This window comes from Arachis hypogaea, chromosome 11, assembly GCF_003086295.3.
Source record: "Arachis hypogaea cultivar Tifrunner chromosome 11, arahy.Tifrunner.gnm2.J5K5, whole genome shotgun sequence".
In the NCBI taxonomy this organism is placed as follows: Eukaryota; Viridiplantae; Streptophyta; class Magnoliopsida; order Fabales; family Fabaceae; genus Arachis; species Arachis hypogaea.
Genome location: NC_092046.1, coordinates 31994503 through 32066591, shown reverse-complemented (window position 1 = coordinate 32066591; position 72089 = coordinate 31994503). Strand labels below are relative to the sequence as shown.

General features: G+C 38.2%; 2 protein-coding genes and 3 non-coding genes across 5 annotated transcripts; 2 read left to right on the top strand and 3 right to left on the bottom strand.

Annotated features, from left to right (window-relative positions):
• The first annotated feature begins 2221 nt into the window (after nucleotides 1-2221).
• Nucleotides 2222-3132, top strand: LOC112723845 (large ribosomal subunit protein bL9c-like). The gene is made up of 4 exons (XM_025775237.1): nucleotides 2222-2263; nucleotides 2598-2695; nucleotides 2776-2823; nucleotides 3012-3132. Exons 1-4 carry the CDS (start codon nucleotides 2222-2224, stop codon nucleotides 3130-3132), a joined length of 309 nt encoding a protein of 102 aa, XP_025631022.1.
• A 17173-nt stretch (nucleotides 3133-20305) lies between these two features.
• LOC112724226 (small nucleolar RNA R71) lies at nucleotides 20306-20409 on the bottom strand. Its single transcript, XR_003163400.1, has one exon. It is a non-coding gene; the product is annotated as a small nucleolar RNA R71 (small nucleolar RNA).
• Nucleotides 20410-30821: 10412 nt separating this feature from the next.
• LOC112724738 (small nucleolar RNA R71) lies at nucleotides 30822-30929 on the top strand. The gene has a single exon (XR_003163887.1). It is a non-coding gene; the product is annotated as a small nucleolar RNA R71 (small nucleolar RNA).
• Nucleotides 30930-40179: 9250 nt separating this feature from the next.
• LOC112725244 (small nucleolar RNA R71) lies at nucleotides 40180-40287 on the bottom strand. The gene has a single exon (XR_003164365.1). It is a non-coding gene; the product is annotated as a small nucleolar RNA R71 (small nucleolar RNA).
• Nucleotides 40288-47570: 7283 nt separating this feature from the next.
• On the bottom strand, nucleotides 47571-48116 carry LOC140176079 (probable disease resistance protein At1g15890). Its single transcript, XM_072205941.1, has one exon. It carries the CDS (start codon nucleotides 48114-48116, stop codon nucleotides 47571-47573), a length of 546 nt encoding a protein of 181 aa, XP_072062042.1.
• Nucleotides 48117-72089: the final 23973 nt, after the last annotated feature.

The window sequence follows — 72089 nt, the reverse complement described above, 5'->3', positions numbered from 1 at the left end:
TCTATGCTTATTCATACAAGAAATTGATGATTTGTGCTTGAATAATGAATGTTTTTGTACTTAAATGATATATTTTCTTGATTTTTTGATTTTATAAATTTTGTAGGAAATAATAAGAAAAAGAAGCAAAAAGCACAAAATAAGCTAAAAAGGAGAAAAAAAGAGCTTCGGGGCACACTTTGAAGTTGGAGCACACTTTGGAGGCTTAGGCCACACTTTTAAAAGCGTGGCCCATGACCAAATTAAAGGAAAATTTGCAATCAGCATACAATGCTCCGCTCTTGCCAAGAGTAGAGCATTATCGTGATGCAAAAATAAGCTTGGAAGCAAAATTTTCGCTAAGTTAAAATCTGGGCACTCACAACATGACCATGCCTCCTTCAAAGGGCTATAACTTGAGCTACAAATGTCCGATTGATGTGCTTCCAGTTGCATTGGAAAGGTTACATTCAGAGCTTTCAAATGATGTATGGCAATCCATATTTGGCATAAAATTGAGGCACGAGTAAAATGCATCTTTAAGAACCAAAAACAAGTAAAAATAGATTAAAATGCATTCACTGGGAATCGAAGTGGGAGCCTCACTCAAACAACAAGGAGCGCGCATCATGACACGGCCAGGAGACTTGAAGCGCACAAGACACACACAAGCCACAATGCTCCGCTCCCCACAAGAGCGGAGCACTATTCTGATGCCTCTCCAAGCCTTGGCACGCAACAAGGATCCCCACACAAGGCTCCAATGCTCCGCTCCCCACAAGAGCAGAGCATCATCCCGGGAGCAATTTTTTGGCCAAAATTCAACCAAAATTCCATTTAAATTCAATTCCTCTTCAAATTGAATCAAGGCCAACCAAACCCATTTCTCCTCAAATCCAAAGCAAGCAAAGCCCACATTATCACTCAAAGGCACAAGAACAAGCTAGAATTAGGATTTTCATTTAATTTGTTTTTCATTTCAATTTCATTTTCATCTTCACTTTGTAAAGCCTATATAAAGACATCAATTCCATCTCATTAGGGGGGAGCTCCATTAGAGAGGATTAGAAGTCTGGCTCCACTGGAGAGCATTAGGATTTGAGAGCTCTCTCTCTTAGTTTTCATTTCTGTTTGAATCTTGGATTGAGATTGGAAGGAATTCTGTTTTCATTCTCTATCTGCAACTTCTCTTGTTCTTCTTCTGCAAACTTTCAAAGTTCTCTTCATTGCTTTCATCTTTCTAGACTTGTTTTCTAGTCTCTTTGATTCCCTGAGATCTTCAATTTTATTTTGCAATTGAGTTGATGCTCTTGGCTGCTCTTCTGTTTTTACTATTTCATTGAAATTGTTAATTTCTCTTTGAGATTTGAGAATTGATCAAAGTCTTCTTGCTGGTTTACTTTTCTACATTTCTATTCCTCTGCAAATTTACATTCTGCCAATTTACATTGAGTTTGCTGTGAGCTTGGTTTACTTTCCTGCATTTTCCTTTTCTGTCAATTGTTCTTAATTCTACTTCATTGCTCTCTTTAATTTCCAGCACCCAATCCCCTTTACATTTGATGCAATTTACATTTCTTGTCATTTAAGATTTTTCCAATTTATATTTCTTGCAATTTAAGTTTCAGCTATTTTACTTTCTTGTTATTTAAGTTACTTGCAATTTTACTTTCTGCATCTTTAAGATTTCTGCAATTTACTTTTTGTTGGCTACATTTCACACAATTCACTCCATGTTAGCTTGACTAAACTAATCACCCACTAAAATTGCTTGATCCATCAATCCCTGTGGGATCGACCTCACTCTAAGTGAGTTTTACTACTTGATACGATCCGGTACACTTGCCGGTGAGTTTTAGGTGTTTTGGAAATTCGCTTTTCCACAAAAACACCATCATTAGTCTTGTTTGTGTTTTTTCATAAAACTCAGGCTCTTAACTACCCTTCATGGATACAAAATAAAATTTTGTAGTCCTTTCTCATATTTTCATTCTCAGCTTGAAATCTCTTTTACATCTTTTCAATGACAAAATAATCAAATTTCTTGTACAAATATTTGATTTCATATTTTCTAGTCAATTTTTTTGATAGGCCATCTTGTCTAAATTATTTTCTTATACAGGGCTAGCTAAGCTTAGCTACTTCTGTATGCAAAAATATGCATTGCCATATAAAATGTTAACAATAATGTATGTGTTGTTTGCACAATTTAAACTGAATTTCGCTTGCATCGTCTAGGAAAATGAAGTTAAAGGAAGAAAGAATTGAGGCTGAGAAAAGACGGGTAATCTTTTTTCCCCTCCAATCCTTACTTGGATAGAATGTGCCTCTGTTAATGTGAAATGAAGGTTTCAATTTGTGAGTAGGAGTAGGTGGTAACAAACCTCTGCTAGTAAGCTTTACATATAAACCAGGTGTTACGAAAACTCTGCTGTCTTTTTAACTTCTAACTCCATGTTAGTTTTTATTCCGAAAATCCATTTCATTTTCATATCTTATTGTCTTCAATGCAGGAAAGTTTACAACTACTTTGATACTTCTTCATTATCAGTATAGTTTTTCCCCTCTTATATGATTATTGTATGCATTCCTCAGTATCTGAGTTTCTAGTTCTGTAGGTAAAAGAAGAGGCACAACAACTTGCTCGAATTTTTGAAACAATTGGGGCTTTCAAGGTGAAGTGGAAAGGTGGTAAAGGAAAACTAATTTTTGGAAGGTGAGACTTGTTCTGTGCAATTTTGAGCTGTTGATTTATGCTGTATATGGATTATGCTTCTAAATTTGCTTGTTATTCAGTGTTACAGCTCAAGATCTTGTTGACATTATCAAGGCGCAACTTCAAAGGTACTATCTGTCTGATGTACACAAGTCTTTCTCTTTGAGAATTGGGAGTATTAACTAGTCCTATGTAACATTTTATTCTGCTTTAAATGTGAATGACTATTCTTTTCTTCTTCCTTTGAAGCTTTCCAATATTAAGGAACAAGTGTGTTTATGAATAATTGTCATGTGATCTTTTATGATTTTCATAGGGAGGTAGACAAGAGAATTGTCAAACTTCAAAAGATACGAGAAACCGGAGAATATATCGCAGAATTAAAGCTGCATCTGGAAGTTACTGCGAGAGTAAGGTTGAATATCTTTGCTAACTAAAGCACAAGTATGAAGTTCTATATGCTAATAATGCACATTTAGAACTACCAATTTGCATTGGTTCAAGGTAAATAACCACTGTATGAATCTTTAAACATCAAGCTTTATGTGATTTTGTCCCAAAGTTCTAATAGAGAAAGGATTCTTAATATACTAGTTCAATGGTTTATGTTCATATTTCCTCTTAAAATGTGTATTCAAGTTTTAGGACCTTTGTTTGGAATGTACTATTTTCATGAAGGTTATGTAATTATTATAGAGTAGTCTCCTTTTAAGGTTATGAAAGCTAGAATTTGTAAAAATCATATTCTAGTTTAAAACCGTCAGTCTTTTTAAGCTCATGTATGAAATTGCGGCGGTTCAAAACTGTCGCATTTTTTAAAAAAACCCCACCAAAATCTGCGGCGGTTTTAAAACCGCCGCAGATTTTTTTAAAATCCACTGACCAAAATTGCAGCGGTTATGCTAGCGGTTCTTGTAAACTGCCGCAAAATCAAATCTCCACGCCCTAAACCGCAACGTTTGTGGAATGATAAACCCCAATTTTGTGGTTTATCTTGTGCTTATTTTAGAGGATTTCATCACCTTTTCCCATATTTATTCAATGAAATAGCATGGTTTTGTAATTCTCCCTTAATTTGTGCTTAAGTGTAAAACATGCTTTTTAGGCCCTTAAATTGATGATTTTAATTCACTTTAATTCCATTCGATGCCTTGATGTGTTTGTTGAGTGATTTCAGGTTCATAAGGCAAGTATTGGATGGAAGAAATGAAGAGAAAATTATGCAAAGTGGAGAATTCATGAAGAAATGAACAAAATGGAGAATTGAGGGCCACGCGCACGCGTCATGCACGCGTACGCGTGCATTAAAGATTCACAAGCCACATGCACGCGTCAAGCACGCGTAAGCACGAATAGAGTTTTCGCCAGCGACGCGCACGCGTCAAGCACGCGTACGCGTCGATGTTCGCATATGACCCACTTAAAGTGAAATCGATGGGGGCGATTACTGAGCTGCCCAAGCCCAATTCCAACTCGTTTCTGAGGGTATTTGATGCAGAATGGAAGATTGAGTAAAGGGGGGAGCACTTAGTTAGTCATGATGAGTCTTTAGTTAGTTTTCTAGAGAGAGAAGCTCCCTCTTCTCTCTAGAATTAGGTTAGGATTAGGTTAATTTCTCTTAGATCTAGGTCCAATTTCATGTTTTCATCTTGTTTCTTTTATGAATTCTTGCTTCTACACTTTCATTCTCTTGGTTTGTGATGTTAATTTTACTTTTATGCCTCTTTTATGTTCATGCACTCATGTTGGATTTGGATCTCTTTTAATGAAATTTGATGTTGATGTTCTTTTATTGTTGATTTGAGTTGTGATCTTGCTTTCCTTGCAATTGGTAGTTGGTAGATTTATATTTCTTGCTCATGATGGTTATGAATCTTGTTAATTCTTGCATTTTGTGATGTTTACTTTTATTGCACACTAGATGTTTGATAGAATGTTTCCTCTAGTTTTTGAGTAGTTCTCCTTACTCTTGGCTTAGATTAAGGGGATTGAGTGATCTTGAGTCATTGGGTCTCATTGAATCGGTGATTTGAGAACTCTTAGTGGTCAATTTGATAACCATTGACTCTAGCCTACTACTAAGTTAATTAGTAGTAGGTTAGGACTTATGTATTGATTTTGATCAAGCCATTTGACGTACTTCGAGCCTAGGAGTAGATATTACGTACTTAAGGCTTTTGTAAGTAGACTTAATGGGCTTGGTTCCTCATAATTGTCAATACATGTTTTGTAGACAAGGATGGTGATCTCAATTACCTATGTCTAGCCAAGAGTTCTTTACCTTGCCTTTATTAATTCTTGATTTACTCTTCTTGCCCATTTAATTTCTTGCCCTTTTATAAACCAAACCCCTTTCCCTTCATAGCCAATAATTGACCACTTCATTGCAACTCCTTGTGAGACGACCCAAGATTTCAATACTTCGGTTAATTCTTATCTGGGGTTTGTTACTTGTGACAACCAAATTTTTGATGTGAGAATTGTTTGTTGGTTTGGAGCTATGCTTACAACAAAGAAATTCTTTTCTACAAGAGAAAATCTATGATGTGAGAATTGTTTGTTGGTTTAGAGCTCCAAGTTCTTTTTATGACGCGTGCGCATGGCCCTCAATTCTCCATTTTGCTCATTTCTTCATGAATTCTCCACTTTGCATGATCTTCTCTTCATTTCTTCCATCCAATACTTGCCTTATGAACCTGAAATCACTCAACAAACACATCAAGGTATCGAATGGAATTAAAGTGAATTAAAATAATCAATTTAAGGGCCTAAAAAGCATATTTTTATACTTAAGCACAAATTAAGGGAGAATTACAAAACCATGCTATTTCATTGAATAAATGTGGGAAAATGTAATGAAATCCCCTAAAATAAGCACAAGATAAACCACAAAATTGGGGTTTATCAAACCTCCCACACTTAAACTAAGCATGTCCTCATGCTAAAATCAAGAAAGAGGCAAAAGGGTATCAACATTTATTCAATGTAAACTACCTAATTGTAACCTATCTAAATGCAACTATCTATATGAATGCAATTACTTGGTCAAAACAACTCAACTTCTAAGAAAACATGTGTAGGCATAAGGGCTAGAGCAATAGGCATCAATTCAAACCAAACCGAACCAAACCAAACCCATAATTGAATTGAATTATCAACAACAACAACAACAACAACAAAGCCTTGTCCCACTAAGTGGGGTCAGCTACATGAATCAAATGACGCCATTGTGCTCTGTCATATATCATGTCTACAGAGAGACCGTTTACATGTAGATCTCGTTTGACCACCTCATGGATGGTCTTCTTAGGTCTTCCTCTGCCTTTCGCCCTTTGTCCATCTTCCATCTCATCCACCCTCCTGACTGGATGTTCTATCGGTCTTCTTCTCACATGTCCAAACCACCTGAGACGCGATTCAACCATCTTTTCCACAATGGGTGCTACTCCAACTCTCTCCCTTATATCTTCATTTCTTATTTTATCCAATCGCATATGACCACTCATCCATCTCAACATCTTCATCTCTGCCACACTCAGCTTATGTTCGTGCTCCCTTTTAGCCGTCCAACACTCCGTACCATACAGCATAGCCGGTCTTATAGCGGTGCGATAGAATTTACCTTTAAGTTTTAAAGGCACTTTTTTGTCGCATATAAAACCAGATGCACTCCGCCATTTTGACCAACCTGCTTGGATCCTATGTTTTACATCCTGTTCAATCTCTCCATTATCTTGTATGATGCACCCAAGATACTTAAAACTTTTAACTTTTCTTAGGATGTTTTCTCCAATCTTCACCTCTATATTGGGGTTTTCCCTTCTCGGACTGAACTTACATTCCATATATTCCGTCTTGCTACGGCTTATGCGCAGACCATACACTTCTAAAGCTTCTCTCCATAACTCCAACTTCTTATTTAGGTCTTCCCTTGACTCTCCCATAAGGACGATATCATCGGCAAAAAGCATGCACCATGGCACAGGCTCTTGGATGTGTTCTGTGAGTACTTCTAAGACTAATGTGAAAAGGTATGGACTTAAGGATGATCCTTGGTGTAATCCTATACCAATAGGGAATTCCTCTGTCACACCACCTTGAGTCTTCACACTAGTTGTGGCCCCATCATACATGTCTTTAATTGCCCGAATATATGCGATCCTTACTCTCCTCTTTTCTAAAACCTTCCATAAGACCTCCCTTGGTACCCTATCATACGTTTTTTCCAAATCAATAAACACCATATGTAGATCCCTTTTATTACTACGGTACCTCTCCATTATCCTTCTTAATATGTAGACCTCCCTTTTTTTTGATGATTCAATTCAATTGAATTATCAAAAAAAAAGATTTATAAACTTGCATGAAGAAGAATGATAATAGTGAAACCATGTAATTGAGCGATCGAACCATCACCAGACGAGTATCCGCTCTAATCACTCAAGTGTTTAGGGGTTGATTCACTCAATTATCCCCTAATCATGCTTTCCAAGATTTATTCTTCATCTAACAATCAACAATCATCCAATGCATGCATACAATCATCATGAGGACTTTCCATAAGGTTGTAATGGGGTTAGGGTCAAGGTAGGGTCATATATGGTTAAGTGGACTAAAATTTGAATCCTTGATTAACCTAGACTTCCCACCTAACCTATATAACAACCTATACAATAAAGTGCTAACCTAACTACCCCTTCTTCACTTTTCACATACTCATGCATTTTCTCTTCATTTTACAACACTTATGTATTGATTTTATTGAACTTTACTTTGGGGCATTTTGTCCCCTTATTTATTGTTTTTCTTCTTTTCCTTTCTTTTCATATTTTTTTTTTCAAACTATACACAAGAACATAAATGCCTAAGGTTAATACATTTAATCTATACATGAGCATATACCCAATTCCCAAATATAGAAATATAAAATATCCTTTTATCCCAACCAATGTTTTCAATTCTCCCCAAACTTGAATAATAAACACTCTCACTAGCCTAAGCTAACCAAAGATCCAAACAAGGGACTTTTATTATTTTTCGCTTTAGGCTTGTAATGTGCTAAAATAAAGAACAATTGGGTTAAGTATAGGCTCAAAATTGGCTAACAATGGAGAGTAAAATGTAGGCTATTTGGGTAAGTGAGCTAATAAAATGATGGACTCAATCATATAAGTGCATATATACAAGGAATGATGGACATATAGAATTAAACAAATCAAGGATCACAATCATAGAAAGAGAACAATTACACACAAGAAGGAAAATAAGTGGTTATAAGATGTAACCACACCATTAGGCTCAAATCTCACAAGCTTGTGTTCTTAGCTCAAAACATGATCCACAAAGTATATAATTCAAGCAAGTTCTAAAAATTTTTTCAATCAATTGGGGTGGTGCCCTATAGATAAATTTCTTGGAGAATTTCATCATTTTGACTAAGCTTATTGATGCAATGTTGTGATTGAGAATTTAAAAAATATTCCTTAGTTTACCCCTTTTTCAATCAAAACAAATTTCATATACAAAAAGGGTCAACTAGGTTTCAACAATCTAAAATATTTTTCTAATCACAACTAAAAAGCTAAGACAAGCAAAAACAACTATGTAAAGAAAATCTACTAAAAATATGAAATGTATCCAATCTAAGGTGCAAAATGCAACAACTAGAATATAAGTATCCACAATACTACTATAATAAAAAATCCTAAAAAAATGCAAACTAAAGCAAAATATCATAAACTAGGAGATAAGTGTCCGGAGATGTTCACCTAAAATCGCTATCCACCGACGGTGACGACGGTGACCTCTCCAGACTTAAAATGGAGCATCGTCCTCGATGCTATTGCTCGGGCTCAAAATGGGGGTCAACAGTTGCATCTGGCTACTGGGGCTAAGGTTGTGGCTCCTCAGGGGGCTGCTGAGCCTCTGGGACGGCCTGTGTCTGTAAAGGTGCCTCCGTCTGAGCTGGCTCCTCCTCGTGCTCCTCCTCCTCAGATGCGGAAGAGTCGGGAAGAGGGGGCAACTCAACGCCCAGTGCCACAAATATCTGATCCACTCTATCCAAGCGTCGCATGATGCGGCACTCGCTACGCTCCATGAAGCGGATCAGATGCTGTACTAAGAGATACGTCGGCTGGGGTGCTGGTGGTGATGGTGCAATGGATGCTGCTGGTGCTGATGGTCCTGCTGCAGCTGATGAAGAAGAAGGTCTGGCTATTGCTGCTCTGACTCTAAAGCGGCGCCGGGATGGGGGTTTCTCTGACCCATGACCCCCACAGAATCACTTCCTCCTTTCCATGGTCGGGGGGTGGTGTCTCATCATCTGCGTCCCATGGGGCACCGGACAGCTGAATCATCTCGGTGACCAAAGTGGGAAATGGAAGTATGCCACGGACATGTGCTCGCCACATGTATCTTCTGATCAGTCGGGGAATTATACCTCCTTCCCCTCCATAACACATCCGATCAAGACGAGCATGTCCACTCGAATTTCAGTAAAGTGGGTGGTCGGCATGACGTAATGGGCAAAGATCTGCTGCCGCGTCCTGGCCTCCCTCGAAAGATAAGTAAACAGCATCCCCTTGGGCTTCTTGTTGTTAGCATCCATTACCCAAGGGGCATCCGGGGTGGCAATAACATCCCACAGAGCATCATAATCAAAGGTTATACAATGTATCGCCACCTCTGCCTGCTCAATGGCATCTGTGCCACCGGTCCTAGGCAGACATTGGAGTCTATCCTCAATAGCTGCCTCCGTAACCAATATCTGACCGCCTCGCAGGTAGACTGAATCAAAGGTGTGTCTGAAGAAGTTACTGTAAAATTCCTTGACCCATGATGAGTTTACCCTGCCTAGCTCCCTATCAATAAAACCTAGGCCCATCCCCTGGATACATGTCTGAATGGCTCGCCTCAAGTCAGTTGGGATGGCCAGTTTCTTTTCGATATTCAGATTCTTCTTCTGGTATGTTGGGAAGCGGAGCTCGCAGTATAGGTTAGGGAACCTATACGCATGTGTAGGCGGCAGCTGCTGGTTAACCTTGTCCTCCTCATTAAGAGGGTTTTTGGCATAGTCGTGGTAAGGAGAAAGAGTGAAGGCTTGAGGTTTCTTCCTCTTTCTCGAAGTGACCTTGGCTTTTCCTCTGTCGGCCATCCTGAAAAAGAGATATACAGGATATAAACACTTAAGTCAAGTAGAGAAATAGAAAGCAAGGAATGACATATTCAGAAAATAAGAGGATTGATGTGTAATCATGAAGTGAGTTAAGAGACAAGAATTCTTGGAATGCAAGAAACAAAATTCAGAAATCAAACAAGGCCACAAACTAAGAATTCAAGTCATATTTGCACAATGCTTGTTCATTAAGCCCAAGAAGCATCATACCCAAAAGAATGATTAAAGGAGTTAGTTTGAAAGCAAAAAGAAAAGTTAGTTGGTTAATCGAGTTAGAAGTTAGGAACCGGTTCAAAGATTAGTGGTATGACGGTTATTGGCTCAATCAAAAAAAATGCACAAAGTATGGAAAATAAGCATACTCACATTCATGAGGAAGATGCAGTCATTGATGATGAAATATGAATTTGGATAAAGCAAACAATAGGAAAACAAATCATCAACAATGTCATGGTCACTAAGTTTGCAATAGTTGGTGTTGAAAGAGTAAAATATGCACTAGTGTAACCCAAACTAGGTTAAAAACCATTTGAATTAAAAAGGTTACATAGGTGGAATGCACCAATTATTGCAAATGAATAAACCATGTTCACGAAAAATGCAAGTTAAGATAAAATAGTGAAATCGGTACGAGTTAAAAGGCATTTGATTTAACTTGAAAAGTGGAAACACATGAAGGTTTAAATAGATGAGTTAGGCAAGGGATTGCGTGACATAGAGATCTGACAAGCAATTCCTTGAACTAACCATGTCAACGCTTACCACGGGAAACAAAACAGAAATGGAAATGCCAACCACAATAACCTAAGGATTAAACTTGGTGTAAGTCAAGTAAATCTCAAATTCAAAGGTGTCAAGTTCAATTCTAGGTGGCAAGTTAGGAACAAAACGATTTTCTAGAAATTTGGGCAGCATTTCGGCAGTGATTCGGGTGTTCCCGGATAGCAAAAAGTAGAAAAAATTACATAGGAATCCAAGAATTGCATCAAACATGATAAAAGTATGGATTACATATGCACAGGCAGCATCAAACACAATTTACACAATTGAAGCTCAGCAAGGCATCAGTGAAAAAAAAAAACATCATGGCAGTAGCATAGTTGCACAGAGCATCATACTAACATCACTCAGCAAACAAGCAGTATTGAGTAAGTAAACACGAACGGAGCACTTATCATGCCTAGAATCTTCTAACCACAACCTATCTACTTAACAGCATACATTTCTATCTAACCTAACAAAAAAAATTAAATAGTAATCTAACAAAAATTAATAAATAGAATTAATAAAAGAAAATAAAGGAACAGAGCAGAAGGCAGGGGAACCTGGAAGCGTAGCTGAAGCAGAATTGGAAATGGTAAGAGGAGGAAAGGACAAACAGGGGAAGGCAGAACCACCAAGGACGGCAGCCTGGCTCGCGGCGGCGCAGGTGGCGGCGCGGGCAGAGTAGGGGGTAGAGGAATGGGGTTCTGAGCAGAGGAGTGGTGAAGCGATAAGGGAGAGAATGGCTGAGGAAGAAGAAGAAGGTTGGTGGTGGCGGTTGGTTCACCGGTGGCGACAGAGGTGGCCGAACGGTGGTGAGCAGAGAGAAGCAACGAGAGGGGTAAGAGAGGCAGAGGCGAGAAGAGAAGAGGGAAGAGAAGAGAGAAGGGGGAAGGAGTGGTTGCAGTGGGTTGGCGGTGGGATGAGGTCGCCGGACGGTGGTTACGGGTGGTTGCAGGAAGTGACTATGGAGGAAGAGTGGAAGGGGAACGTTGGAAGAAGGAAGAAATGAGGGACGCGAATGGCAAGGGTTTCTCGCGTCCCTTGGGTTATGTTTTTTTTGAATCTACGCGTACGGGTCTTGTGTGCGTCCACGTGGGTGGATGAAAAAGGAATGGACGCGCAAGCGTCGTGTACGCTTAAGCGTAGATGGAGAGAGTGCGCGCTGACGCCTACACATGATGTACGCGTCCGCGTGGGTCGCAGCTTGCGCGAGAAGCTCAACGTTCGTGCCCAACTCGCGCAACTCTCTGGTTCCATGTATGAGGGGCTGTATTCACTTATCGACGTGTGCGCGTACAGCGTGCGCACGCGCCCATACCCTTTTTTTTTTTCTTTTTTTTTTCAGAAATACTACAAAAAGCTTAGAAATTCCTAACCTCCCCTATGACTCAAAAACCAGCCAAAATGCAAAATTACCCATACTTTTGGATTTTTGAAGATTTTTCAAACAATTTGAGAAAACTTGCAATCCAAGCAAAAACTCAAATTCAAAGAGTCATCCTTATTCAAGGCATAAAATGCATAAACACCCTAGCAAGCAAAACGAAGTATGCAAAGGAGTAAAGAAGCTATCTACAATGGAACTCAATTCATTCATTCATTATATCTACAAGAGAATGGAAAGAGTTTACCATGGTAGGGTGTCTCCCACCAAGCACTTTTAGTTTAAGTCCTTAAGTTGGACATTTGGAAAGCTCCTTGTCATGGTGGCTTATGCTTGTATTCATCCTTGAACCTCCAATGATGCTTGCTCCTTAAATGGTTGTCAGAATTTTCAACCATTTCCACCAAGCTTGGGGGTAGTTCTTCCCAAGATATGAGCTCCTATAATTGGTCTTCATGTGGTCATCCGGGATCCCATATCTTATTTTCATACCCATCTTCAAATTGATCATGGTAATCCTCTTCGGGTGTGGTACGCGGAATCGTGATTACACTTTAATTATGTAAAATTCATTGCTCTTTCTTTCCCTGGAAATGACGCCAAAAACATGATGCCAAGACCATGGTTCACAACTCCGTGTAACTAACCAGCAAGTGCACTGGGTCATCCAAGTAATACCTTACGTGAGTAAGGGTCGAATCCCACGGAGATTGTTGGTATGAAGCAAGCTATGGTCACCTTGCAAATCTCAGTTAGGCAGATATAAATTGATAATGGTGTTTTTGAATAATAATTAATAGAATAGGGATAGAAATACTTATGTAATTCATTGGTGAGAATTTCAGATAAGCGAATGGAGATGCTTTCGTTCCTCTGAACCTCTGCTTTCCTGCTATCTTCATCCAATCAGTCTTACTCCTTTCCATGGCTGGCTTTATGTGATACATCACCACTGTCAATGGCTACTTTCGGTCATCTCTCGGGAAAATGATCCAATGCCCTGTCACGGCACGGCTAATCGTCTGGAGGCATCACCCTTGTCAATGGCTTCATCTTATCCTCTTAGTGAAAATGGTCAACGCACCCTGTCACGGCACACCTATTCATCTGTCGGTTCTCGATCATGCTGGAATAGGATTTACTATCCTTTTGCGTCTGTCACTAACGCCCCGCAATCGCGAGTTTGGAGCTCGTCACAGTCATTCATTCAATGAATCCTACTCGGAATACCACAGACAAGGTTTAGACCTTCCGGATTCTCTTGAATGCCGCCATCATTCTAGCTTACACCACGAAGATTCTGGTTAGGAGATCTAAGAGATACTCATTCAGTCTAAGGTAGAACGGAAGTGGTTGTCAGGCACGCGTTCATAGGGAATGATGATGATTGTCACGTTCATCACATTCAGATTGAAGTAGAATGAATATCTTAGAAGCGAAACAAGATGAATTGAATAGAAAACAGTAGTACTTTGCATTAATCTTTGAGGAACAGCAGAGCTCCACACCTTAATCTATGGAGTGTAGAAACTCTACCGTTAAAAATACATAAGTGAAAGGTCCAGGCATGGCCGAGATGGCCAGCCCCTAAAACAAGATCACAGGATCAAAATACAATCCAGGATGTCAAATACAATAGTGAAATGTCCTATTTATAATAAACTAGCTACTAGGGTTTACAGAAGTAAGTAATTGATGTATAAATCCACTTACGGGGCCCACTTGGTGTGTGCTTGGGCTGAGCTTGAGTGTCGCACGTGTAGAGGTCCTTTCTGGAGTTGAACGCCAGCTTTTGTGCCAGTTTGGGCGTTCAACTCTGGTTTTGGCTCCTTTTCTGGCGCTGGACGCCAGATTTGGGCAGAAAGCTGACGTTGAACGCCAGTTTACGTCATCTATTCTTGGCCAAAGTATGGACTATTATATATTTATGGAAAGCCCTGAATGTCTACTTTCCAACGCAATTGGAAGCGTGCCATTTCGAGTTCTGTAGCTCCAGAAAATCCATTTTGAGTGCAGGGAGGTCAGAATCCAACAGCATCAGCAGTCCTTCTTCAACCTCTGAATCTGATTTCTGCTCAAGTCCCTCAATTTCAGCCAGAAAATACCTGAAATCACAGAAAAACACACAAACTCATAGTAAAGTCCAGAAATGTGAATTTAACATAAAAACTAATGAAAACATCCCTAAAAGTAACTAGATCCTACTAAAAACATACTAAAAATAATGTCAAAAAGCGTATAAATTATCCGCTCATCACAACACCAAACTTAAATTGTTGCTTGTCCCCAAGCAACTGAAAATCAAATAGGATAAAAATAAGAGAATATACTATAACTTCCAAACTATCAATGAAACATAGCTCCAATCAAATGAGCGGGACTTATAGCTTTTTGTCTCTTGAATAGTTTTGGCATCTCACTCTATCCATTGAGGTTCAGAATGATTGGCTTCTATAGGAACTCAGAGTTTAGATAGTGTTATTGATTCTCCTAGTTCAGTATGATGATTCTTGAACACAGCTTCTTTATGAGTCTTGGCCGTGGCCCTAAGCACTTTGTTTTCCAGTATTACCACCGGATACATAAATGCCACAAACACATAATTGGGTGAACCTTTTCAGATTGTGACTCAGCTTTGCTAAAGTCCCCAATTAGAGGTGTCCAGGGTTCTTAAGCACACTCTTCTTTTGCTTTGGACCTTGACTTTAACCGCTCAGTCTCAAGTTTTCACTTGACACCTACACGCCACAAGCACATGGTTAGGGACAGCTTGGTTTAGCCGCTTAGACCAGGATTTTATTCCGTTAGGCCCTCCTATCCACTGATGCTCAAAGCCTTGGGATCCTCTTTATTTGCCCTTGCCTTTTGGTTTTAAGGGTTATTGGCTTTTTCTGCTTGCTTTTTCTCTTAATTTTTTTTTCTGCAAGCTTTGTTCTTTGCTGCTTTTTCTTGCTTCAAGAATCATTTTTATGATTTTTCAGATTATCAAATAACATGTCTCCTAGTCATCATTCTTTCAAGAGCCAACATATTTTAACATTCTTAAACAACAACTTCAAAAGACATATGCACTGTTCAAGCATTCATTCAGAAAACAAGAAGCATTGTCACCACATCAATATAATTAAACTAAGTTCAAGGATAAATTCGAAACTCATGTACTTCTTGTTCTTTTGAATTAAAACAGTTTTTATTTTAAGAGAGGTGATGGATTCATAGGACATTCATAACTTTAAGACAAAGTTACTAACTACTAATGATCATGTAATGAAGACACAAACACAATTAGGCACATAACATAGAAAACGAAAAACAGAAGAAATAAGAACAAGGAATGAATCCACCTTAGTGATGGTGGCGTTTCCTTCTTGAGGAACCAATGATGTCCTTGAGCTCTTCTATGTCTCTTCCTTGTCTTTGTTGCTCCTCCCTCATTGCCTTTTGATCTTCTCTTATTTCATGAAGCATGATGGAGTGTTCTTGATGTTCCACCCTTAGTTGTCCCATATTGGAACTCAATTCTCCTAGGGAGGTGTTGATTTTCTCCCAATAGTTTTGTGGAGGAAAGTGCATTTGAGGCATCTCCGGGATCTCATGGTGATAAGCTTCATACGCCTCTTGAGCTCCATGAATGGGCTTTCTTGCTTGCTCCATCTTTTTCTTAGTGATAGGCTTGTCCTCTTTGATGAGGATATCTCCCTCTATGTCAATCCCAGCCGAATTGCATAGGTGGCAAATGAGGTGAGGAAAGGCTAACCTTGCCATAGTGGAGGACTTGTCAGCCACCTTGTAGAGTTCTTGAGGTATAATCTCATGAACTTCCACCTCTTCTCCAATCATGATGCTATGGATCATGATGGCCCGGTCTATAGTAACTTCAGACCGGTTGCTAGTGGGAATGATTGAGCATTGAATGAACTCCAACCATCCTCTAGCCACAGGCTTGAGGTCCAATCTTCTTAGTTGAACCGGCTTGCCTTTGGAGTCAATCTTCCATTGAGCTCCTTCTACACATATGTCCATAAGGACTTGGTCCAACCTTTGATCAAAGTTGACTCTCCTTGTGTAGGGGCATGCGTTCTCTTCCATATTTGGCAAGTTGAACGCCAACCTCACATTTTCCGGACTAAAATCCAAGTATTTCCCCCGAACCATTGTAACATAGTTCTTTGGATCCGGTTTCTTACTTTGATCATGGTTCTTGGTGATCCATGCATTAGCATAGAACTCTTGAACCATTAGGATGCCGACTTGTTGGATGGAATTTGTTAGAACTTCCCAACCTCTTCTTTGAATTTCATGTCGGATCTCCGGATACTCATTTCTTTTGGGTTTAAAAGGGACCTCGGGGATCACCTTCTTCTTGGCCACAACATCATAGAAGTGGTCTTGATGGGCTTTGGAGATGAACCTTTCCATCTCCCATGACTCGAATGTGGAAGCTTTTGTCTTTCCTTTCCCTTTCTAGAGGGTTCTCTGGTCTTAGGTGCCATTAATGGTAATAGAAAAACAAAAAGCTTATGCTTTTACCACACCAAACTTAGAATATTGCTCGTCCTCGAGCAAGAAAAGAAGAATAGAAGAAGAAGAAGAAGAAATGGAGAAGAGGGAGAGTGGGAAGTGTTTCGGCCAAGAGGAGTGTGTTGTGTGAATTTGATAAAGATGGGAGGGCTTTATATAGGGAAGGGAGGGGGGGGTTAAGGTTCGGCCATATGGGTGGGTTTGGGTGGGAAATTGGTTTTGAATTTTGAAGGTAGGTGGAGTTTATGAGGTAGGTTTATGGGGAAGAGTGGATGGATGTGAGTGGTGAAGAGGTGATGGGGAAGAGAGTTTGAGGTGATTGGTGAAGGATTTTTGGGGAAGAGTGTTTATGGGGTTGTGTGAAAGAGAGTGGTGAGAAGAAGTGAGTGGAGGTAGGTGGGGATCCTGTGGGGTCCACAGATCCTGAGTGGATCCTGTGGGGTCCACAGATCCTGAGTGGATCCTGTGGGGTCCACAGATCCTGAGGTGTTTGATGCCAAGGCATCTTAGGCTAGTTTCACTAGCATTTTTCTGTTAGTTTTAGTTGTTTTATGCATTTTCTTGAGCTTAAAGTAACCAAGAATGGTTAAATGAATAACAAAGTAATGAACCATCCAAACAATATGATTTTGATGCAAATTCCATGAGTTTTTAGTTATATTACTTGAATGCTATGAATGGAAGATTTCTCATGAAATTTTGCAAGACTTTGATGCAATTGTTTGGATGATTTCAGGGAAGAAGAGGCTAAGCAAGGAAGCAACAAAATCAATAAAGGAAGCTTGAATATCACATGTGGAGTTTAAGTTCCAGTTTAAGCCTAAACTGGAGCTTAAACGCCAGAATCATGAAGGGCTAAGAAATGCTGGAATTGAAGTTTAACCTCCAGTTTAACCTTAAACTGGAGGTTAAACGCCAGAATGAAAGTCTCACCAAAGAAGCATTTCCACGTTTAACCTCCAGTTTAACCTTAAACTGGAGGTTAAACGCCAGAAGTGAGAAGGGCACCAAGGGGGGCAGTTCCACGTTTAACCTCCAGTTTAACCTTAAACTGGAGGTTAAACGCCAGAAAGGGGAAAAGCACCAGGGAGCCATTTCCACGTTTAAGCTCCAGTTTGACCTTAAACTGGAGCTTAAACGTGTTCGACCAAGTTTCTCCTCCAGGGTTGCTTTCTCCATTTCCACGTTTAAGCTCCAGTTTAACCTTAAACTGGAGCTTAAACGTGTTCGACACCTCCAGGGCTACCTTTCTCAGCTTCCACGTTTAAGCTCCAGTTTAACCTTAAACTGGAGCTTAAACGTGTTCGACACCTCCAGGGCTACCTTTCTCAGCTTCCACGTTTAAGCTCCAGTTTAACCTTAAACTGGAGCTTAAACGTGTTCGACCTCCAGGGCTACCTTTTCTACCTCCACGTTTAAGCTTCAGTTTAACCTTAAACTGAAGCTTAAACGTGTTCGACTAAGTTACCCTCCAGGGCTGCCTTCTTCCATTTCCACGTTTAAGCTTCAGTTTAACCTTAAACTGAAGCTTAAACGTGCTACCACAAAAGGCATCACTGGAAGTGTCTGGCGTTTAAGCTGCAGTTTAAGCTTAAACTGCAACTTAAACGCCACTCTTGGAAAAGGTTTCTGGGCAAAAAATATTGCGGTTTAAGTTAGTATTTGAGCACAAACATTAACTTAAACTTACTCTGGTATGAAACCCAATTGAATATCATGGTTTATGGGATTGGGCCTGAAGGATTGATGAGTCTGAAATTTCAATTTATTGAGTCATGTGTCATTATTTGATTATCACTAAGTTGGCTCAATGAATGTTACAGAATTTGGATCAACAGCCTCATCAAGATTATGGATCATAAACCCAAGGCAAAAGGAAAGCAGGGAGAGGCCTCAAAGCCCAAGAAACACAACAGAAGCTCAATATAGAAAGTGTATAAATAGGATAGAATTTAAGTTAGGAAGGACTTTTACCTTTTCATTTAGCTAGTTTTCATATCTTTGTAATTGAATTCAGAGCTATGACTCACTAAACCCCCTTTCATTGGGTTAGGGAGCTCTATTGTAATTCAATGAATCAATAATAGTTTATCTTCTTCTTCAATCTTTTCTCTTGAATTTTGTTAGAAAGCTTCTCGATCTAATTCCATTGGGTAGTTGTCTTGGGAAAGAAACTACCCATAATTGGAATCCTTCGGAACCTTGGGAAAGGAATGAAGGATTCATGCTAGAGAAGCTTTCTCACAGTGAATTGGATTGGGGTTTGGATGGATATTGTGACATGTAATCCTACCAAATTGTGGTTCATGAAACTGTGTGGTATAATCAGTGATCGAGCATCATCTCTTCTTATGAACATTTAAACCAAGGGATTGGGAATTTGTTTGTTTTTAGAGAGAATTGGTGAGCCAAGGGATTGGGATCCAATCATATAAGATTGCCAAGCAAAATTCAATGAACGCATTGGTTGAGGAAGAGATAAACATGTTTTGATTCGGAGATCTCAATATCTCCTATAACCCAATGAATTCCCATTTCTGATTTCCACTTTCTCTTTACATTCTGCAACTCAATTCATGCAATCACCCCCATTCCCTTTTAATTTCAGCAATTTAGCTTCTGCTCTTTAATTCATGCAATTTAAGATTCCGCCATTTCAATTTCTTGTCATTTACGTTTCCCGCCAATTTTACATTCCGCAACTCTCATCTAAATCTTGATTCCGCTCAACTAGAACACACTTCCAATCCGAATTGCTCACTCAACCAATCCTTGTGGGATTCGACCTCACTCTATTATGAGTTTTTACTTGACGATAACCGGTGCACTTGCCGGAAGGAATTTTGCCGATCGTGCAATTTCCTAAATCGTAGCATAACAAGTTTATGCGCATCAAGTTTATGGCGCCGTTGCCGGGGATTGGTTTTCGATTGACAATTCTCCAATTGGAAGTTAACTAGATTGAGCATTTTTTTTTGTGTTTTGATTAATTCAGTACCAGTTACTTGTTGAATTTTAATTTCTGCACTCTTGTTACATGCTTTCTTTCTTTATGCCTTTAAATTCAAGCAACTAACTCGCTGACTCACTAACTGTTTGAATTAATTCCTCAATTGCTCTAACCATACTCTTCCATTAACCAAGAGTATTTCACTTGTTTGTTGCCTGTGCTGTGTTCTTGTATGACAGGTAGGAGAGGAGAGACATCAACTCCTCCATATACCGAACCAGAGAGGACCCTTCATAGACTTAGAAGGGAAGCAAGAGGGAAGAGAGTACTGGGAGAAGAAGAATCTGAAGGAGAATCTGAGGACAATTTTGAGGAAGCTCTAGATCTCAACATGGATAGAGAAGTTCACAACCATGAGAGAGCTGATGGAAACAATGCCATTCCTGAGAGGAGGGTTCTTAGTTCATACATAAACCCAACCTCTGGGAATTGTGGTAGCAGCATTCAGAAACCACCCATTCAGGCCAACAATTTTGAACTCAAACCACAGCTAATATCACTTGTGGAGAATCATTGTTCATTTGGTGGGAGTGCTAATGAAGATCCCAACCAACATCTCACAAAATTCCTGAGAATTTGTGACACTGTGAAGTCCAATGGAGTCCAGGAAGATGCCTATAAACTGCTTTTGTTCCCATTTTCACTTAGGGACAAAGCAGCTAAGTGGCTGGAATCATTCCCAAGGGGGAGTCTAACAACATGGGATGAGGTGGAAAGCAAGTTTCTGGCACGTTTCTACCCCCACAAAAGGTCAATAGGCTTCGATCTGAGGTTCAGACTTTTAGACAACAAGATGGTGAAACTCTCTACGAGGCATGGGAGAGATTCAAGGATTTGACAAGGAAATGCCCACCAGACATGTTCCATGATTGGGTGCAATTGCATATTTTCTATGATGGACTCTCTTATGAATCAAGGAAGGCTGTAGACCATTCATCAGGAGGTTCATTGAACAGGAAAAAGACTGTGGAAGAAGCCATTGAAGTGATTGAGACAGTGGCTGAGAATGAGTATTACTATGCATCAGAGAGGCACAACACTAAGGGAGTCATGGAGCTGAACCATGTTGATACAATTCTAGCCCAAAACAAGGTGTTTGCCAAGCAACTAGCAGAGCTTACCAGGCAATTAGAAACAAAGCAAGTGGCGGCAATACACACACAAGATCAAGAGGAAGTAAGCATTAAAGGAGGTGATTGGGAAGAGGCCAACTATGTGGGAAACCAACAAAGGCAATCATATGATCCACATTCCAACACTTACAACCCAGGATGGAAAAATCACCCAAACTTTGGGTGGGGGAATCAACAAACCCAACCACAAAACCACAAACCTTACAACCACAACCAATATAACAATTCCACATACCAAAACTCCAACCAAAGATCATACCAAGCCACACAAAACACTTACTCCCAACCATCATATCATGGCCAAAATAATCAACCTACCCAACCTAATCCGAACCAACAATTTCAAGATCAATTAAACCGGATAGAAGGAATGATGGCAACCATGAGTCAAGACATAACCGAATTGAAAGGCTTCAGGGATGATGTGAGAGCTACCTTAAGAAACCATGGTGAAAAACTCAAGAGGATGGAGTCTCAAGTAGGAGAGCTATCTCAACAGGCCCCCAAATCAACTGCAGTGTTCCCTAGTGACACAGAAAAGAATCCTAAAGGGGAACAAAAGAGAGTGAGATGGGAAGAATGCAAGGCCATCACCATATTGAAGGAAGTTTCAGAAGAAGAAGGAATCAGGCCCTCAGAGCAGGAGCCAGAAATCTTGAAGGAAGGTGTGGAAGAAGTTAAGCAGGAAAGTGAAACTGAGCAAGCCAAGGAACTGCAAAAAGGCACGATGGAAACATACCAACCAAAAGCACCATTTCCTCAGAGGTTAGGAGGAGGTGAAAAAGGGAAAACCTATTCAAGGTTTTTAGAGACATTTAAGTCTCTCCATATCAATATTCCCTTTCTTGAGATTCTCCATCAAATGCCTACACACATCAAGTATTTAAAGGAATTGTTGAGCAAGAAAAGAGTTTTGAAGGGAGGACAAACGGTAACAATGAACAAAGAATGCAGTGCCCTCATCAAGAAGGACACAGTCTCTAAGAAAACAGACCCAGGAAGTTTTCATATTCCTTGCATCATAGGAGAAACAAAAATTGACAGAGGATTCTGTGATCTAGGAGCTAGCATAAATGTGATGCCTCTAACTCTTATGAAGAGACTACAACTGAATGAGGTGAGATCCACTGATGTAATCATACAACTGGCTGACAAAACTCAGAAGCAAGCTGAAGGGGTGGTTGAGAATGTGCTGGTGAAGGTGGGAGATTATTACTTCCCCACAGACTTTGTCATTTTGGACATGGAGGAAAGCTACCTACACCCTATCATTCTGGGAAGACCATTTCTAGCCACTACTAGAGCGCTCATAGATGTAGAACAAGGAGAGCTAATTCTGAGAATACATGATGAACAGCTCATTTTCAAAGTTTTCAAACCTGCATCTGAGCCTGAACCAGAACCTGAAAAGCCTAAGGATGATAGTAGCCATCTGTGTTTGGAGGAAAGTAATCCAGCAGCTGAAACTCTAAAACAGTCCTTGGAAGGCAAACAAGAGTTGCAAGAGTTAAAGCCACAAGAATCAATGGAAACAGATCAGAAGGATCTTCCTAGCATAAGGGTCAATGAAGAAATCCTCAAGAGAAAGGGAAGAATGATAGGGAAATTACCAAGAGGGTGGAGAAATAAGAAAATTCCCACTGAAGGTTTTTCTCCGGGAGATAAAATGATATCAAGTCATTATCTGCCAATTCCACCTGGCCTCAAAACCATTCCTTCCCAGCTCCCTCAAGTGTTCACAATCAGGAAAGTTCTTTCTATGGAACATTTAGAGGTCATGAAGGAATCAAGTGGGGACGTTTGCATAGTGAGAGGAGAAGACGTCAAGCACTACAATCCACCCTAACAAGGGACAACCGTCAAGCTAGTGACGTTAAAGAAGCGCTTCATGGGAGGCAACCGATGTTTTTAATATCCTTACTCTTTATTGTTTTGTTTTGCATCTAATAAAGCATGGTTTCTCATGCATGAACTTGAATCCTCAGGACAACTGCTGAAAGAGTGCACTAAACATTGCATGTAAAATACAATTTGTCTCTAAGTTTGGTGTGCCTGAAGGCACCCAAATTTTATTCAAAATGCATTCAATTTTTCATGCAAAGTGCACAACCAAACATTAAGTTTGGTGTTCCTCTTTGAACACGGTTCATGAAAAGCAAGAAGTTCCTCTGGATTTCGAAATTCATGACAAGTGGACCATTCGCATGTTTTAATACTTTGGTTTCAATTACTTAGGATAGTAAATTTGTTTAGAATCAAAGAGCCAAAGTGACTATGATTTATTAGAATTATGCACATTCATCAAGGACAACCAATATGGATTTCATGTCATCAGGAGACTTTACCAAACACTAAGTTTGGTGTCCAGTAATAAGTGTGCATACATACACAAGTCACGGCTTTAAGCTCATCAAGTTAATCATTGATTTACATGTGCAAGTACTATTCATCATTCACATGGACCGAAAAATGATAGCACACTTGTTTGCTTGTGCAGGTACAAAAGAAAAGACAAAAATGGAGGAAAAAGACAAAGGGAGGTACGGTGCTTGGTCAAAAAGAAAGTTCACAAGTCTTTGAAGCTAACACATGGGAAAAGGAAGTTCTGCAAGAAAAGATTGCTACATGTACAACCTAATGCACCCAGAATACTTCCAAGAAAATGAAAAAGCAATTCGTCCTTCTCCCTAATTCATATATTTACCATCAAGCCACCCTTCACAAGCCACCCTAGCCGTCCATTTTTCACTTACGGCATTATAAAGAACCACTTGGGGAACGAGTTCAACACCACCAAATCTCCTTCATGCACATTTCCTTCATCATAGCATAAACTATCTCTTGCCGAAAACAACCTCCCCTCACTTCCAACAACACTTCTTGCTTCACCTTGTCAACGTTAGCTTGTCACTTACCCCAAAACTAAAGAACCAATGGCAGCTTCATCTAGCCACAAAAGAAGAAAAGACAAGCAACCAATGGAGGAGAACAGGGAATTCGATGCAAGGAGATACAAATCAGTTTTCCATGAGATTCAAGCCGAATGGATGAGACCTAAAAGGGTACTAGCTGAAGTTCCCTTTGACCTTGAAAAGGATGAGTTCCCAGGTGTTTGGGAGAAGATCAAAAAGAGGAAGTGGGAGCTCCTGACTAAGCCAATCACTAAAATCAACATCAACTTGGTGAAGGAGTTCTATGCAAATGCAGTGAGGGAAGACTCAACCAAGAAACCCACATACAAAAGCTATGTGAGAGGGGTGGAAGTTGACTTCAGCCCCAAGGCAATCATGAAAACTCTTGGCCTGAAAAACATACATTTCAGCCAAGCAAGTTATGAGGAAAGGATGATAGGAGAACCTGACTACACGACTATTGCTGAAGATCTTTGTGCCATCAGAGCTGAATGGGTGAGAAAAACAAGAGGGGCTCCAAGAGTCTTGAGAAGGGGAGACCTAACACCTGAAGCTAAAGGGTGGTATGCAATAGTTAGGAGATCCATCCTACCCACTGCAAACTCTTCAGAAATAGTCCCTAAAAGAGCCATCTTGCTACATTGCATTATGGTGGGAGGGGAGATCAAAGTTCATAAACTCATTGCTGAACAGATACAAGAGTTTAGTGAGAAAAGTGACCCTGAATCCTGGCTCCACTTCCCTAGCACCATCATTAGACTATGCATCGATGCCCAAGTACCACTTGAAGATGAAAGACCTAATTGGCTATATCCTGGATTGGCCATAACTGCGTACAGAATGACTCTTGGCCCAACTGCTCCAAGACATACAAGAAGAAGAAATGAAGAAGGGCAACAAGCGGAAGCCGAGCAAGAAGCAGAACAAGAAGGACAGGAAGGAGAAGACAGAGAAGAAGAGCAAGAAGAGCAAGCAATTCCAGAAAGAAGACAACGAATTCCCAGAGACCCCATGGATATGAGCAGAATGCAGGAAATCATGGAAGGAATGTCTCAACAATACATGAGGTCTCAGGAGAGACAAGAGGACTTTCACCTAAAAATGATGGATATGCAAAGGAACTTTGAATCAAGATTCTTAGATCTGCAAAGGGAACAGAATTTACACTTACAGGAATCCTTCAGCCACATATGCCAACACCAAGATGCCAATGTCTTGGCAATCAAGGAAGCCACCACTTTACAGAATGCAAGATACTCAGTCCAAGCTGATTACAACATCAGTTCGCAAATCAAGCTTAACTACATAGGGGAACATCTACACAAGATGGACCCAGCATTCCCAGCTTTTGATGAGTATTTCAAAGGGAGGAAAGAAGGAGAAATAAACAAGGCAATGATCCTTGAAAAAGGAGTGGAAGAAACGATGAAAAAGGCTGGATTCTGGAAAAAGCTCATAAGAAAAGACAAAGGAAGCACAAGTGGTCAAAAAGAGGCAGGAAGCAAGAAGAAGCAGGATCCCAAGAATTAAGAAGAACCAAGCAATAAATAAGAGGTGGTCTCGTTCCTTAATAATCAAATGATAATTGGTGAATTGTCTTTATGAGCTTTCTTTCATCATAAGTCATTTAAGTGTTATGTGGAGTTTTTTTTTTTAGTATGAGTGTCTGTTTATTGCTTTGAATAAAGTGAATGCCTAGATGTTTGGATATAACTTCACCTTCTTAAACAAATGCTTGCCATGCTTGTTCTGTTTCCAAAAATAAAAGAAAAGTTGAACAAAAGTAACTTGGCTCAATTAGTGACAAATCAAGTAGAATTAAGTGGTGGTATGCATGCTTGATTGTTTAGTCAGATCACTGGAAATAGAGTGTAGAATTATCATTTTTTGTGTAGAAATTGAAAACTGTCTATGGATCTTGATGAATAAATGTCTTTGGCCATGAAAAAGAAAGAAAAAGAAGAAGAAAAAGCCACTGAAAAAGGGCAACCAAAAAGCAAAAAAAAAAAAATTGAGAAAATAAGCTAGGCACCAATGGTTTGAACTTCTGAGACAAATGCCTGTGGTGTTTATGTATTAAGGATATGCTTGGATGAATAGGTTCTGAGGAGTGTTTCAACACTCGGTAACTTGGGTTAACTAACCCGGGATTATCAACCAAAAGTCCATTATCAAGAGCAACCTAAATACAAAACATTTAGTCACACAAAGAGGTGCTGGGCACCAATGTCTCAAGAAGAAAGGTGAACTAAAATGCCTGGAGTGGATATGTGTAGTACACTGATAAGAAAAAGAAAATGCCAAAGGCTTGTGCAACACATGACACTAAGCAAACAAGGAGCAAAGAAGCTCTAAGAAAAAGAAAAGAAAAACAAAGAAGAGAAGTGCCAAGGACATAAGAATAACAAGAGGCCATAGCAGTGTTTGATGGATGCAAGGAAAAAGTGATAATCTTACCTGATAAGAATGAAAAAGTGATGCTGCAACTTTCTGCATAAAACCCTTCTGATGAACTTCAAATGCTTGCTAATATAGCCAATGTAATTGCTTTCTGTTTCATACTTTCTTCTCAAATAACTCAGGACTTGCTTAGGGACAAGCAAGTATTAAGTTTGGTGTTGTGATGCCAAGGCATCTTAGGCTAGTTTCACTAGCATTTTTCTGTTAGTATTAGTTGTTTTATGCATTTTCTTGAGCTTAAAGTAACCAAGAATGGTTAAATGAATAACAAAGCAATGAACCATCCAAACAATATGATTTTGATGCAAATTCCATGAGTTTTTAGTTATATTACTTGAATGCTATGAATGGAAGATTTCTCATGAAATTTTGCAAGACTTTGATGCAATTGTTTGGATGATTTCAGGGAAGAAGAGGCTAAGCAAGGAAGCAACAAAATCAATAAAGGAAGCTTGAATATCACATGTGGAGTTTAAGTTCCAGTTTAAGCCTAAAGTGGAGCTTAAACGCCAGAATCATGAAGGGCTAAGAAATGCTGGAATTGAAGTTTAACCTCCAGTTTAACCTTAAACTGGAGGTTAAACGCCAGAATGAAAGTCTCACCAAAGAAGCATTTTCACGTTTAACCTCCAGTTTAACCTTAAACTGGAGGTTAAACGCCAGAAGTGAGAAGGGCACCAAGGGGGGCAGTTCCACGTTTAACCTCCAGTTTAACCTTAAACTGGAGGTTAAACGCCAGAGAGGGGAAAAGCACCAGGGAGCCATTTCCACGTTTAAGCTCCAGTTTGACCTTAAACTGGAGCTTAAACGTGTTCGACCAAGTTTCTCCTCCAGGGTTGCTTTCTCCATTTCCACGTTTAAGCTCCAGTTTAACCTTAAATTGGAGCTTAAACGTGTTCGACACCTCCAGGGCTACCTTTCTCAGCTTCCACGTTTAAGCTCCAGTTTAACCTTAAACTGGAGCTTAAACGTGTTCGACACCTCCAGGGCTACCTTTCTCAGCTTCCACGTTTAAGCTCCAGTTTAACCTTAAACTGGAGCTTAAACGTGTTCGACCTCCAGGGCTACCTTTCTCAGCTTCCACGTTTAAGCTCCAGTTTAACCTTAAACTGGAGCTTAAACGTGTTCGACCTCCAGGGCTACCTTTTCTACCTCCACGTTTAAGCTTCAGTTTAACCTTAAACTGAAGCTTAAACGTGTTCGACTAAGTTACCCTCCAGGGCTGCCTTCTTCCATTTCCACGTTTAAGCTTCAGTTTAACCTTAAACTGAAGCTTAAACGTGCTACCACAAAAGGCATCACTGGAAGTGTCTGGCGTTTAAGCTGCAGTTTAAGCTTAAACTGCAACTTAAACGCCACTCTTGGAAAAGGTTTCTGGGCAAAAAATATTGCGGTTTAAGTTAGTATTTGAGCACAAACATTAACTTAAACTTACTCTGGTATGAAACCCAATTGAATATCATGGTTTATGGGATTGGGCCTGAAGGATTGATGAGTCTGAAATTTCAATTTATTGAGTCATGTGTCATTATTTGATTATCACTAAGTTGGCTCAATGAATGTTACAGAATTTGGATCAACAGCCTCATCAAGATTATGGATCATAAACCCAAGGCAAAAGGAAAGCAGGGAGAGGCCTCAAAGCCCAAGAAACACAACAGAAGCTCAATATAGAAAGTGTATAAATAGGATAGAATTTAAGTTAGGAAGGACTTTTACCTTTTCATTTAGCTAGTTTTCATATCTTTGTAATTGAATTCAGAGCTATGACTCACTAAACCCCCTTTCATTGGGTTAGGGAGCTCTATTGTAATTCAATGAATCAATAATAGTTTATCTTCTTCTTCAATCTTTTCTCTTGAATTTTGTTAGAAAGCTTCTCGATCTAATTCCATTGGGTAGTTGTCTTGGGAAAGAAACTACCCATAATTGGAATCCTTCGGAACCTTGGGAAAGGAATGGAGGATTCATGCTAGAGAAGCTTTCTCACAGTGAATTGGATTGGGGTTTGGATGGATATTGTGACATGTAATCCTACCAAATTGTGGTTCATGAAACTGTGTGGTATAATCAGTGATCGAGCATCATCTCTTCTTATGAACATTTAAACCAAGGGATTGGGAATTTGTTTGTTTTTAGAGAGAATTGGTGAGCCAAGGGATTGGGATCCAATCATATAAGATTGCCAAGCAAAATTCAATGAACGCATTGGTTGAGGAAGAGATAAACATGTTTTGATTCGGAGATCTCAATATCTCCTATAACCCAATGAATTCCCATTTCTGATTTCCACTTTCTCTTTACATTCTGCAACTCAATTCATGCAATCACCCCCATTCCCTTTTAATTTCAGCAATTTAGCTTCTGCTCTTTAATTCATGCAATTTAAGATTCCGCCATTTCAATTTCTTGTCATTTACGTTTCCCGCCAATTTTACATTCCGCAACTCTCATCTAAATCTTGATTCCGCTCAACTAGAACACACTTCTAATCCGAATTGCTCACTCAACCAATCCTTGTGGGATTCGACCTCACTCTATTGTGAGTTTTTACTTGACGATAACCGGTGCACTTGCCGGAAGGAATTTTGCCGATCGTGCAATTTCCTAAATCGTAGCATAACAAGTTTATGCGCATCAGTGTTCAAGGATTTACATCCCTGCACCCATTAGGCATGTAAAAATGCGTTTGCACACAACTCTGGGCGTTCAGCGCCAGGTTGGTGGCCATTTTGGGCGTTCAACGCCCATTTGTGTGCCATTTATGGCGTTGAACGCCAGAACTATGCCTGTTCTGGCGTTCAGCGCCCAGAAGCTGCCCATTTTGGGCGTTCAGCGCCAGAACCATGCTCTGTTCTGGCGCTGAACGCCAGACAGATGCTCCTCCAGGGTGTGATTTTTCTTCTGCTGTTTTTGATTCTGTTTTCAATTTTTCTATTTATTTTGTGACTCCACATGATCATGAACCTATAAAGACATGAAAAATAATGAAAATAAAAATTAGATAAATAAACATTGGGTTGCCTCCCAACAAGCGCTTCTTTAATGTCAATAGCTTGACAGTGGGCTCTTCATGGAGTCTCACAGGTGTGCAGAGCTTTGTTGAGACTCCCCAACACCAAACTTAGAGTTTGGATATGGGAGTTCAACACCAAACTTAGAATTTGGTTGTGGCCTCCCAACACCAAACTTAGAGTTTGACTGTGGGGGCTTTGGTTGACTCTGCTTTGAGAGAAGCTTTTCATGCTTCCTCTCCATGGTTGCAGAGAGAGATCCTTGAGTTTTAAACACAAGGGAGTCCTCATTCATTTGGAGGACTAATTCTCCTCTGTCAACATCAATCACAGCTCTTGCTGTGGCCAGGAAAGGTCTTCCTAGGATAATGGATTCATCCTCTTCCTTTCCAGTATCCAGGACTATGAAATCAGCAGGGATGTAAAGGCCCTCAACCTTTACTAACACGTCCTCTACTTGTCCATAAGCCTGTTTTCTTGAATTGTCTGCCATCTATAATGAGATTTTAGCAGCTTGCACCCCATAGATTCCCAGTTTCTCTATTACAGAGAGGGGCATGAGGTTTATTCCTGAACCAAGGTGTCACAGAGCCTTAAAGATCATGGTGCCTATGGTACAAGATATTATGAACTTTCCAGGATCCTGTTTCTTCTGAGGTAATGTCAGTTGATCCAGATCATTTAGTTCATTGATGAACAAGGGAGGTTCAACTTCCCAAGTATCAATGCCAAATAATTTGGCATTCAGTTTCATGATTGCACCAAGAAACTTGGCAGTTTGCTCTTCAGTGACATCCTCATTCTCTTCAGAAGAGGAATACTCATCAGAGCTCATGAAGGGCATAAGGAGGTTCAATGGAATCTCTATGGTCTCTAGATGAGCCTCAGAGTCCTTTGGTTCCTCAGAGGGAAGCTCCTTATTGATCACTGGACGTCCCAGGAGGTCTTCCTCCTTGGGATTCACGTCCTCCTCTCCTTCTTTGGGTTCGGCCATGGTGCTTATGTCAATGGCCTTGCACTCTCCTTTTGGATTCTCTTCTGTATTGCTTGGGAGAGTACTAGGAGGGATTTCAGTGATCCTTTTACTCAGCTGGCCCACTTGTGCTTCCAGATTTCTAATGGAAGATCTTGTTTCATTCATGAAACTTACAGTGGCCTTAGATAGATCAGAGACTAAGTTTGCTAAATTAGAAGTATTTTGTTCAGAGTTATCTGTCTGTTGCTGAGTGGATGATGGAAAAGGTTTATTATTGTTAAACCTGTTTCTTCCACCATTATTAAAGCCTTGTTGAGGCTTTTGATCCTTCCATGAGAAATTTGGATGATTTCTCCATGATGAGTTATAGGTGTTTCCATAAGGTTTATTTAAGTAATTCACCTCTGCTATTGCAGGGTTCTCAGGATCATAAGCTTCTTCTTCATAAGAAGCCTCTTGAGTACTGTTGGATGCAGCTTGCATTCCATGCAGACTCTGAGAAATCATATTGACTTGCTGAGTCAATATTTTATTCTGAGCCAATATGGCATTCAGAGTATCAATTTCAAGAACTCCCTTCTTCATAGGCGTCCCATTACTCACAGGATTCCTCTCGGAAGTGTACATGAACTGGTTATTAGCAACCATGTCAATGAGTTCTTGAGCTTCTGCAGGCGTTTTCTTTAGGTGAATGGATCCACCTGCAGAAGTGTCCAATGACATCTTAGATAGCTCAGATAAACCATCATAGAATATATTCAGGATGGTCTATTCTGAAAGCATGTCAGAAAGACACTTTTTGGTCAGTCCTTTGTATCTCTCCCAAGCTTCATAGAGGGATTCACCTTCTTTCTGTCTGAAGGTCTGAACATCCACTCTAAGTTTACTAAGCTTTTGAGGAGGAAAGAACTTGGCTAAGAAAGCCTTGACTAGCTTATCCCAAGAGTTCAGGCTATCCTTAGGTTGAGAATCCAACCACAGTCTAGCTCTGTCTCTTACAGCAAAAGGGAAAAGCATGAGCCTGTAGACTTCAGGATCTACTCCATTAGTCTTAATAGTATCACATATCTGCAAGAACTCAGTTAAGAACTGAAAAGGATCTTCAGATGGAAGTCCATGAAACTTGCAGTTCTGCTGCATCAGAGAAACTAATTGAGGTTTCAGCTCAAAGTTGTTTGCTCCAATGGCAGGAATAGAGATGCTTCTTCCATGTAAATTGGAATTTAGTGCAGTAAAGTCACCAAGCATCCTCCTTGCATTATTATTATTTTCGGCTGCCATCTCCTCTTCTTGTTCGAAAATTTCTGAAAGGTTATCTCTGGATTGTTGTAATTTAGCTTCTCTTAATCTTTTCTTCAGAGTCCTTTCAGGTTCCGGATCTGCTTCAACAAGAATATTCTTGTCCTTGCTTCTGCTCATATGACAAAGAAGAGGGCACAGAAAAAATAATAATAATAGTATGGATCCTTTATACCACAGTATAGGGATCCCTTTGTGAGTGGAAGAAAAGAGGGAGACAAAATATGTAATGTAATGGAAGAAACACAACTGTGAGGAGGGTTTAGATGTGAGATGAGATGTTAGTAGATGAATAAATAAATAGAATAAGATGGGAGAGGGAGAATTTTCGAAAATAATTTTTGAAAAAGGGTTAGTGATTTTCGAAAATAGTTTTTGAAAAAGGTTAGTAATTTTCGAAAAAATTTTGAAATCAAAAATAAAAATAATTAGTTAATTAAAAAGAAATTTTTGAAAAAGAGGGAAGATATTTTCGAAAATTAGAGAGAGAGAGAGTTAGTTAGATAGTTTTGAAAAAGTTAAGAAACAAACAAAAAGTTAGTTAGTTAGTTGAAACAAATTTTGAAAAGATAAGAAGTTAGGAAGTTGGAAAAGATATTTTGAAATTAGATTTTTGAAAAAGATAAGATGAGAAGATATTTTTGAAAAGATATGATAGAAATTAGTTTTTGAAAAAGATTTGATTTTTAAAATCACAATTAATGACTTGATTCATAAGAAATCACAAGATATGATTCTAGAACTCAAAGTTTGAATCTTTCTTAACAAGTAAGTAACAAACTTGAAATTTTTGAATCAAAACATTAATTGTTATTGTTATTTTCGAAAATTTGATATAAAAATAAGAAAAAGATTTTTGAAACATATTTTTGGAATTTTCGAAAATAACTAATAAATTTGAAAAAGATTTGATTTTTTTGAAAAAGATTTGATTTTTGAAAAAGATTTTGAAAAAGATAAGATTTTCAAATTGAAAATTTGATTTGACTCATAAGAAACAACTTGATTTTAAAAATTTTTGAAAAAGTCAATCCAAATTTTCGAATTTGATGAGAGAAAAAGGGAAAGATATATTTTTTTTATGAGAGAGAAAAACAAGAAAAATGATGCAATGCATGAGAATTTTAGATCAAAACATGTGATGCATGCAAGAATGCTATGAATGTCAAGATGAACACTAAGAACACTATAAAGATCATGATGAACACCAAGAACATATTTTTGAAAAATTTTTAATGCAAGGAAAACATGCAAGACACCAAACTTAGAATTCTTTAATGCTTAGACACTAAGAATTCAAGAATGCATATGAAAAACAAGAAAAGACACAAAACATGCAAATGCAAAGATCAAATAAGAAGATTTACCAAGAACAACTTGAAGATCATGAAGAACACCATGAATGCATGAAATATTCGAAAAATGCAAGATGCACATGCAAATGACACCAAACTTATAACATGACTCATGACTCAAACAAGAAACACGAAAAATATTTTTGATTTTTATGATTTTCTAAATTTTTTTTTTTGGATATTTTCGAAAATTATATGAAAAAGAAAAAATAAGGATTCCAAAATTTTTAACATGAATTCCAGGAATCTTGCATTCTTAGTCTAAAGCTTCAGTCCAGGAATTAGACATGGCTCACTATCCAGCCAAGCTTTCAATGAAAGCTCCGGTCCAAAACACTAGACATGGCCAATGGCCAGCCAAGCTTCAGCAAACATAGATACCTCTCATGTATACAACAGCTGATATTTCATCCAACTTCATATACTTATGAGTGGAAGCCTCAGTCCAAATGAATTTAGACATGGCTTTACAGCCAGCCAGGCTTTACGTGCTTCATGAAACACTAGAATTCATTCTTTGAATAAATTTTTTCGAAAACAGCTGAGAAATTTTTTTTGAAAGATTTTAAAAATTTTTTGAAAAGAAAACAAAAAGAAAATTACCTAATCTGAGCAACAGGATGAACCGTCAGTTGTCCATACTCGAACAATCCCCGGCAACGGCGCCAAAAACTTGATGCCAAGACCATGGTTCACAACTCCGTGTAACTAACCAGCAAGTGCACTGGGTCGTCCAAGTAATACCTTACGTGAGTAAGGGTCGAATTCCACGGAGATTGTTGGTATGAAGCAAGCTATGGTCACCTTGCAAATCTCAGTTAGGCAGATATAAATTGATAATGGTGTTTTCGAATAATAATTAATAGAATAGGGATAGAAATACTTATGTAATTCATTGGTGAGAATTTCAGATAAGCGAATGGAGATGCTTTCGTTCCTCTGAACCTCTTCTTTCCTGCTATCTTCATCCAATCAGTCTTACTCCTTTCCATGGCTGGCTTTATGTGATACATCACCACTGTCAATGGCTACTTTCGGTCATCTCTCGGGAAAATGATCCAATGCCCTGTCACGGCACGGCTAATCGTCTGGAGGCATCACCCTTGTCAATGGCTTCATCTTATCCTCTCAGTGAAAATGGTCAACGCACCCTGTCACGGCACGGCTATTCATCTGTCGGTTCTCGATCATGCTGGAATAGGATTTACTATCCTTTTGCGTCTGTCACTAACGCCCTGCAATCGCGAGTTTGGAGCTCGTCACAGTCATTCATTCATTGAATCCTACTCGGAATACCACAGACAAGGTTTAGACCTTCCGGATTCTCTTGAATGCCGCCATCATTCTAGCTTACACCACGAAGATTCTGGTTAGGAGATCTAAGAGATACTCATTCAGTCTAAGGTAGAACGGAAGTGGTTGTCAGGCACGCGTTTATACGGAATGATGATGATTGTCACGTTCATCACATTCAGATTGAAGTACGAATGAATATCTTAGAAGCGAAACAAGATGAATTGAATAGAAAACAGTAGTACTTTGCATTAATCTTTGAGGAACAGCAGAGCTCCACACCTTAATCTATGGAGTGTAGAAACTCTACCGTTAAAAATACATAAGTGAAAGGTCCAGGCATGGCCGAGATGGCCAACCCCTAAAATAAGATCACAGGATCAAAATACAATCCAGGATGTCAAATACAATAGTGAAATGTCCTATTTATAATAAACTAGCTACTAGGGTTTACAGAAGTAAGTAATTGATGCATAAATCCACTTTCGGGGCCCACTTGGTGTGTGCTTGGGCTGAGCTTGAGTGTCGCACATGTAGAGGTCCTTTCTGGAGTTGAACGCCAGCTTTTGTGCCAGTTTGGGCGTTCAACTCTGGTTTTGGCTCCTTTTCTGGCGCTGGACGCCAGATTTGGGCAGAAAGTTGGCGTTGAACGCCAGTTTACGTCATCTATTCTTGGCCAAAGTATAGACTATTATATATTTCTGGAAAGCCCTGGATGTCTACTTTCCAACGCAATTGGAATTGTACTATTTCGAGTTCTGTAGCTCCAGAAAATCCATTTTGAGTGCAGGGAGGTCAGAATCCAACAGCATCAGCAGTCCTTCTTCAACCTCTGAATCTGATTTATGCTCAAGTCCCTCAATTTCAGCCAGAAAATAACTGAATTCACAGAAAAACATACAAACTCATAGTAAAGTCCAGAAATGTGAATTTAACATAAAAACTAATGAAAACATCCCTAAAAGTAACTAGATCCTACTAAAAACATACTAAAAACAATGTCAAAAAGCGTATAAATTATCCGCTCATCTGGGTGGTAGAGAGGCCGAATTCTCATGAAGGTACCAAACAATTCTCCCAGACCCCTTCAATCGAGCACTACACCAATCCATGCTCTTCAATTTCGAGCTTCCAACCATAATGAGCCTAGACTTACAATGCCAACCACTAAACATCTTCCTCTGACGCTTAATTCCACAAAGCGCCCTAAGTTGGCCATCCGTTTCAAGAAAACCAAATTCAAGTGGGATAATAAAGCTAAGAGTTAGGAGTTTTACCCACTCAAATGAAGGATTAGATGGCAACTTAGGCAGAAAATTTCCCAACGGTCTTGATAAAGCGCATTCCACTCCCGTCCATCCTCTTCTAGAGGCGTCCACCACTTGGCAAGGTTCTTCAAGCTCTACCTCTTGCCAAGCTTCCTCAAGTTCACATTCTTCTTTGCCAAATTCTTCTATCTCTTCCTTATCACTCAAATCATAAATAGGAGGTTTAGTGAAGTTAATCTCATCATTAAGTTCAAGCATAGTGGGGAAGGACTCATCATGCTCAAAAGGATCATATGTTGATGCGGCATCATCATAGATAGGAGGACTTGTTGCTTGGAACACTTCTTCCAATTCTTCACTCTCAATATGCTTTGGAGGTTGCATGTCCTCCTCAACATTACTTTCCAATCCAATGGAAGAAGGCTCAACAAGATCATTAAGGGGATTGATCAATGTGGACAAAAAATCACTAATGATGGAATCCGCTTTTTGATCAATTTCTCTCAACTCTCTATCCACTTCCTTAACATCACTTTCCTCCTTAACATCCCTTCCAAACTCTGTGGAAGAAGGCTCTTCAACTTGAGATTCCTATATGTACTCAATGATGAGCGGATAATTTATACGCTTTTTGACATTGTTTTTAGTATGTTTTTAGTAGGATCTAGTCACTTTTAGGGATGTTTTCATTAGTTTTTATGTTAAATTCACATTTCTGGACTTTACTATGAGTTTGTGTGTTTTTCTGTGATTTCAGGTATTTTCTGGCTGAAATTGAGGGACTTGAGCAGAAATCAGATTCAGAGGTTGAAAAAGGACTGCTGATGCTGTTGGATTCTAACCTCCCTGCACTCAAAGTGGATTTTCTGGATCTACAGAACTCGAAATGGCGCGCTTCCAATTGCGTTGGAAAGTAGGCATCCAGGGCTTTCCAGCAATATATAATAGTCCATACTTTGGCCAAGAATTGACGACGTAAACTGGCGTTCAACGCCAGCCTTCTGCCCAAATCTGGCGTCCAGCGCCAGAAAAGGATCCAAAACCAGAGTTGAACGCCCAAACTGGCACAGAAACTGGCGTTCAACTCCACAAATGGCCTCTGCACGTGCTACACTCAAGCTCAGCCCAAACACACACCAAGTGGGCCCCGGAAGTGGATTTATGCATCAATTACTTACTCATGTAAACCCTAGTGACTAGTTTATTATAAATAGGACCTCTTACTATCGTATTAGGCATCTTTGGATTACCTTATGATCCTTTGATCACGTTTTAGGGGGCTGGCCATCTCGGCCATGCCTGGACCTTCACTTATGTATTTTCATACGGTAGAGTTTCTACATTCCATAGATTAAGGTGTGGAGCTCTGCTATTCCTCAAAGATTAATGCAAAGTACTACTGTTTTCTATTCAAATCTTCTTATTTCGCTTCTAAGATATCCATTCGCACCCAAGAACGTGATGAAGGTGATGATTATGTGTGACGCTCATCATCCTTCTCCCCTATGAACGCGTGCCTGACAAACACTTCTGTTCTACATGAAATAAGCTAGAATGAGTATCTCTTAGATCTCCTAACCAGAATCTTCGTGGCGTAAGCTAGAATGATGGCGGCATTCAAGAGAATCCGGAAAGTCTAAACCTTGTCTGTGGTATTCCGAGTAGGATTCAGTGATTGGATGACTGTGACGAGCTCCTAACTCGCGATTGCAGGGCGTTAGTGACAGACGCAAAAGGATAGTAAATCCTATTCCAGCATGATCGAGAACCGACAGATGAATAGCCGTGCCGTGACAGGGTGCGTGAGCATATTATTCAATGAGAGGATAAGATGAAGCCATTGACAAGGGTGATGCCTCCAGACGATTAGCCGTGCCGTGACAGGGCATTGGATCATTTTCCCGTGAGATGACCGAAAGTAGCCATTGACAGTGGTGATGTATCACATAAAGCCAGCCATGGAAAGGGGTAAGACTGATTGGATAAAGATAGCAGGAAAGCAGAGGTTCAGAGGAACGGAAAGCATCCCCATTCCCTTATCTGAAATTCCTACCAATGATTTACATAAGTATCTCTATCCCTATTCTATTATTTATTATTCGAAAACTCCATAATTATTTTATATCTGCCTGACTGAGATTTACAAGGTGACCATAGCTTGCTTCATACCAACAATCTCCGTGGGATTCGACCCTTACTCACGTAAGGTATTACTTGGACGACCCAGTGCACTTGCTGGTTAGTTGAATGGAGTTGTGATCACACGTGCCATTACCAGGGATTATTAAGATCCCAATTCATTACACCATGATCTCTTTGGGGTATTTTTGATTTCATACAAATACAAAGAGACTAACTTTGAGGATCACAATTTCTTCCACCAAGTTTTTGGCGCCGTTGCCGGGGATTGTTTGAGTCTTCGGCAAGCTTTTGGTCCGGTAACATCAGTGCCAGATTCCCTTTTGATCCGGCAACAGCACCAAGTTTTTGGCGCCGTTGCCGGGGATTGTTTGAGTTTGGACAACTGACGGTTCATCTTGTTGCTCAGATTAGGTAATTTTCTTTTTATTTTATTTTCAAAAAATTTTTCAAAAATATTTTTAAAAATTTCTCATCTGTTTTCGAAAAAAAATAATAAAAATGTTTTCAAAAATTTATTCAAGATTTTTAAGAATGAATTCTAGTGTTTCATGGAGCATGTGAAGCCTGGCTGGCTGTAAAGCCATGTCTAAATTAATTTGGACTGAGGCTTGCAATTTGTTATCAAGAACAATATACTCTCGTGTTAAAGACTGAAGCTTGGCTGGCCATTGGCCATGTCTAGTGTTTTGGACTGGAGCTTTCTTTGAAAGCTTGGCTGGCTAGTGAGCCATGTCTAATTCCTGGACTGAAGCTTTAGACTAACATGGCAAGATTCCTGGAATTCATATTAAAAATTTTGGAATCCTTATTTTTCTTTTAATTTTCGAAAAATATAAAATAAAAATCCAAAAAAATTAGAAAATCATAAAAATCAAAAATATTTTCTGTTTCTTGTTTGAGTCTTGAGTCACATTATAAGTTTGGTGTCACTTGCATTTGCATCTTGCATTTTTTCGAAAATATCATGCATTCATAGTGTTCTTCATGATCTTCAAGTTGTTCTTGGTAAGTCTTCTTGTTTGATCTTGATGAATTTTTGTTTTGTGTCTTTTCATGTTTATCATATGCATTCTTGAATTCTTAGTACGTAAGCATTAAAGAATTCTAAGTTTGGTGTCTTGCATGTTTTCTTTGCATTAAAAATTTTTCAAAAATATGTTCTTGATGTTCATCATGACCTTCATAGTGTTCTTGGTGTTCATCTTGACATTCATAGCATTCTTGCATGCATTCATTGTTTTGATCTAAAAATTTCATGCATTGCATAATTTTCATGTTTTCATAAAAATTCAAAAAAATATCTTTCCATTTTTCTCTCATCAAATTCGAAAATTTGAGTTGACTTTTTCAAAAATTTTCAAAATCAAATTGTTTCTCATGAGTCAAATCAAATTTTCAATTTGAAAATCTTATCTTTTTCAAAATCTTTTTCAAAAATCAAATCTTTTTCAAAATTATTAGTTATTTTCGAAAATTTCAAAAAAATATTTTTCAAAAATATTTTTCTTAATTTTATACAAAATTTTCGAAAATAACTAATCAATTAATGTTTTGATTCAAAAATTTCAAGTTTGTTACTTGCTTGTTAAGAAAGATTCAAACTTTAAGTTCTAGAATCATATCTTGTGATTTCTTGTGAATCAAGTTATTAATTGTGATTTTAAAAATCAAATCTTTTTCAAAACTAATTTCTATCATATCTTTTCAAAATATCTTCTTACCTTATCTTTTTCAAAAATATCTTTTCAAAATATCTTTTCTAACTTCCTAACTTCTTATCTTTTCAAAATTGGTTTTCAAAAGTTGTTTCAACTAACTAACTAACTTTTTGTTTGTTTCTTAACTTTTTCAAAACCACCTAACTAACTCTCTCTCTCTCATTTTCGAAAATATCTCCCCCTTTTTCAAAAATTTCTTTTTAATTAACTAATTATTTTTTTATTTTCAAAAATTTTCGGAAAAAAAAAAAATACTAACAATTTTTCAAAAACAATTTTCAAAAATCACTAACTCCTTTTTCAAAATAATTTTCGAAAATTTTCCTTCCCCCATCTCATTCTATTTATTCATTCATATCCTAACATCTCATCTCACATCTCAAAGCCTCCTCACAGTTGTGTTTCTTCCATTACATTACATTCTTTGTCTCCCCCTCTTTTCTTCCACTCACAAAGGGATCCCTATACTGTGGTATAAAGGATCTCTATTATTATTATTATTTTTCTGTGCCTTCTTCTTTGTCATATGAGCAGGAGCAAGGATAAGAACATTCTTGTGGAAGAAGATCCAGAACCTGAAAGGACTCTGAAGAGAAAATTAAGAGAAGCTAAAATACAACAATCCAGAGATAACCTTTCAGAAATTTTCGAACAGGCAGAGGAGATGGCAGCCGAAAATAATAATAATGCAAGGAAGATGCTTGGTGACTTTACTGCACCTAATTCCAATTTACATAGAAGAAGCATCTCTATTCCTGCCATTGGAGCAAACAACTTTGAGCTGAAACCTCAATTAGTTTCTCTGATGCAACAGAACTGCAAGTTTCATGGACTTCAATCTGAAGATCCTTTTCAGTTCTTAACTGAATTCTTGCAGATATGTGATACTGTTAAGACTAATGGAATAGATCCTGAAGTCTACAGGCTCATGCTTTTCCCTTTTGCTGTAAGAGACAGAGCTAGATTATGGTTGGATTCTCAACCTAAAGACAGCCTGAACTCTTGGGATAAGCTGGTCACGGATTTCTTAGCCAAGTACTTTCCTCCTCAAAAGCTGAGCAAGCTTAGAGCTGATGTTCAAACCTTCAGACAGAAAGAAGGTGAATCCCTCTATGAAGCTTGAGAAAGATACAAACAGTTGACCAAAAAGTGTCCTTCTGACATGCTTTCAGAATGGACCATCCTGGATATATTCTATGATGGTCTATCTGAGCTATCTAAGATGTCATTGGATACCTCTGCAGGTGGATCCATTCACCTAAAGAAAACGCCTGCAGAAGCTCAAGAACTCATTGACATGGTTGCTAATAACCAGTTCATGTACACTTCTGAAAGGAATCCTGTGAGTAATGGGACGCCTATGAAGAAGGGAGTTCTTGAGGTTGATACTCTGAATGCCATATTGGCTCAGAACAAAATATTGACTCAGCAAGTCAATATGATTTCTCAGAGTCTGCATGGAATGCAAGCTACATCCAACAGTACTCAAGAGGCATCTTCTGAAGAGGAAGCCTATGATCCTGAGAACCCTGCAATAGCAGAGGTAAATTATTTAGGTGAACCTTATGGAAACACCTATAACTCAACATGGAGAAATCATCCAAATTTCTCATGGAAGGATCAAAAGCCCCAACAAGGCTTTAATAATGGTGGAAGAAACAGGTTTAGCAATAGCAAACCTTTTCCATCATCAACTCAGCAACAGACAGAGAACTCTGAACAAAATGCTTCTAATTTAGCAAATCTAGTCTCTGATCTATCTAAGGCCACTGTAAGTTTCATGAATGAAACAAGGTCTTCCATTAGAAATCTGGAAGCACAAGTGGGCCAGCTGAGTAAAAGGATCACTGAAATCCCTCCTAGTACTCTCCCAAGCAATACAGAAGAGAACCCAAAAGGAGAGTGCAAGGCCATTGACATAAACGCCATGGCCGAACCTGTGAGGAGAGGAGAGGACGTGAATCCCAAGGAGGAAGACCTCCTGGGACGTCCAGTGATCAATAAGGAGCTTCTCTCTGAGAAACCAAAGGACTCTGAGGCTCATCTAGAGACCATAGAGATTCCATTGAACCTCCTTATGCCCTTCATGATCTCTGATGAATATTCCTCTTCTGAAGAGAATGAGGATGTAACTGAAGAGCAAACTGCCAAGTTTCTTGGTGCAATCATGAAGCTGAATGCCAAATTATTTGGCATTGATGCTTGGGAAGTTGAACCTCCCTTGTTCATCAATGAACTAAGTGATCTGGATCAACTGACATTGCCTCAGAAGAGACAGGATCCTGGAAAGTTCATAATCCCTTGTACCCTAGGCACCATGATCTTTAAGGCCCTGTGTGACCTTGGTTCAGGGATAAACCTCATGCCCCTCTCTGTAATAGAGAAACTGGGAATCTATGGGGTGCAAGCTGCTAAAATCTCACTGGAGATGGCAGACAGCTCAAGAAAACAGGCTTATGGACAAGTAGAAGATGTATTAGTAAAGGTTGAGGGCCTTTACATACCTACTGATTTCATAGTCCTGGATACTGGAAAGGAAGAGGATGAATCCATCATCCTAGGAAGACCTTTCCTGGCCACAGCAAGAGCTGTGATTGATGTTGACAGAGGTGAAATATTCCTTCAATGGAATGAGAACTCCCTTGTATTCAAAACTCAAGGATCTCCCTCTGCAACCATGGAGAGGAAGCATGAAAAGCTTCTCTCCAAGCAGAGTCAACCAGAGCCCCCACAGTCAAACTCTAAGTTTGGTGTTGGGAGGCCACAACCAAACTCTAAGTTTGGTGTTGAACTCCCATATCCAAACTCTAAGTTTGGTGTTGGAGAGTCTCAACAAAGCTCTGCACATCTGTGAGACTCCATGAGAGCCCACTGTCAAGCTATTGACATTAAAGAAGCGCTTGTTGGGAGGCAACCCAATGTTTATCTAATTCTTATTTTTATTGTTTTTCATGTTTTCTTAGGTTTATGATCATGTGGAGTCACAAAATAAACAAAAAAATTGAAAACGGAATCAAAAACAGCAGAAGAAAAATCACACCCTGGAGGAGCATCTGTCTGGCGTTCAAACGCCAAAACAGAGCATAGTTCTGGCACTGAACGCCCAGAATGGGAGCATCCTAGCGCTGAACGCCCAGAACAAGCATGGTTCTGGCGTTCAACGCCAGAAATGGCAGCAAAGGGGCGTTGAACGCCCAAAATGGGCACCAACCTGGCGCTGAACGCCCAGAGTTGTGTGCAAGGGCATTTTACATGCCTAAATTGGTGCATGGATGTAAATGCCTTGACACCTCAGGATCTGTGGACCCCACAGGATCCCCACCTACCTCATCATCTCTCTTTCCATTCATGATCATCCCTTCTGTTTTTCATTTACCACTCACATCCAAGCACCCACTTTCCTTCAAAATTCAACATCTCTTTCCCACCCAATCCCACCCATATGGCCAAATACACATCTCCCTCCATCTCCTCCATATCTTCTTCTTATTCTTCTATTCTTTCTTCTTTTGCTCGAGGGCGAGCAACATTCTAAGTTTGGTGTGGTAAAAAGCATAGCTTTTTTGTTTTTTCCATAACCATTGATGGCACCTAAGGCCAGAGAAACCTCTAGAAAGAGGAAAGGGAAGACAAAAGCTTCCATCAAGGGTTTATAGCTCAGTGGTAGAACATTTGACTGCAAATCAAGAGATCCCTGAGATACCTCAGGAGATACATTTTCTTCCACATAATTATTGGAAGCAACTAAGGGTGGAACATCAAGAGCACTCCATCATCCTTCATGAAATCAGAGAAGATCTAAAAGCAATGAAGGAGGAGCAGCAAAGACAAGGAAGAGACATAGAAGAGCTCAAGGACATCACTAAGGTGGACTCATTCCTTGTTCTTACTTTCTCTGTTTTTTTTCGTTTTATATGTTATGTGCTTATCCATGTTTGTGTCTTCATTACATGATCATTAGTAGTTAGTAACTTTGTCTTAAAGATATGAATGTCCTATGAATCCATCACCTCTCTTAAATGAAAAATGTTTTAATTCAAAAGAACAAGAAGTACATGAGTTTCGAATTTATCCTTGAACTTAGTTTAATTATATTGATGTGGTGACAATGCTTCTTGTTTTCTGAATGTATGCTTGAACAGTGCATATGTCTTTTGAAGTTGTTGATTAAGAATGTTAAATATGTTGGCTCTTGAAAGAATGATGACTAGGAGACATGTTATTTGATAATCTGAAAAATCATAAAAATGATTCTTGAAGCAAGAAAAAGCAGCAAAGAACAAAGCTTGCAGAAAAAAAAAAGAAAAAAAAAAGGGCGAAAAAAAAATATATAGAAAAAAAAAGAGAAAAAGAAAAAGCAAGCAGAAAAAGCCAATAACCCTTAAAACCAAAAGGCAAGGGCAAATAAAAAGGATCCCAAGGCTTTGAGCATCAGTGGATAGGAGGGCCTAAAGGAATAAAATCCTGGTCTAAGCGGCTAAACCAAGCTGTCCCTAACCATGTGCTTGTGGCGTGTAGGTGTCAAGTGAAAACTTGAGACTGAGCGGTTAAAGTCAAGGTCCAAAGCAAAAACAAAGAGTGTGCTTAAGAACCCTGGACACCTCTAATTGGGGACTTTAGCAAAGCTGAGTCACAATCTGAAAAGGTTCACCCAATTATGTGTCTGTGGCATTTATGTATCCGGTGGTAATACTGGAAAACAAAGTGCTTAGGGCCACGGCCAAGACTCATAAAGAAGCTATGTTCAAGAATCATCATACTGAACTAGGGGAGTCAATAACACTATTCGAAATCTGAAGTTCCTATAGATGCCAATCATTCTAAACTTCAATGGATAAAGTGAGATGCCAAAACTATTCAAGAGGCAAAAAGCTATAAGTCCCGCTCATATGATTGAAGCTCTGTTTCATTGATAATTTAGAATTTATAGTATATTCTCTTCTTTTTATTCTATTTGATTTTCAGTTGCTTGGGGACAAGCAACAATTTAAGTTTGGTGTTGTGATGAGCGGATAATTTATACGCTTTTTGACATTGTTTTTAGTATGTTTTTAGTAGGATCTAGTCACTTTTAGGGATGTTTTCATTAGTTTTTATGTTAGATTCAAATTTCTGGACTTTACTATGAGTTTGTGTGTTTTTCTGTGATTTCAGGTATTTTCTGGCTGAAATTGAGGGACTTGAGCAGAAATCAGATTCAGAGGTTGAAAAAGGACTGCTGATGCTGTTGGATTCTGATCTCCCTGCACGCAAAGTGGATTTTCTGGAGCTACAGAACTCGAAATGGCGCGCTTCCAATTGCGTTGGAAAGTAGACATCCAGGGCTTTCCAGAAATATATAATAGTCCATACTTTGGCCAAGAATTGATGACGTAAACTGGCGTTCAACGCCAGCCTTCTGCCCAAATCTGGCGTCCAGCGCCAGAAAAGGATCCAAAACCAGAGTTGAACGCCCAAATTGGCACAGAAACTGGCGTTCAACTCCACAAATGGCCTCTGCACGTGCTACACTCAAGCTCAGCCCAAACACACACCAAGTGGGCCCCGGAAGTAGATTTATGCATCAATTACTTACTCATGTAAACCCTAGTGACTAGTTTATTATAAATAGGACCTCTTACTATCGTATTAGGCATCTTTGGATTACCTTATGATCCTTTGATCACGTTTTAGGGGGCTGGCCATCTCGGCCATGCCTGGACCTTCACTTATGTATTTTCATACGGTAGAGTTTCTACATTCCATAGATTAAGGTGTGGAGCTCTGCTGTTCCTCAAAGATTAATGCAAAGTACTACTGTTTTCTATTCAAATCTTCTTATTTCGCTTCTAAGATATCCATTCGCACCCAAGAACGTGATGAAGGTGATGATTATGTGTGACGCTCATCATCCTTCTCCCCTATGAACGCGTGCCTGACAAACACTTCTGTTCTACATGAAATAAGCTAGAATGAGTATCTCTTAGATCTCCTAACCAGAATCTTCGTGGCGTAAGCTAGAATGATGGCGGCATTCAAGAGAATCTGGAAAGTCTAAACCTTGTCTGTGGTATTCCGAGTAGGATTCAGTGATTGGATGACTGTGACGAGCTCCTAACTCGCGATTGCAGGGCGTTAGTGACAGACGCAAAAGGATAGTAAATCCTATTCCAGCATGATCGAGAACCGACAGATGAATAGCCGTGCCGTGACAGGGTGCGTGAGCATATTATTCAATGAGAGGATAAGATGAAGCCATTGACAAGGGTGATGCCTCCAGACGATTAGCCGTGCCGTGACAGGGCATTGGATCATTTTCCCGTGAGATGACCGAAAGTAGCCATTGACAGTGGTGATGTATCACATAAAGCCAGCCATGGAAAGGGGTAAGACTGATTGGATAAAGATAGCAGGAAAGCAGAGGTTCAGAGGAACGGAAAGCATCCCCATTCCCTTATCTGAAATTCCTACCAATGATTTACATAAGTATCTCTATCCCTATTCTATTATTTATTATTCGAAAACTCCATAATTATTTTATATCTGCCTGACTGAGATTTACAAGGTGACCATAGCTTGCTTCATACCAACAATCTCCGTGGGATTCGACCCTTACTCACGTAAGGTATTACTTGGACGACCCAGTGCACTTGCTGGTTAGTTGAATGGAGTTGTGATCACACGTGCCATTACCAGGGATTATTAAGATCCCAATTCATTACACCATGATCTCTTTGGGGTATTTTTGATTTCATACAAATACAAAGAGACTAACTTTGAGGATCACAATTTCGTCCACCACTCAACATATCCTAAATACCCAACCATCCTTTTGTTCAATAATCTCTTCCTCCTCCTCTTGTTGTACTTATTGCTTTAACTTATCTTCCTTACCTTGGAGCTCCAAATTCACTTCTTCGCTAAGCTATTTGGGTGCTTCTCCACATTCAACAATGGGAGTGCCTTGATCGCATAGGCTTAGGCGGGATGCGACCATGTTGCTAACGGCTTCCGCTATGATAGCTATCTTGGCTTCTAGCTCTTTGAACGCTTCTTCATGATTCGTACACCTAGCTAGAAGTTCTTGTTGCTCTTGCATTAGGTCTTCCGATGAAGGTGGTGGTGGAAGAGAGGGTTCATTGTTTGGGGGGGATGTATTATAGTTGGAAGGTGGTTCATATTGGTGAAAGTCTTGAGGTGGTGTGTATAGAATTTGTGGTTCTTGGGGGTATTGGTGTTGGAATGGTAGATATAGGTTAGGATCATATGGGGGTGGATGGTGGTATGAGACTTGTGAGTATGGTTATTGAGGGCTATGTTGAGGAGGGAGTTCATATGCATATGATGGTTGTGGTTGACAATCACAATAAGGGTCATCACATACATTAGATTGGTATGCATTAGGATTTGGATTATACCCATAAGAATCCGGAGAGTAGTCTTGTTGGGGTGGCGCTTGAACGAATTTGATGGAATAAAATGCCTTTTGGTCCTTGTGCATCTCCGTAAGGAGAGTTGTCATATCCCCAAGCACTCTTGTCAAACTTGATTCGGGAGGAGGTTGTCGCCAAGAAGGTTGTCCGTAAGCTTGGAGCTCCTCCCACCTTTAATCTCCAAATCCTTGATGCAATTCCTCATTAAAGCTTCCAATTCCTACAACATAGTTTGAATCGTACTCATAGCCAAAGTGATGAGAATTCATGGGGATAAGAGAAAGCAAAAACAAATTCTAACAAGAGACAAAGAAAACCAAATCCTAGAACTAGCAAAAACTAACAAACAAACCACAAATCAAGCTATTCACAATATATACAATAGCCAATAACATAGCACCATTGCAACTCCCCGGCAACGGTGCCATTTTGATGCTCGATTTGTTCGTACGGTTTAGAATTTCACAAATGAAAGCTCGTTGCAAGTATAGTTCTAAACCAACAAAGAATCCTCACATACAAAAATATTGGTTATCACATGTACAAACCCCAATAAGAATTAACCAAAGTATTTAAACCTCGGGTCATCTCACAAGGAATTGCAATGAAGTGATCAATTATTGGCTATGAAGAACAAGGGGGTTTGATAAACCCCAATTTTGTGGTTTATCTTGTGCTTATTTTAGAGGATTTCATCACCTTTTCCCACATTTATTCAATAAAATAGCATGGTTTTGTAATTCTCCCTTAATTTGTGCTTAAGTGTAAAAATATACTTTTTAGGCCCTTAAATTGATGATTTTAATTCACTTTAATTCTATTCGATGCCTTGATGTGTTTGTTGAGTGATTTCAGGTTCATAAGGCAAGTATTGGATGGAAGAAATAAAGAGAAAAGCATGCAAAGTGGAGAATTAATGAAGAAATGAGTAAAATGGAGAATTGAGGGCCACGCGCACGCATCATAAAAAGATGGATGGAACTTCCTTGATGTTGTACAAATATTGCAGAGTTATAAGCTCCAAATGCTTCATTTTAGACTAAGATGTCAACAATGTTGCCATCTCAATTGGCTCATCAATGAAACTAAGCCAAACATATCTCAAGCAACCTTGCAACTTGGTGGAGCTAAGCAATTTTCGGATGCCTCTCATGGTTTTTAAGTTGATGCAAAGTTCCTCCAATTGAGGCAAGCTTTTCAATTTGTCTATCAAGATTGCTTCTTGATTATTACCTACCTCACTAAAAGACATGCCTCCACCCACCCTGCCTCCATATCCAAGTCTTAGAATCTGCAATTGTTTAAGGCTTTCCAAAACCTTAAGAATGTTTGATGAAGTGAAAGTATCTTTCATGAGGAGGACCTTCAATTTCTCCAAGTTCTTCGATTCAATTGGCAACTGAATCTGTGTGGATACTTCTGAGAGTGACAGGTTCAGAAGCTCCAAGTTGATCACCATGCCTATTTTACTAGGAAGGTGTCTGATGTGCCTATTGTTCGATAAATCCAGCACCTTCAACTTTGACATGATTTGTAGATTTGAGAAATCAACATTATCCTCAAGAACCATAAGACCCCAACCCATATCCACCATACCAACCACCTTGTGAACCATATGAACCATATGTAGAACCACCCCAATTCCACCACCAATACCCTCAAGAACCACCACCTCCATACTGTTACCAAGATTAATCACCTCCCATGTATGATAACTTTTAACCACAAAATGAATTCTTCTTTTCACCATAATCCTCCATGGAAGAACACCCATATCCATCCATCCAAGAGCAATATGATCCTACTTATACTAGCCAAGTGGAACAAGAGCCAATGGATCGTCTCAAGGAAGCAATGGATCGGCTTCAAGTAATAATCCATCAAAAGGAGCAAGAGGAAGCCCAAAGGATGAATGAAGCTATCAAGGCTAACCTTGCCAAAATTAAAGCCACCTTGGACTTATGGGACTCATGCAACAAGTAAAGCACCTCCACGGATGAATGTGAGAAATCAATCGAAGAGTGGAGTATGAAGGATAGAATCCCAACATGAGGACAAGGAGAGGGGGTATGTCTTGCAACAACTGGAGGAGGAAGAGATTGTTAAAGAAGAAGTAGTTGAAGAGCTAGGTGAAATTGAACAAGAGGTGGATTTCAAGCTTGAGAACACTTCCACACCAAGTGATGTTGATGATGATCTTGTGGAAGTTGTTGAACCTTTTTCCAATGAGCTTGAATTTGGTGTTAAGGAGGATAATGCGCAACCTCCAAGGCATAGTATGAATGATGAAAGATTGGAAGAGGATGATCAAGAGGCAAGCTCCACCAATGAAGAATGTGTGGAAGAAGTTGGTGGGCAAGAAATTGAAGTTGAAGAAGTTTGCCAAGAGGTGGAGGTAGTCAAAGAAGAGCACAAGGGAGTGAAACTTGCAAGATCATTAGGACCACCCCTTCCTAAGTCACCATCCAACACAATATTCAAGTGAGTAAAATTCTTATCCCTAAGCTTTACTTTCTCACTTGAATATAGTTTGATTGGAAATGATGGTCAACTTAGAGCTCTTTGTGGGGTCAAGAGTAGGAGAGAGATGGTTAGTGGTTGGAAACATCATTCTAGGTTCATTACGGTTGCATGTTCAAAGTTTGATTGCAAGGTTTAGTGTGGAGCTAAATTGTATGAGTCTAGGAAGTTATTTGGAGGCTTCTTTGAGAATTCCAAGGCTAAACCACCCAATTGGAGCTATGATGATCAACTTGAAGATGGGTGTGAAAACAAGGTTTGGGATCTTGGATCACAACATGAAGACAAATTTTGGAAGCTCATATCTTGGGAAGAATTTCACCCAAGCTTGGTGAAGACGGTTGGAAATTTTGACAACCGTTTGAGGGGCAAACATCCTTGGAGGTTCAAGGATGAATACAAGCATAAGCCACCATAACAAGGAGCTTCCCAAATGTCCAACTTAAGGACTTAAACTAAAAGTGCTAGGTGGGAGACACCCCACCATGGTAACCTCTTTCCATTCTCTTGTATATATAATCAATGAATGAATTGAGTTGCCATTGTAGGTAGTTTTTCTTATTTTCTATACTCTTATACATTTTGCTTTGATTGATAGATTTCTTGTTAGATTTATGTTTTGTTTAGAATAGTTATTGTTAGATTGTATTTTACTTGAAGTGTAAGTTTTGTGTGTCTTATATTTGAAAATTTTTCAAAAACCAAAAAGAGTTGTTGTTAAATTTTAATTTTGATTATTTTAGAATTCTTGTAGATTAGGAGAGTGCCCTGTTTCTGTTTTTATATGTAAAAAAAAAAGGGGGAGCCAGGCACGCGTACGCGTCGATGCGTCAACATGGCTCCATACATGGAACCCGAGAGTTGCGCGAACACCACGCGTACACCGCGCGAAACGCACAGCTGCACTCACGCGTACGCGTACATCACACGCATACGCGTCGATTTACACTCTCACCATCCACACTCAAGCGTACAGGACGCTTACGCGTCGCTTGTCCATCCTGCATTCCACGCGCAGCGTCGCCTCGTGCCCTGTTCTTCTCCTTTCTTCTTCTTTCTTATTCCTTTTCTTCTTCTTTCTTCTCTCGTTTCTTCTTCTCTCTTCTTCCTTTCTTACTTTCTTCTTTTCCAGGTCAAAAAAAAATTTCTCATTTTCTTTTGTTTATGGCATTTGCATACTTTTTATTCATTGTATTTTAATTTTGTCTTTATAGCTTGTTCTTATTTTCTTTTCTAATTTTCTTATTTTAATAATGGTGTTGGATCCTCTTACTCAATTGTTGAGAATTTCTTGTATTATTTTGGTGCTTCGTGACTTGTTTGGCATTAATTATAATATTTACTCTACACACAAGATTAGTGCTTTAGTCCTTCCTAATTCATTATTCTTTGCTTTTGTACCTCATTATCATTGACCAATTTCACCTATATACATCAACCTATGATTCATGAAAATGATAAATCACAAGAGTTGGAGGGTTCCTTATCTTAACCCACGAAATTGGTTGATGGAACTCACCAATGGCTCATACTAGAGCACTCCTAAATAACCAAAATTATAAGATTTCCTCAAAACCCAAACCAAATTCGAATTTAAAGAGAAAAACGAAAACTGGGCAGAGGACAGTGGGTTACTCACCACAAAACTTACACTACAACAAATAAGGGTTTTCGCAACGGTCGAAAACCGTTGTCATAGATCGAAAAACCGTTGCTAAAACTTTAGGCAACACATTGGCAACGGTTTTTGACCTGTGGTATATACGGCCGTTGCCAATGCTCATAGGCAACGGTTTTTTACCTAAGGCAACGGCAACCAAAAAAACCGTTGCCATAGTTATTAGCATAGGCAACGGTTTTGACAACAATTTTTAAAGAACGGTTTAGAACCGTTACTGGATAGGCAACGGTTTAAAACTGTTCTCTTTCATGACGTAACGGTTTAAAACCATAACTAGATAGGCAACGGTTTTAAACTGTTGTAGTGTTGTTATTCACAAAGACAACAGTTTAAAAGCGTTGCCTTTGGTGTTTTTTTTTGCAACGATTTTAATACCATTTCCATTTTGTAACTGCCTTTAACCACGGTTTTAACACCATTGTCTTTGACAACTTTTGACAACGGTATTTTCTAATTATATAATTCTTTATTTATAATAGTTTTCTCATATTGCATTGAAATTAATATTCCAACTAATTTTTAGCTTCAATAGATTAATCTTTCAACTATTTGAATCAAATCATTAAAGAAAACTAGTTGAACATTTGATTTATAACGTATTCTATAAGATTCATACATATTTGTGACCTATAAACAAAAGATTTCAGAAGTTAAATAAACTAAGATACTTTAAAATCACATAATAAAAATCCAAGTCATAACAATATCTAATCATAAACAAAAGAGATTTGAGCTTCTTTCCATTCTCAATGCTCTCACCACAGCTCCCTCTACAGCAACAACCCAACCACTCAATGAACCTGCACAACACAACCCAGGGGAAAAAAAGAAAAAAAAGAGTATAATCAGAGTATTATAGATACCTCAAAAAACTAAACTTAATTGCACAAAATGAATGACAAATATACAAACAAGAGCAGAACCACAAGCTAGTAGGGTCATCCCCATATTTCCAAACAACCACAGTCCCAGGCTTTGGCCTCAACAAAGGGCCTAAGCTGCAGAATCACTCATTGTTTCTTTCTTCCTATGAATATAATGCAGCCTTTGTGTCACTTATTATTATATATATAGTAAGCTGATACAAGTTTTAACCGTTTCACAATTTCACAAGCACATGGTGTGCACGACAAATTTTCAGACCAAATAATTGGGTGGGACAAGTGTATCATTCTATTCAATACAAATATATCTCTGATATGTATATATATAGTGTGAATCCTACACCTGCAAGAAGATCGGAGCACAGAAAAATAAAAAATCAAGTTGTTTTTTACTGACATATCATGGCAAGTGGGTAAAAAGTTTCAAGAAGTTGCAGTGAGAGCAACCCACAACTGCACAAGCACAAGCACATCTACTCTTAACCAATGAAATTATAAATTAAACCTTCGAGACATGTCTCAATTAACTTGATGAGTGTTTTCGAACATATTTTAAGATAGTAGTAAGGATCTTCCAAATAAAAACACAAAAATATTGACAGAAATTATGCTAAAGTTGTTATAAATTATGCTGTCTTAGGACAAAAGCACAAAATATTGACAGACACAAACTTGTTTGAAGCAAGAGACAGATACATGGATATAAATAGAGACATGAACATTTTGTCTTATCTCTATCTCCTTTTTTATATTTTTTGTTGAGACACTTAGCAAACTTGGAGTTAATGGTGGAACATATACCTATTCGGCCAATGAATGTTGTGTCAACCAGTGAAGCAATAGGATCAGCTGTCAAAGCCATATCAGAAGGCACTGCAATTGACAATATTTTCCAACCAAGGTGGTCTACTTTGAAAATAAGTCTGCAGTAAGAAGAAAAAAAAAAAAGAGTCAAGAATTACACCTGTAGAAGAGAAATAATGAAGTAACAATGAAATAAGTAGCTGGTATCCCTAAATAAACTGCAAATTGGAATTTTGCTTCCATCTTGTGCTGAAATGAGTTTGTCAGCCATATCAAGGAAGCCAAATTAAGTTTTCTACTTATGAAACCAACATGAAGAGTTGTCGTTAATAGGGACACTAAAATGATACTAGATACCAGAATTCAGACGCCAAATATATATATATATATATATATATATATATATATATATATATATATATATATGATTTAATAATGGCCTAAATATCAAAGCATAGTATCAATGATTAAGGAACAGTTATGACAAGTTGATAGAACATGTGGAAGCGCTTAAAAGTATAACAACCAAGTAACTTGCAGTTGCTGCTCTGATATCCACCTAGCCATAATTTATGTATGGAAAATTGCAGAAAGTAGCCCAACTAAAAATCAAGAACAAATTAGAAATTATAACGAAAATCAGAATGCAAACACTACAGTAAACACTAAATAACTGCACAGAAGATAATCAAAACCAAAAACAGAATAGCAATAAATTACTGAATCAACAACAAATTAAAGGCAAAAAATAGCAGCAGCTATCAGAACAGAAAGCAGTGACAGGCAGTGACCAAAAAAGCCAGCATTATACCAAATCAATATTCAAATCAAAACAGAAACCAAATCAATTAAATTCACAGAACAAGAGCCACTTGAGTTACATAAACAGAGGTTGAGCCACAATGGGAGGCAGAGAACCAGTGACAGGGCAAGATTCAGAAGCAATGACGTCCAGAGGGGCGACGGCGTGACAACAGAAGCAGCAAAGCAGAAGCAGAAGCTTCGATGGCGGCAGCGCGCGGAGACAGGGACGCTCCTCTGCGACGGCGACGTCAGTGCTGGCGGGGACTCCATGGACAGCGACGACGGTGCTGGCGCGGACTCCACGAACGGCGACGGCGAAGGTTCCCTCCCTCCTCGCGTTCGGCCTCTGTCTCTCCCCTCATGAACTCTGCGCGCCTCTGTCTGCCTCTGTCTCTCTTCCCTTCGTGACCGGTGGCTCGGTGGCAACACGGCGGCGGCGATGGGCTGAATGGTGACGACGTGACGGCGGCTCCCTGTCTTCCTCTCTTCGTCATCTCTGTGTATGTGTTTGGTGTTATGTGTGTGTTGTGTTTTATGTGAACAGGGGGGTTGAGGGAAGTGTGGGTGGCATCATCTGAGGGAAAATTAGGGTTAGGTTAGGATTGATTTGGGGATTTTTGGATTTTTTTGGATTAATTAGAGTAGGATAATTTTAATAAGTTTAGGGTATAGAATATTAATTTAAAATTTAATTTAATTTTTTAAAATTATTTTTTAAAAAATATTATTTGTTGTATTAGTTTACTAATTAGCTTTCAATCAAGTATTTTAATTTAAAATTATAAGATGATATAATTAATTTTTTTATTTATAAAATTTAAATTATTAAATTACAAAAATATTAATTATTTAAATCAAATCATATAAAATTTTTATTATTTTATAACTATTAAGCTTTATAATTTAAATTTAGAAAATTATTCAATAATTATAAATTAAATAAAAGTTCTAATTTAAATAATAAAAAATTTATTATTTTTAAATTTCTAAAATTTAAATTATAAATAAAAAATATTCAATAATTGTAAAGTTTAGTAAAAATCTTAATTTATTTCAAATTTAATTTATCAAAATTTATTTTAATTATCTTTAATAAAATAATTTCTGAAATCAAAGTATCTAATAAATAAATAAACTAAAATTAGCTCATAATTTCTGAAAAATCATCTCTATGTATCTTTTAATTTGCATAATTATTTAAATATTAGAAAATTGTTGCTTAATAAAAAATTTATTGTAATGGTTATAAAATCGTTCTTTAAAATAGTTTAAAAAAACGGTTTTAATTTATTGCTATAACTTAATGAAAAATTAAATTTCAACAGCAACATTATAAAAACCATTGTCTAAAATCATCTAAGGGAATGTTTTAAAGTGTAGCAACTTTGGCAACGGTTTTTAAGCGTATCTTTTGTATAGTTATTTAAACAACATTAAAAAACCGTTGCTTAAAATCAAATTCTAGTAACAGTTATAAAACCGTTCTTTAAAATAGTTAAAGAGAATGGTTTTATTTTGTTGCTATAAAATAATGAAAACTGAACTTCAACAGTAATACTGTAAAAAACCGTTGTCTAAAACTATCTAAGAAAACGGTTTTAAGGTGTTGCAGATTTTGGCGTTGCTAAAGCCCATATTTGTTGTAGTGTTAGATAGAATTGCAGAAGATGAGAAAAGCGACGCGTGGCCATAAACAGCTCGTCAATCGGAGTTCCGGAGAGAAAGTTATGATGATTTGAAGTTTGATGAAGTTAGGATTTTCTCTCTTCTTCCTCTCTTCTCCATTTCAGCGCCGCTACCCTCTTTCTTTAGGGTTAATGAGCTAAAATACTCATAACTAATGTTTATATATGTTGCGTCTTGGGCCCACTTGGGCTCAGTTCACTTGGTTTAGTCTGTTGGCTCAATTTTGGGCCAAAACCTCTAAGATTAGAGTTTTAAATCGTATTTTAAATATTTCTACCTTCTCTAATTATAAATCCTAATCTCTAAATGTTATTTACTTATAATTAATTTTCTCAGCCACAGTACCGGACAGATCGTAGCCGGTACTGCCGGTCAAATTTCCAGTGCGCATTTTGATCCAGAAACTATGTTTTCTGACTCAGAAAAATTCACTGAGTCCAAATATCATATTTAAATTATCAAATTCCGATTGCTAAATTTTCTAATCATATTCTCTCCTATTTAATTAATTACGGTTTGGCCAGATTTTATATAATGGACCATCAAGAACTGAATATCAAAACTTGAAGTTACAAGTACAGTTGCTACAGGAACAAGTAAATTTCTTGTGAATCGTCAAGAGGGTCAATTGCCACCCGGTTTTCCTACTGAGGTAAGATAAGGATATATGTTATACTTAATTTTATAGACTTACATACTTAATTTTCGTCAACAACTTCTTCTAAAATGATTTTAGTTTGTAATCATAGCCTCTTGTATAACACTTGTTGATTTGTTAAGTATCCTTCTAAATATTCTCTAAAATATTTTTTTTTATTTTCAATTGTAGGTTACAGATTTTGAATCACCAACACATACAAGACCATATTCTTCTGCCAATCATGAACCTCAACAACATAGGCCATCCAACATTTAAAGGAGTTTCATGATTGAATTGTTAGGTTTACACGTTTGGATTAAGTTAGAATTTTTTGAATTTACATATGGATTATGACTATGTAATTAAAACTTGTAGAATTCAACTTTTGAAATACATTGTTGTTATTTTTGTAAAACTTGTGGGATTGAATTTGGATTTGTTGAAAAACAATGTCATTTATGAAGAATTCAACTTTTGATAATAGAAATTTTGATGTTGAAGAGATTATAACAGTTTAAAACAATCACTAAATACAGGAAAAAACTGTCACATGAATAAGTAACTTAGTAACGGTTTTAAATTGTAAAACTGTCACTAAAAATATTGTGACGGTTTAAATAGTCACTAAATATGTTTAAAAACTGTCACAGAATTTAGTAATTTAACGACAGTTTCAAAACATCACGAAATACAATATAAAAACACCTTTACAAGTGTTACAAATTAGTGACAGTTTTATACTTTAAAAATTGTCACAAACAATTTAGCGACACTCCTTACCAACGGTGGTCCAAAACCGTCACTATGTCAGCTGACGACGCTCAAATCTGTGATGTTTTTTTTTTAACCGTTATAAAACCATTTAGTGACAATTAAACTGTCACCAAACATTAAAAAAACCATCACCAAAATGCTGTTTTGTTGTAGTGTCTTGTAGTTAGAAAACTTAAAATTACATTAGAAGTTGAATCTAAGTAACCAAAGACTACCTAAGAAGCATATAGCAAATTATAGGATAGCTGAAATCACAACGCCTTTAATTTGTTCCATGTGCGAAAAAACTTAAAGATGTGAAGTTCTTACATTAGAATTCGCATCTAAGCAAAACGTGCATTTTACTATCAATATTTAAAAATGAGCATGTTCAACAAAAGCCAAATTTTTTTGGATTTGAATCCTCTAAAGTTTGAATTTCACTTTAGAGAGTAAAGTGTGATCTTCTACCCTTGAATAGTTTTTCTTTTATATTCATTCTTAGTCCCACCTATAAAATAAATGGTGAGAAATCACACTTTACTGTCTAAAGTAAAATTCAAACTTTAGAAGATTCAAATCCATTTTTTTTGGAGTAGATTTTATGTCACCTACTGCAAATACAGTACGAAACTACTAGAAGAGAAACAAATACATATGCAAGCAAAAAATACTTGACTTTTATTCTCAATTTAAGTAACAAATTGACAGTGATATAGAATTGAAGAGGTATTTACAATGAATTTTTAATGTTCTCTGACTATAAATATAAGAATTCAAACAATAAAAAAAGAAAATAAATAAAGGAAAGAAACTATGCAAGAAAGGAAATAAAGGTTGCAAAAATTTGCAATTTCTTTTTACATCTTAGTTCAGATTACATTTTTGTAAACTTAAAAATAGTTCATCCCATAAAAAATATCTTTGAACTACGTCTCAGAATCATGAAGGGTTGTTGAACTTAGGTTGCTAACTTTAATTTTTGAACTTTTTAACTTCTTATCTACAAAATGAGAGTCTATCTATTCTATAGATTTTCTTGTAAATTTATCTAACGGTAGTCTCTAATCGTAAAAATACTTAAGGAAAAAATATTTAAAGATATATCTTATATGAGTTTTATTTGAAAAAGTCAATAAAATATCAAAGGTTTTTAAATTAGTTAGAAGCTAATTTAAGTCACAGGGTCACATCCAGAATTTGTAGGAGATTTATATATTTAATTAAAATTTGGAGACCCATTTTCTTTCTTCAAGAGGAAACGATTAAACATTAGAATAAAAATTATATGCCTAAAATTTGAATATAATAGTTAGTATAATTGCGTTTTGGCCCATAATTTCTTATAGTTTCAACTTGGCTGCAACATGGGTTTAATATGAAAATATTGATTTTTGTAATTATTTTTTATGTGTTTGATTTCATAATTCTTGGAAGGCTTACTTGAGATGTTTTGAATGTTAGATTTTGAATTTAAACTCTAGCCCATTGATGAACTCGACTATTCGAAAATATACAACACGACGTAAAATTTTACCAAAAATACGTGATGCAATATAATAAAATTTTCACTACAACAAAAACGCTGAATATCTCGGATTTAGTGAGGGACGTCACCGGCAAATTTAGCTGCGAATTTTTTGACGGTTACGAACGAAAATTCGTCCCTCTAATTAGTTATCGTCAGATTTAAATTCCATACCTAAATCCAATAGTAAATAAAACTGTTGGAAAATATTCTAACTCTATTTTGGATTCTAGTATTACTTTAGAAATTTAATATTGGAATTAATTTAAAAAATCTTTCTCAAGACTTTTTAATCTAGCTAGGAATAGTGGTTTAAAAAATATGAGACTTTATAACTCTCATGATTTTTAACTGGATTAGAGCTAGTTTGAACAAGTGATATATAATTCAACTTAGGATCACTCTTGAACTTTATGTGAATAAATCAAAATTGTGCTTAACCTCTTTTCTTAATTAATTGACTAAAAAATTAGCGATTAAGTAATTGGAGAGAAATTGAATTATCAAGAAATTGGAATTTGATTATTTATGATTTATCATGGATTGATCTCTGCATGCCTCTAAATAAATAAAAACAAGATTATTTTCCTAGATAGTGAATGTAAGACCCAGAACTTTTGAAAAGTCTTATTATGATCAAGTCTCAAATCATATAGTTATTTATAGCCTTAATTTTGGAAATCATTTTATTAAAGATAATTAAGGCAAGTTTTGATTTATTGGATTTGAGATAAGCTATGATTATTATCCAATTTTATAATTATTGGATTATTTTCTATATTTAAAGTATAAGATTGATAGTTATGAAATAATAAGGATTTTATATGATTTGGATTAGGTAAGTAATATTTTAAATATTATTACTGCTATTTTGAAAAATGAAGAAATTAAGTATATTACTTCTAATTATTTGATTTGGACATTTTATTGAAAATAATTTGTAAAATTGATGAGCAAATTGTATTTCCTATATACAATTAGTGTTGGACTTAATTTGGGTTTCAATTACTATATTATTCCCAATTTCATCTGAAATTACTAAAATGTCCCTAACCCTAATTTTTGAAAATGAAACCCTAATCCTAAAACCCTAACCCAGTGACCCGGTTCCTTTCTCACCCAACCCAGCAGCAGCAACACAAATGTTTCCTTTTTTTTTTCCTCAAACCCACACGCAGCAACAGTAGCAGATCGGAGGAGTGGGGAAGAGAGGAGGGGCGACGATGGCTGGGGCCTCACTGCCGCCGCCGTCCAGCTCAACGCCGCCGCACCCTACCCGTTTCCCTTCCTCCCCTCATTCACGCGACACATAGCAGCAACAGCTGCCAAACGAAGCAAAGAAAGAAAGAGGGAACAGAGTGCGACAGAGAGAAGAAGGAGAGGAGACGCGTCGGAGCCGCAGGGCCTCACCGCCACCGTCGCGTTGTGCCGCCGCATTCCACACCTTGTCGCCACCATTGTACACCGAAGGGAGAAAGAGAAAGAGACACGGAGTCAGCGTCGCGCAGAGAAGGACTCGCTGCCAGCTCCATCGTCCTCCCTGCCTTGCCACCGTCGAGCTCGCAACCTTGGAGGGAGCACAGCGCCGCCGTGAGTCCTGACCAGAAGAGAGCGAGAGACCAAGAGAGGAACGTGGAGTCGGCGACCCACAGGGAGGCACTCGCCGCTGCCCTCGCGTGCCGTCGTGTGCTGTCGCTGCTGTTTGAGCAGTCATCACCCCCTCCATTCTACTGCTCTGGTCTGCCACCGCCACTGCTAGAGATCCGCCCAATCTGATCTGAAGGAAAGAAAGGTTCAGGGCGCCGCTGCTACTTGCACTGTGAGCTGCTGCACCGCCACTGTTGGGGGGTCTGCCACCGGTCCGATCTGAGGGAGAGGAGATGCGATCGGAGGAGCAGGCGTGGGGTTATCATCGCTGCTGCCAGCTCTTGGGTGCCGCCCAAGCTGCCGCTCCGGCCGCCGGAAAAAAAAAACTTCGCTGCCGCCGCCAGAGAACTCTGCCGGTAAGGGTTTTAAATTTGTGGGTTCGGTCATTTTGAGTTTCGAGAAGGTTTTGATGCTGCGCGATTTTTTATAGATGACCCACCGGAGCTTCTGGCCGCCGCCGGAGCTGTTGTCGGGGCCGGTTCGAAATCAGAACTGCTTCGTGTTGTTATTTCGGTAAGAGATTATGTTTCAAAAAGCCTCGCGTTAGTATTCTGTTGTGTTCGGTTAATGAATATGAGTTTTGATAACGTGGGGTCGAGTCCTGATTATTGTATGTTGCAATTAGTGTTGCTATGGTCATTGCGAACGTGACTGGGAGCCGAGGTTTTGGTTGCCGTCAGTTCGGGATGAGGCGGAAAGGACTCTATGAGACGTTTGGATTATGGAATTGCGTTTTGAGGTAGGGGCGCTTTCCGAAAACTATAGTTTATTATTGGAATTATTACATATGGGTACTGATGTGAGATATTGTGTATTTGGTGATTGTATCTGCCTTATGTATTATTTGATTGACTCGAATGACTATGGATGTTGGTTTGGCTGAATTGTTGTGTGGCTTATGAAATGTAATGTTTGAAGTTGATTCTTTAAAGATTTGAAATGAGTTTAATTCGTCGAGGATTGGTTTGAATTGAGTCAATTATTTTGATGATGTGGAAGATAGAATACTCTTGAAATTCAGCCTGGGTTGCTTTAACTGATTTGGTTTTGATAAATGATTTATTGCTGAACCGATTCTTTAAAGCTTTGGAAATGAGTTAAATCGGTTGGTATTGAGTTGATCTTGAAATGATTTTCTTGAAATATGCCACTGAGGCGACTGTTGGATTTAGCTTGCTTTGAATTGATTTCTGGTTTTGAGCTGTTGAAAAGGAATGAGAAACGGTTTAGTTGGGGCCCGAACCGGGTGGCAAAAGTCCAAGTTTTAGGGGAGGTGCTGCCGAAATTTCTACAAAATCCTACTCTTGTTTGTAAAGTTATTTAAAAAGGGTGGGATTTGAGAAATTGTATTAATTGATTTATTAAGAGAATATTTATGCTTTCAAGCTTAATTTATTTAATGAACTTTATGCGTTGAGTTCGGCTTATTTAGAAACGAACTATTTGTACAGTTTGAATCACTGAAGGAAAGAATGATGCTCTAATATTGATTTCAATATAAAAAGGAGCTTTTAGTGATTTTAAAGGAATTTAGACTTTTGATTGAGTAATCAAGTTTGAGGCATTTTGGAAGAGTTAGGAAAATGGGTTCCAAAAAGAAACCTGAAAGTGGTTTGATTCAAATGAACCGGTTCCGTTTCAAATGAGTTGATTTTTGGACCGGGTTGGAACTTGTGATTTTGTATGATCGATTTCATAATAAATTCAGTTTTATTTACTTGAACCGGGAATCTATGATTTTAAAAGTTTCAATGAATTTTAAGGAATTTATATAAGTTGACCTTCCCTAAAGACTTGGGACTCTGCCGAGAAACTTTTGTTATGAAATCCCATTGTTGTATGGGTGATTTTGAATACTTTGAAATAAATCCTTAACTTGCCATGGTTTTGGAAGTTTTGGAAAGAGAATGCCGAGAGTGGCTTTGTTTTAAAAGGGAACTCACTTTGAGTAAATTTGGCTTATGAGCCTGAGATGATTTGAGAAATGAGATCTTTAAAGCCAAGGCTAAAAAGAGTTGAAATTTGATTTCAAAGTGAAATGGCTTGAGAAAAGTGATTTATGGCTTAAATGCCGGTTTTATGAATTTGATGATGTTGAATGGTGGAAGTGTTGTTTTGTTGTGAGCCGGAATGGCCGTGTATGCTATTAAACTATGGCTGATTGCCGAATGAGTTGTGAGCCGTATGGCTGATTATGAATTATGAACTTAAGCCGAAGGGCTGTATTTATTGATAAATTGGCTGGTTCTGGATTGAACCGTGAGCCGGATGGCTGAGATGGATGGTGATCCATGGTTGAGTATAAATGCATGTATGCAATCGAATGAATTGTGAATTTAAGCCGGATGGCTGAGATGAATGTTGTATGCGAGTATGCTTGTGTTTTCTCTCTGGTTGTAAGGGTGACAGGGCACCGATACCCTCTAATGGCGACAGGGCGTAGATACCCTCTAATGGCGACAGGGCGCAGATACCCTCTAATGGCGACAGGGCGCAGATACCCTCTAATGATAATAAAGCGCAACAGAGAGACTGTGTCTGGGTTAGCTACCGGACACGTCGGGTTGGCATAGTAACCGACAGATGATATCATCAGCCACTAGGGACAGGCATGCATCATATGCATTTGTGTGACATTGGTTGGGTGTGCATATTATACTTGGTTTGCCTATGTGATTAATTGCTAACTGTTCTACTTGTAATAACTGTTTGTTTGTGCTTGAACTTCCTATCTGTGTTTGCATCTGGAACTCTGTTGGATTGTGGTGATTGGTTGTTGGTTGGATTGTTTGGGCCTAGGGCCGTGGTTGCAAAGAGATGAACTGACGGTTGATTTCGGTTTTGTGTTTCTGGTTTGGAATAAAATTATGAAAGGCTATTTTGGTTCCGCATAGATAAACCGTTTTGAAAGGCTTTTGAGTTTTTGAGAATTGAACGGTTCTTCTTTCCGAAAAGATTTCCGACTTTACTTTTATTGTAAACCGTTGTTTTTGAAAAGAGGCATGAGACGGTTATTAATCACTGGTACGGTTTATCTTCAAGTATCCTATTACAGTAATTCCCAAAAACCCTCTACTGAGAACCCTTTCGAGGATGATGTTCTCACCCCCCTACATTTTTCCCCTTTCAGGATATGGGCGCAGAAGTTACGAAGAGTTCATTTAGTTGTTGTTGAGATGCTCTGTATTGTTTTAGCTATGGTTTATTGTACCCTCGCCTTTATCTTGATATAATCTGTAAGAGGGATAGGAATTGTATTGGATTATGGTTGTAATATTACTTATATATATGTATGTATATATATGGAGGTACTCTTTATGAGTTTTGTAAGTTGTATGGTATTTATGGATGTATGATATCGGATGAAAGTATTTTTGGATCGGTATTACGATTTAAAGTTTTAAACAGGCTCATATTTTAGTATTAAATAATATAAAGTCGTCGTAATGTCCAAACTATCAGAGTCGCGCAGCCGGAAGTGTGAGCTTTGGTAGTTAGGGTGTTACATTATGGTATCAGAGCAGTTCTTCCTGTAGAGCCTGAGGAATGGACTGACTATGCTTCAGTTGCATACTCTGAGCGTTTGTCATGTATTAGGTCTTGTCGAATGACGAGAATTAGAGCTTTATGCACATGACGGTCTATTGATTAACGCTGTTAGTCTTGCATTGCATAATTCCTGGTATTAAGTTTGGCCGGCTTAATACTAGTGAATTATGTATATGAAAGCACTGATGGGTTATCATAGATGAAATACGAGTTTTGAGTAAAGCGAATCGCGGATTTTGGGAACGTTAGAAACTATTTCTCGAGGCTATTCAGTTGTGTGTCTTAAATTCTATTCGAGTCGACTTGTTCTTTTATATCCTAACTTGAAGCTCTTGTTTGCTAGTCCTTTTGAAAAGTAGTTTGATTTTTCAACTCTATTCCTCTATCTATATGCATTCTTGTTTGACCTTAAGTGCATATGCTGGTTTAAGATCCTTGTTGCATCTATCTTCCCCTGTTTGAGTTCTTCTTGATTCAAGTATTCTTTGATATAGCCTTGAACTTGTCTTAATGTGCTGTGACTTTTAACTCCGGGTTCCGTGTTCATTCTTAGAGAACTTGTTGATTCAGTTTTCCTCTTATTTGACAGTGATTACAGCTAATTTTGAGATTTTTATGGAAATTGCTGTTGAATAGATATATACTTATCTACATGTGAAACTTTGAAGATTTCTTACACAGTTTAACAACTATTTATTTCTCATACCTCGACCGTGCTTTCACTGGTTTGCGAAACTGCATTTACTTTAAATACAAAATGACTTTCTAGTAATTTTACTATAGTTCCAATGCACGCCTTTATCTGATTATGCATTTGGGCATTTTTCGAAATTCTGGGAAGAAGGGATTCTTCGCTTTTATTCCGGTTGATTTTTGTTGATAAACTTTACCTAAATTATTTTTAACTTGAGTTCGGGTCAGCATACTACATTGTTGATGCTATTGTGATTCTTTTAAAAATGTTAGACTCATGGCTTTCTTCTTATGAGCGGACTAGAGTCTCTTTTAAGCTTTCCATCTCCATGAATGTCATGCTTGATCTTGTTTTTTTTAACTAATCTTTTACATCTTGTGAACATTACCATTGATCTTGGTTTGTCCCCTCTTGTGAATCTCATCCTTATGTGGGTCACTTTGATTCGTTTCAAGATAGTGCATTGTTTATTCTCCCATTATCTCTACAAGAGTTTTTAGTTAAAGATTTATCATTGAGGAATTACTAATGATTAAGTTGTCTTTCCTATGACTTTTATATTCATTTGGAGTCAATTGAAAGCTTGTTTGATGACTCATGCCTAGTGAATCTTGTTTGAACTACTTTGATTTAAGATCCTTTCTTGCATGGCTTGACTTCTTTTTAGTACATCTTAAACTTCTTGAATGTTCTTCTGAGGTGGTGATTTCAAGAACACTTTTGGAGTCTTGTTTTGAACCTTTTAAAGAAGTTTCGAATTCTCTTGTAAGAAGTTTTAAACAGAATTTACTTTCTGTTGCTTGATTGAGATTAAAACCATTGTCCAATTTTGACAAAATTAATTTAAAGTTGGCATGCGCCCTTTTAAATGAAGTTTTGGAAAGCTTCCTTGTTTAGTGGAAACTGGTTTGTTTGTAACACACCACTTATTTTCTTTATCAAATTGTAAGCAAATCTTTACCTCGGAGTTTCCTTTCTAAAGAGAGTTTAACTTCCTCTTTCGTCCTTGCTATAAATGTTATGCACGCTTGTTTGAGTATGAACTTCGAGAATTTTTGAACAAGCATTTGATTACTTCCGAGTTTTTATGAACTGCTTTTGGTTAAGTTGTGCACCTAATTATCTTTCTAAAAGAGTTGAGGAAATATTTTTGCTCTCAGCTAAACTTGTGTATAGTTGTTTTTAAAACTCTACATAATCTACTTCGACGTGAAATTGAACTAGAGCAAAGCCACGTTTATGCTTTTGTTACTCTCTTGAAGGATATTTGTTGCTTAACTTTTCTTTTAGATTGCGAGGTGATTTTCCTGCAAGTTTTTGATTCTTTTAAGAACAATGTATTCAGAAGTATTTTTAATCATGCTCTTGAGTTTTGTGAGCTTTGCCTTGGTTTTGAGATATTCTCTTTTGTGAACCTCATACTTCTTCGACTCAGCTTGAATTTGTTCAAACTGATGCACTGATTTTCTTCTTATTGATCCTATTGAACTTCTTCGATCCAAGGGTCATCTTTGAAGTTGTCAATTAAATTGAGTCTAGCAAACTTCATTGCTTGAGTGTCCTTGTTTATCTGGATCTGGATACATTCTCCCAAATCTTTGAGTACTATCCTTGACATTTGACTCTCCTTTCTAAAGTCTTGTATCCTTCTGAGTAGACTCGAGAATTATTTTGATATCACGTGCGACCTGTAGACGTATACGTAACGCGATGCGTTAGTTCTTTAAGGCGTGATGTGTGCATACGAAGTTGAAGCGGTAGGTGTGCAACGTATGAGTTGTGGGCGATTTGTTCCTTGCGAACGGGTTTGTGATTATCAGGCTTGTGATCAAATTTGGGGTTTGTAAAGTGCTTGATGGAGTTGGAAAGTTGAAACTTTGAGGTTGATGCGAGATTAGTGTGCGGAGGTTGAGCACGTCGTTTTAACTCCATCCTGTTTGATAGCCCTTGATGCCTTGCCCTTCTATCACATGATTGACCCATGTTATCTTTTGCATTGAGCCTACCTTGTAATGTTTGCTTTGCAACCATACTCCTACCTTTGTATCCTTATGCATATGATAATCCAAGTATTTGAGAACCGTATATATGTTTATACGTTGAGATATTTTTACTTCTTCCTTAAATGTGTTCAAGGGTGAATTGTAATGAGATTTCTTTTGTTTTGTATCAGTTTTCGAGGACGAAAATTTTTATAAGGTGGGTAGGATGTAAGACCCAGAACTTTTGAAAAGTCTTATTATGATCAAGTCTCAAATCATATAGTTATTTATAGCCTTAATTTCGGAAATCATTTTATTAAAGATAATTAAGGCAAGTTTTGATTTATTGGATTTGAGATAAGCTATGATTATTATCCAATTTTATAATTATTGGATTATTTTCTATATTTAAAGTATAAGATTGATAGTTATGAAATAATAAGGATTTTATATGATTTGGATTAGGTAAGTAATATATTAAATATTATTACTGCTATTTTGGAAAATGAAGAAATTAAGTATATTACTTCTAATTATTTGATTTGGACATTTTATTGAAAATAATTTGTGAAATTGATGAGCAAATTGTATTTCCTATATACAATTAGTGTTGGACTTAATTTGGGTTTCAATTACTATATTATTCCCAATTTCATCTGAAATTACTAAAATGTCCCTAACCCTAATTTTTGAAAATGAAACCCTAATCCTAAAACCCTAACCCAGTGACCCGGTTCCTTTCTCACCCAACCCAGCAGCAGCAACACAAATGTTTCCTTTTTTTTTTTCCTCAAACCCACACGCAGCAACAGTAGCAGATCGGAGGAGTGGGGAAGAGAGGAGGGGCGACGATGGCTGGGGCCTCACTGCCGCCGCCGTCCAGCTCAACGCCGCCGCACCCTACCCGTTTCCCTTCCTCCCCTCATTCACGCGACACATAGCAGCAACAGCTGCCAAACGAAGCAAAGAAAGAAAGAGGGAACAGAGTGCGACAGGGAGAAGAAGGAGAGGAGACGCGTCGGAGCCGCAGGGCCTCACCGCCACCGTCGCGTTGTGCCGCCGCATTCCACGCCTTGTCGCCACCATTGTACACCGAAGGGAGAAAGAGAAAGAGACACGGAGTCAGCGTCGCGCAGAGAAGGACTCGCTGCCAGCTCCATCGTCCTCCCTGCCTTGCCACCGTTGAGCTCGCAACCTTGGTGGGAGCACAGCGCCGCCGTGAGTCCTGACCAGAAGAGAGCGAGAGACCAAGAGAGGAACGTGGAGTCGGCGACCCACAGGGAGGCACTCGCCGCTGCCCTCGCGTGCCGTCGTATGCTATCGCTGCGTTTTGAGCAGTCATCATCCCCTCCATTCTACTGCTCTGGTCTGCCGCCGCCACTGCTAGAGATCCGCCCGATCTGATCTGAAGGAAAGAAAGGTTCAGGGCACCGCTGCTACTTGCACTGTGAGCTGCTGCACCGCCACTGTTGGGGGGTCTGCCACCGGTCCGATCTGAGGGAGAGGAGATGCGATCGGAGGAGCAGGCGTGGGGTTATCATCGCTGCTGCCAGCTCTTGGGTGCCGCCCAAGCTGCCGCTCCGGCCGCCGGAAAAAAAAAAACTTCGCTGCCGCCGCCAGAGAACTCTGCCGATAAGGGTTTCAAATTTGTGGGTTCGGTCATTTTGAGTTTCGAGAAGGTTTTGATGCTGCGCGGTTTTTTATAGATGACCCACCGGAGCTTCTGGCCGCCGCCGGAGCTGTTGTCGGGGCCGGTTCGAAATCAGAACTGCTTCGTGTTGTTATTCCGGTAAGAGATTATGTTTTAAAAAGCCTCGCGTTAGTATTCTGTTGTGTTCGGTTAATGAATATGAGTTTTGATAACGTGGGGTCGAGTCCTGATTATTGTATGTTGCGATTAGTGTTGCTATGGTCATTGCGAACGTGACTGGGAGCCGAGGTTTTGGTTGCCGTCAGTTCGGGATGAGGCGGAAAGGACTCTATGAGACGTTGGATTATGGAATTGCGTTTTGAGGTAGGGGCGCTTTCCGAAAACTATAGTTTATTATTGGAATTATTACATATGGGTACTGATGTGAGATATTGTGTATTTGGTGATTGTATCTGCCTTATGTATTATTTGATTGACTCGAATGACTATGGATGTTGGTTTGGCTGAATTGTTGTGTGGCTTATGAAATGTAATGTTTGAAGTTGATTCTTTAAAGATTTGAAATGAGTTTAATTCGTCGAGGATTGGTTTGAATTGAGTCAATTATTTTGATGATGTGGAAGATAGAATACTCTTGAAATTCAGCCTGGGTTGCTTTAACTGATTTGGTTTTGATAAATGATTTATTGCTGAACCGATTCTTTAAAGCTTTGGAAATGAGTTAAATCGGTTGGTATTGAGTTGATCTTGAAATGATTTTCTTGAAATATGCCACTGAGGCGACTGTTGGATTTAGCTTGCTTTGAATTGATTTCTGGTTTTGAGCTGTTGAAAAGGAATGAGAAACGGTTTAGTTGGGGCCCGAACCGGGTGGCAAAAGTCCAAGTTTTAGGGGAGGTGCTGCCGAAATTTCTACAAAATCCTACTCTTGTTTGTAAAGTTATTTAAAAAGGGTGGGATTTGAGAAATTGTATTAATTGATTTATTAAGAGAATATTTATGCTTTCAAGCTTAATTTATTTAATGAACTTTATGCGTTGAGTTCGGCTTATTTAGAAACGAACTATTTGTACAGTTTGAATCACTGAAGGAAAGAATGATGCTCTAATATTGATTTCAATATAAAAAGGAGCTTTTAGTGATTTTAAAGGAATTTAGACTTTTGATTGAGTAATCAAGTTTGAGGCATTTTGGAAGAGTTAGGAAAATGGGTTCCAAAAAGAAACCTGAAAGTGGTTTGATTCAAATGAACCGGTTCCGTTTCAAATGAGTTGATTTTTGGACCGGGTTGGAACTTGTGATTTTGTATGATCGATTTCATAATAAATTCAGTTTTATTTACTTGAACCGGGAATCTATGATTTTAAAAGTTTCAATGAATTTTAAGGAATTTATATAAGTTGACCTTCCCTAAAGACTTGGGACTCTGCCGAGAAACTTTTGTTATGAAATCCCATTGTTGTATGGGTGATTTTGAATACTTTGAAATAAATCCTTAACTTGCCATGGTTTTGGAAGTTTTGGAAAGAGAATGCCGAGAGTGGCTTTGTTTTAAAAGGGAACTCACTTTGAGTAAATTTGGCTTATGAGCCTGAGATGATTTGAGAAATGAGATCTTTAAAGCCAAGGCTAAAAAGAGTTGAAATTTGATTTCAAAGTGAAATGGCTTGAGAAAAGTGATTTATGGCTTAAATGCCGGTTTTATGAATTTGATGATGTTGAATGGTGGAAGTGTTGTTTTGTTGTGAGCCGGAATGGCCGTGTATGCTAATAAACTATGGCTGATTGCCGAATGAGTTGTGAGCCGTATGGCTGATTATGAATTATGAACTTAAGCCGAAGGGCTGTATTTATTGATAAATTGGCTGGTTCTGGATTGAACCGTGAGCCGGATGGCTGAGATGGATGGTGATCCATGGTTGAGTATAAATGCATGTATGCAATCGAATGAATTGTGAATTTAAGCCGGATGGCTGAGATGAATGTTGTATGCGAGTATGCTTGTGTTTTCTCTCTGGTTGTAAGGGTGACAGGGCACCGATACCCTCTAATGGCGACAGGGCGTAGATACCCTCTAATGGCGACAGGGCGCAGATACCCTCTAATGGCGACAGGGCGCAGATACCCTCTAATGATAATAAAGCGCAACAGAGAGACTGTGTCTGGGTTAGCTACCGGACACGTCGGGTTGGCATAGTAACCGACAGATGATATCATCAGCCACTAGGGACAGGCATACATCATATGCATTTGTGTGACATTGGTTGGGTGTGCATATTATACTTGGTTTGCCTATGTGATTAATTGCTAACTGTTCTACTTGTAATAACTGTTTGTTTGTGCTTGAACTTCCTATCTGTGTTTGCATCTGGAACTCTGTTGGATTGTGGTGATTGGTTGTTGGTTGGATTGTTTGGGCCTAGGGCCGTGGTTGCAAAGAGATGAACTGACGGTTGATTTCGGTTTTGTGTTTCTGGTTTGGAATAAAATTATGAAAGGCTATTTTGGTTCCGCATAGATAAACCGTTTTGAAAGGCTTTTGAGTTTTTGAGAATTGAACGGTTCTTCTTTCCGAAAAGATTTCCGACTTTACTTTTATTGTAAACCATTGTTTTTGAAAAGAGGCATGAGACGGTTATTAATCACTGGTACAGTTTATCTTCAAGTATCCTATTACAGTAATTCCCAAAAACCCTCTACTGAGAACCCTTTCGAGGATGATGTTCTCACCCCCCTACATTTTTCCCCTTTCAGGATATGGGCGCAGAAGTTACGAAGAGTTCATTTAGTTGTTGTTGAGATGCTCTGTATTGTTTTAGCTATGGTTTATTGTACCCTCGCCTTTATCTTGATATAATCTGTAAGAGGGATAGGAATTGTATTGGATTATGGTTGTAATATTACTTATATATATGTATGTATATATATGGAGGTACTCTTTATGAGTTTTGTAAGTTGTATGGTATTTATGGATGTATGATATCGGATGAAAGTATTTTTGGATCGGTATTGCGATTTAAAGTTTTAAACAGGCTCATATTTTAGTATTAAATAATATAAAGTCGTCGTAATGTCCGAACTATTAGAGTCGCGCAGCCGAAAGTGTGAGCTTTGGTAGTTAGGGTGTTACAGTGAACAACTCTGAAGCCTTAGCACTCTCATTCATATTACTTTTCATTCACTACTTTGCCTTTGTTTTCTATTTACACGTTTGAATTCTCTGATTCATTTGTTTCAATTTGTCTAATTAGAATAATCAATTAATCATTGTTTATTAGTCTATTGATCCTCGTGGGAACAATATACACTCTCTGTTTTGTCAAGTTGGTTTCACGATCATCACTCGCAGAGTAGCAATGATTTCGTTTTTGAATTCTGCCAGACCAACGCAACTCTCACACACATAAAATAAGGAATTGAAATAATAGTAATAAATAGAGAGAAATTAAGAAATCATGAATCAAAAGAAGATGAACAAGAAGAGGATGAGAATTTTGTATAAAAATCTAGAAGTGAGAACGAAGACAGAAAAGACGAGTTAGGGTAAGAAGCTCGCACAACATAGAACGCAGAAGCTCGATGGAGGAGAAGCTTGCATCAATAGCAGAGAAGCTCACATGAATAAAGGAGAAGTTTGCATCAATGGAGGAGAAGAAGCTCGTTGCTCATGCTCTACTCTTCTGCTCGTAATTATTAGGTTTAGGTTGGGCTTTCTTTTAATTAAATAAAATATATAACAGCAGTTAGTACAACCAAAATCATTACAAATGCCCCTGAGTTACAAATATATTATGGAAGTGACATAAATTGCCTTAATTCACAAATATTGTGGCGTTTTCACAAAACTGCCTTAATATTAATGACGTTTTTTAACCTTTTTTTTTGTAGTGTATCTCCTCACAAGTCGATTTTAGCTTCAATTAAGGTAAGCAAACTTGTTTTATGTGTATTAGAATGAATGCAATAATGCTTTGAAAAGATTCACTAGTAAGGGGTTGAATCTTGCTTGAAAGTATTTTATTTGAAAATTAACTTAAAAACCTTCTTAAGTATGAGACATGGTTAACACAGAAATATCAGTTAGTTTGTTCATAATACAAGTTTAAGTTTGTTTTAAAAAAAAAAAACTTAGATATAAATATTTTAAAATGGTTTTTAATAATCTTATATTCTTTTAGAAATGACTTAATTTTAACTTTAAATAAACTAGCAATTGGTAAAATAAAAGTAATGCAAAAGGTAAGAGTTTAAAGAATAGTACACAAGTGATATATACAAATTTAGCATAAAATGTTCAGATTAATCCCCAAGTAACTTAAGAGTTTTACTATTAGAATAAGTATACAAATATATTATTTACATAGAGCCTTTTCAATTCCAGCATCGACTCAAATTGTATTACAATAGAACTTAAGAACAACTTTGATATTATTTCCTCAAGTCTTTTTAGGACTATTGACTCTATTGGATATCCTACCAATCAAGAACATTAAATATTCTTTTCTCAAGCCTTCTTAGGACCAGGAATCACGAATAATTAAGGGTATAAGCTCTAAAGATTTATTGGATGAACCAGTAAAAAAATATTCTCACCTTCTGCAACTGAGTTGACTTATCCATTTTAGGTTTTCTGAGATTATACTAACAAGATAAACTACATACATACAAGTCTCAAAATTACAAGAATGTAATCTAGTCTAAATCTATGAGTGAAAAACTTTCTAGATTACAATTC

Excerpts from the sequence above, each read along its gene's own strand:
- LOC112723845 (XM_025775237.1), top strand. The coding sequence starts at position 2,222 with ATGAAGTTAAAGGAAGAAAGAATTGAGGCTGAGAAAAGACGG. Across the intron at positions 2,264-2,597 it reads TTGAGGCTGAGAAAAGACGG|GTAAAAGAAGAGGCACAACA; the intron begins GTAATCTTTTTT and ends CTAGTTCTGTAG. Across the intron at positions 2,696-2,775 it reads GGAAAACTAATTTTTGGAAG|TGTTACAGCTCAAGATCTTG; the intron begins GTGAGACTTGTT and ends CTTGTTATTCAG.
- LOC140176079 (XM_072205941.1), bottom strand. The coding sequence starts at position 48,116 with ATGGGTTGGGGTCTTATGGTTCTTGAGGATAATGTTGATTTCTCAAAT.